Here is a 72,089-nt window from a genome sequence, read left to right on the forward strand (position 1 = left end):
TCTTTCTACTTAATCTGACAAGCTCTTAAGAGTCCTGCAAAGGCCTGGCTCTCTTTCCGTCTCCCATCCTTTTCATTCTTAGGTCTGACTCCTTCTTCATCCATGCAGTTCTCTTGCCTGCTTTTCCTGATATTTTGCTCATTGGGATGCATTGTTTTTGAGCCTGAAGGAAGTGATCCTTATATATAACTCAGCTTTCTTGTACTACCCTTGGACTACCCTTCTCTGTAGGGCTTGTTTCCATGGAGTTCTTCCAAGAAGATACCTGTTACAATCTTAATTTCTGTCCTCCTGCTTTGTCTTCACCTAAAACTGAACTCTACAAAGTCATGGTGGCTACAGCCAAGCTGCTCCCAACCTTCATATCTGCAGCAAGGCCTTCCCTATTGTTCTGTATGAGGCTGAGCAGCAAATCCTTCTTTGTGGGATCCTCTACGACCTGCAGCAGGAAGTTGTGACCCAGGATTTCCAGGAACCCCCTGAAATGCTTGTGCTTCCCTGCATTGCCTCTCCAGAAGTCTGGCTAGTTAAAGTCACCTAAAAGACCTAGTGCCTCTGACTTTGAGACTGCTTCAAGCAGCTTCTAGATGATTTTGTCTACTTCCTCCTCCTGGAGGAAGCATGACAGGAGTCACCCTTAACTAGTTTGCCCTTTTATCCTGCTCCATAAGCTCTTGACTTGCTCATAATCCACTCCACAACAGACCTCGACACTTATCAAGTGTTGCCTGGAACAGAGAACAACTCCACCACTGTGCCCTCCCGATCTGTCCCTCCTAAACAGTGTGCACCCTTTGGGCTTCACTGCAGATCTTCACTGAATAATAACCTCATAACAGTCAGATGAGACTAGGGAGTAATTTAGACAATAGGTACAATATCTCTGGAAGAGAGAAAAGGTGTAAAGAGAAGGTTTCAATTAACTCATGAAGGTTGAGCAACTCTTTTCCATGAAAATATGAACCACCTGCATTGTGTATATATATGTACACTGTGAGAGAAAAACATTGAAAAATCTCAGATGTAGTATTACTTGGTACATATTAATAATTTCATTTTTTTATTCTTTTGAATTCTAACTTGACGACATAATGTTGTATGAATATAAAACCACGTGTATACACATACATATACACACTTCTTTTTTTGGCCATGTAGTTGCGGAAAACGTGCAATGCATGTCTGTTCTTGTAAATATTATATCTAATTGCCATATTTAATTTAAACAGTTTCCTGAGTCCATTCTATTCATGAATGTTACAAATTCAAAGTTTCATACACAGGGAGCCATTGGCCAAACTTATGCATATATATGATTTCCAAAGAATTTGATCTAGTAACAAACGCCTAAAAGTGCACCAAGATAGAACATTGTGTTGGTTTTACCAGAGGAAAAGGCTAAATTTCCTGCTTTTAAAATGGATTCTGATATCACGTATAATAAAGAATGTGAGCATATGTCACAACATGTGGCTATCAAACTGGCATGGCTGCTTAGGGTAAACAGAGTTAGTCTGGGATGGTTCTAGGAGGGGACCACCGGAGTCACACAAAAATTGCTTTGGTCAATATGTGTGTCACAGTGTTTCAGGTGGTCACAATGAACATAGCAGCTTATGATCAAAAATGTTACCTGGCTACAGATTTTCTACCAGAAGCTGCAACCATTTTCTGTTTATATGGAGGCTTTTAAAGAGATGTTTCATTTTCCTTTCCTTCCCCCAGTTTTCTTCTATCCTCTTTAGTTAGAACCTCACACTGTGTCTACAAAAACACCTGTGGAACACACCTAGAGAGATTATTCATGTTAATTTTGCAAGGCCTTCATTTGGCACTTTTCAATCAGGCAAAATATCTATTATTTCAGAAGTCTGAGGGGATGCTACAGAACTGAGGCTCCATTTCAAAGAAATATTACTCATTTTTAATTTTTTCTGTACCTTGAATTTTGTGTGTAAAACTTGCTAAGTGGCAAAGTGGAACAGACTTGCACCAGCACTGAAAGTAATAGTGGAAATGTATTTGGCATAATAGTAAATTCTACCACAGAGGATTAAACTGGTGGGCTTTAGAATAGGGTGCCAATATAGTGTCACTGAATAACCTTAAAAATTAAAGACAGAAATTTCAGATGCCTGGGTCCAGCTACTTGTGTACCTGATATGTGCTACAACGGCATTTGCAAGGAGCTAGAGCCAAAGCTTTTCCTTTGGTTTGAGATGGAAATAACTGAAATTTCCTATTTCCACCCTCCTCCCTACACATATTTGAACTTAAAAATGGAAGCTTGACTATACTTTGAAATTTCATTGCCAAAGCCTAAAATTGTATTGCCATGGCCAGGCTTAAATTTACTTTCTTCTTAACCATTACAAAGACTGCTTCTTACCAAAAATATATTCTGAATCAAGGGAGTTAGTGAGTTTAGTGGAAATCATCCATTAGGTAAAGTATCTTGCTTGCAAAAGTGGCTTTCAGTAACTGCCACTCCTCTTCTTGTATGAATGCTTTATTTATATATTCATTTTACAAAGTATTCTACAACTAAGTTCCATAAAACTTTTGTCAATAGAATGTAATTTTACTCATACAATTCTGACAACAAAAAGGCAAGAGAATATAATCTTTTTGTCCACTGAACTAAACTGCAGAATCTTTTTGCATGTGCTTCTCAAATACAGAATATTTACTAACTGAAAATGTGATATTTTCTCTGAACATATGGTAAGTGAATATCAAGAGTGTTAAATAAAGTTGAATTCTATACAACATCTTTGACTTAGCACTTTTGCCCAAATGGGATCAGTCCTGAGACATCCCTAGCTCTGTTTCTCTGTCCTGGCAGTATTTGGGAGACTTGTTCAAAAAAAGTAAATTTGCTCCTTAATTTTCAGTAGGTAATTGCTACCAGGTTGGTTGTTTTTTCTATATAAATATTTCCTGGGAATAAGAAGCTGTATGGGCTCATAACTGTTTTACCTATACCTTAAGTTTTACTGCTCTGTTAATTCCTTCTTGGATGTGTAAGGGGCAGGTAACTCTTCCTGTTACGTGCAGTGGAGAAAGTAGATGTCATAACAACTATCTTTTTCAGGTATGGTTTTATAGTTTATGACACATTTTGAGTGTCTCTGTGTTGCCAACTTAATTCTTTCATTATGGTTCTCTTGATAGCACTATATTGCTATGAAGAACCTGTACTGGAGTGACTACAATGACAAAATTAATGAAAAATTGCTACTCCCTATCTTGGGTCAGGTTATTCCTGCTGTATGGAACAGATGGACATCTCTGGTTACATGGGAATCTTTTTCATCTCTTACACCCTGACTAAATGATGGGAACAGTTACTTGGGAAGAGGAGGTAAACATATAGACTGACCTTACACTTGGAGTACAGGTGATCCAACTTTTCTTTCTGAATTTTTCACTATGACCTCATGACCTTATGTAATTCTCTTCAGCATGTCTCCAGTTCCTGGTGTTCTGTGAAGCACCTGGAGATTTATGGAGAAATTGTTTTATCACATGTTGTTATCATACTACAGGAAGATAGGATTTTGTCAGCATGGCATATGAATCAACTTTCTAAAATGAGTATTAATCTAGAGAAAGAATGGTTTGGGTTTTTTGCAATACACAGAAGAATGCCCATCAATAGTTCTTGTCCTGGTTTAGGACAAATTAGGGGAAATCTCCAAAAGGGAGCCCCCCAAAACAAAACAAACCTCCAACCACCCCTCCCCCAACACCGGGTTCGGGAAGGAATTTCTCGGAGGAGCAAAGTGGAAAACAAAACCTATTTATTTACAAGTAACAAAAGAACACTCCCCAACACAAGGAAAGAAAAGAAAACCAAAACAGACTGTGTTGAGAGGGCGCCACTCTTCTTTGCAAGCTTCGGGTGTCCTGGAGCTCTCAGGTCAGGTCCGGAGCCGGTCCAGTATCTTCAGGGAAGGGTAAGAAAGAGGGAACAAGAGAAAAGAAAAAAAAACAGCGCAAAAAGCAGAAAGCAAGCAAGCAAAGCGGCTAGCCAAGCCAAGCAGCAAAAGCAAAAAGCCAAAGAGGCCTGGTCAAACCCTCCCTCCTCTCTTCCCCGCCCCGCCGCAGCAAGACGGCCGCGGGGGGGGGGGAAGAGAGAAAAGGCACAGCTGCCAGACACAACACACGATATTGGGATAAAGGCTGTCAACCCACGACAGTTCTGTACTTTTTTCTTTTCAACAAGCAGAAAAAAAAAATTACTGGGAAATGGCATTACACTGAGAAAATGGATGTTTTTTTAGAAAATGAACTACTGAAGTGATAACTAAGTGTTTGGATGCAATGGCTTATCAACCATTGCATTCTTACATCAGTAAGAAAAAAATAGCCTCCTTAAAAATAGAAAAAGGACTTTAAGGATAAAAAAGAATTTATTTTAGATTGTTCTCCTTTTAGAAATTGTCTTCTTAGTTCTCCTCATGGCACTGACTATAATTTTAAATTTATTTTACCATTCTGCATGTAGGTTTGATACATAAAATTTCGTTCCATGTTGCATTCATCAAGGGTTCACATACTACCCAGTTTAGTTTTTTCCTGCAATAAAGGAGTGATCAGAAAAAGTGACATGAAGTTGCTCTATGCTGAACAATGCCTTTGACATTCCCACCAGTCTTGCAAAAAAGCTGCTCACAAATTCTTCATTGGGCAGCTGTGGTTCACATGTTGTTTTCATATGCTATTACTTTTCCCCCAGCATTCAGGCAGTTAAGATAATGATGTTTTCTTATACTACAGAGATGTTGTATTTCCTAGTACAGGTAGCAGCTAGAAGTATTTGCAAACTGCAAAGCAGGTTTTGCCTCCATGAATTCTTGAAATTTACCCTAAGGAAAAAAAAATTACAGAAACCTAAACTACAGAAAATGATTTTATATTTTGTCTAACTTCCTGATTTCTAACTTACATTTATTATATATTTGCATGCCTATTTGTATGTACGCACAGATATGAAGATTCCTACAGACTCATGTGAACATCCTAAGCTGCATAGCTCCCTACATATGGGAAAGAAAACAGTCATATCCCTTTACTCTTCTGCTGTTTTTGTATTACAGAAGCTTGACAACTTCCAAACACAATTTTCTTTCTCTCTTCCTCTCTAATTTTTTTTCTTCACTGTTCTGCCATATTTGAGAAAGAGGTTCTTTGTTTTTTTTGTCACAAGCTTTTCCTTGGGTATCTGCAAAACCAGAGCTTTTATTCCACAGTGTCACAGACATCTTTTGTGAAAAATCCTTTCTTTAGGATTTTTCCCCCTTCTGAGAAGCTGTGGCCTCAGCAACAAAATGTAAACCATGGTTATCTGCTGCTGTGGAATGCAACAGGTGATCTGTGATTGGTCTCCTGTGGATGTTTGGATTTACTGACCACTCACGGCAGAGCTGGCTCTCGCTCTCTGCTGAGACACAGAACTTTGTTATTTCATTCCTTTTCTATTCTTAGCTTAGCTAGCTTCTGAGAACTTTTTCCTCTATTCTTTTAGAATAGTTATAATGTAGTATATATATCATAAAATAATAAATCAAGCCTTCTGAACACGAGGTCAAGATTCTCGCCTCTCTCTTCACCCTGAGGACCCTTGCAAGCTCAGTAACACCACAGCATGACCCTATAGGGCCATAAAATTCCATCAGCATATGTGTGTTTGTGTTTGCACATCTGGGCTGGGGGGTGTGTGGAGGATGCTCTCCACTGAAATGGCATGCAACTCTAAAAACATAAGTATAGATAAAATATTCAGGGCATCTGTCCAAAACAAAATCTGCAGTTTTGTTAAAGCTGTACATGCAGGCAGTATTCTTTGTGACATAACACTTACAAAAACATTATGACAGCATTTAAAATGTTTGGACAAGCAAGAAAGCTATTTGAAATAGAAGAGAAACCCAATTAAAGAAAGTCAAACTAAGATGGCCATCTTGAAAAGCTCTGGGAAGGGCTGTGGTTTTCCTGCACTGCATTCATTTACTGTGAAGTGAGGGAATTGAAGAGATGTTGCGAATAATTTCTGCTAACTAAATACCAGTCCACTAGTGAAAGAACCAGAAATAAAGTTTGAAATTAAAAGTGGTGAAAAGAGAAGGATTTTGTCTTGAGGTGCTGATTGAGAAGAGGATATGAATTGGGATGTCTGGTTCCTGCCAGATTTGCTGTAAGGACACCAGAATCCTATTTAATTGGCTTCTATAAAATTAATATCTCTTTCCTTTTTCAAGTATCTCAAAGAAAGTACTTAGAAATTTTAGGGGTAATCTGAGGACATATTTTGTTTTTTCTCATTTCTCTCTGTAGTCTTGTTTCTGATTGTGTAATTACAAAGGTATTCCTTTGATTTGCTAGAAAGAATATGTACTATTTCTATTTTTGAAGTCTGACAAGTGTGTATTTTTAAAGTATTTTATAAGTGTGAGTCCAGGTTGAAACTAAAATGCTAGAAACATTTTGACTGTATTTGTTGCCTTCAAAGGAAAAAAGCCATGTGTGCAAGCAACCCTTCATGGGAAACACTAGGAGGCCCTGGAATGGAGGAAAATGCAGCAACTTGCTGAAATGTTTTTCAAATGAGTTAGTTTGACAGGGAGTTGTTTGGTGGATGTGTGTGTGGGGGGTTTAGTTTTTGTTCCTTGTTGGTTTGGTTTTTGTTTTGTTTGGTTTTGTTTTGTTTGTGTTTGTTGCGTTGTATAGGATTGTGTTTTTTGAGGCTAAGAATTGTCCCTTGTGCAGGTCCCTGATGTATGTAGCTCCCAAACAGTTTTACAAATCAAAGCAGAGAAAACGGGAAGAATTCCTGGCCCAGCTATTTACTGATGTTGTGATTCGACAGACTGCTCTCTGGAGTTTGCATTATGTTTTAGATGGTATAAAAGATGCAAAATTTGCTCTAGGAGAACCTTATCATGGAGATATTTTTCTGCTTCAGCCAGCCCAAATGTTCATGTTTTCTTTTATGATAAGTACTTCATCTGGTCTGGAATAGATGAGTAAGCAGAGCAAAAGTAACAAATTCTACTTAATGAAGGAAATTGAATACTCCTCCTACAGCTCATTGAGGACATTTTTTTTTCCACCCTGTCTTAGCACTACTGTCAGGTCTTCTCCCCAGCTCTCATGCCCTTCTGCTTACCTTCAGAAGCTTTTACATTCTGCCATAAAAATAATAACCATAACAACACTTTGTGGTTTTTATCTCACAGTTTGCCCAGACTGTTGCTGCTTTGCAGTGTTTCCAATCTTATAACAGTGTGGTAGCCCTGTTCTAACTTCCATTTTTTCAGCTGTAATTTCATTCTCTGATCTTCCTTCCCTCTCCCCCTACTTTAGCTGTAGTTGTATTAATCAATACCATTTTGTGCAATGGAACATGCAAATAAAGATAATTTTGCAGAGATGCCTCAAAAAATTTCATATGAATATGAGTATGAGCTGTAATTTTATATATGTTTGTACGTACACACATATTAAAATAATTTCAGTCTATAATTATTCATTAACCTGGTAAAATGAAAATTCCAGTACAACCTTAAATGAAATGTTACTCTCTTGCCATAAGACTATAATATACATGTATCCACAGAGCTAATGATATAGTTGAAAGTGATGTTAACACTTACTAGTATATAAAATTCTTTTCCTAGTTTTGGAAACTGCTGTATGTATTTGACCCTGTCCTTACTGAATCTGATTAATGTTCCTCCTAAAACTGAAAGCTGCATTTGGCATCATACCAGGTTTTCTCTTTTTCCCTTCCGCTTGCAATTTGGCTTAAATAGTGTCTCATTTCCATTTCTAATTTAATTGTACTTTAGTTCATTGTGATAGTATCTGCACTTGACAGATTTATCACAATATTTGTCCTGTTTCTATCAGGTTTTTCAGGTTCTCCTTCCTTCACTTGTCCCAGACTAGCATCTGCTAGTCACCATATTTATATCAACAGAACATAATGGTTTGAAGTAAGATTTGCCTCACTCATTGGCACTGATCTTAGAATGAATTTATTTTCAAAGCAGTTTCATAGAAGAAGGCATATAATATTTTTCTGAATATCAATCCTTGTACTATTTTTCCTCTTAGTGGGAATGTTGATTTGTTTAGGCTGCCTTTACAATGGATTATGAATAGAGCAAAAATAACAATAAACATAATGTCCCAGTTGTTTCTTACATAATTATCAGCAAAGAGACCAAGAGAGCTATTTAGACATGTGAAGCATCAAACCACCAGAATTAGATTTATTGTTTAGCAGTGGCTTTTTTCTCCTCTCCCGAAACTTGAAATGCTCTGTCAGCTATTTATGATGACTGTCTGGCTTCTATCTTATCTTTTATCTTATTTCCAGGACATATTTTACACCAATATAAATACTTAGCTTTTATTCTCTTTGGTCTTTTTGTCTCCAGTGCCCTACATTGGACCTGTTTCAGGAGCTCCTTGTCTGTCTGCCACATATGCCTCACCAGGGCCAAGGAGAGGGGCAGGATCACTGTCCTTGGACTGCAGGCAATGCTCTTTGGAATTTAGCTCAGGATGCCACGTGCCTTGGTCACCACGAGAGCTTGTTGTCCACCAGGGCCCCCAGCTCCTTCTCCACAGAGCTGCTTCCCAGCAGGTCACCCCCAGGCTGTGCTGGTGCCTGGGGTTGTTCCTCCCCAGCTGCAGGACCCTGCACTTGCCTTGGCTGAATTTCAGACGGTTCCTCTGCGCCCATCTCTCCAGGCTGCTGAGGTCCCTCTGAAGGGCTGCACAGCCCTCTGGGCTATCGGCCACTGCTCCCAGCTCTGTGTTGTCAGTGAAATTGCTGAGGAGGCCTCTGCCCTTCATCCCAGTCATTGATGGGTAAATTAAACAAGACTGGGCCCGCTGTTGGTGGGAGACACCACTAGGGACAGGCCCCCAAATAGAGCCTGTGCCACAGATTGTGAATCTGGGTTCTGTTCATCTTGCTCTGATCTTTTCTCAGTTAAATTATGAACTCTGGAGCATGTGGTCTATTGCTTGTGAAAAGTCAGTGTGGTTCTTTCATTCAGTTTCCCCTCAGTTACAATAGAATGTTATCTAGGTAGGCATATTTGCTTATTTTTTAAAAGGAAGTTTAAAACACACCACCTAAAAGTAATGTTGCAAAAATGAAACACCACCCTTCCACCACCAGTTAAATGATATTTACTTACAGGAGATCTGACAAAATGTGTACCTGAATGTCAAACGTGTACAGATTACTATTGAGAAAAAGGAAATAAAAACCTTCTTTCAGTGTTATGTTGCAAGACATGCACTAGATAAAAGAATAAGAACAAAGAATGCCAATAGGAAACAACTTATTTCTAATTATTTCTGCCATGTGTTATTACTGCGCTGAAACATCTCCAACATGAATAGCATTAATAGATTCTGGTGGTGAAAAACATGAAAAGGACATGGACTATGCATTTTATTAGTGATGTATGTAAGGGCTACTGATCTCTTCAGACTACTTTTTTTTCCCTATGTCCATAGGGAAATTTGCCCAAACAGTCAATAGGAGGCTGTTTTTTGCGACTTCTGAGTTTTAAAATATCTTGCACTCTCAATGAGATGTTAGACAATCCAGTGTTTTGACTACATGTCATTGTTTTCTCATGTTTTCTTAGCATATCTGTGGTTCCCAAATGAATACTATCAGACAAGATACTTGGGGGAAAATTAGAAAAACAATGGATCAGAACTTAAAATGAGGTAATTTAATACTACCAGCATAAGTTAGCAATTAAAGCTAATTACTCTCTGAGATTTGCCTCTGAGTCCTAAATAAGCATAATTCTACTACTATATCAGCGGTAGAGTAAGAAGTCACCGTATATCTGCAAGAGCTTTTTCCTCTCTCAAGAGCCAGGACCACCTTAGCAGGACTAACTTGATCAAGAAAGGAGCCTTGATAAAAAAGCTAATTGTATAAATTTTCCAATTTTTTGAAAATGCACCCATGGATCTACATTTCTGTCAGACTTTGTAGCGCTGAACTTTTGCCTCCTGTTAATTTGTGAGTGTGACTGGCTGCTCCTTCTGCACCCTTCAACACATGAAACTAATATTGTCATCAAATGTAACTCTTTTCTTCCTATAGGTGTGTGCCACTGTACTCCATTCTTAATCCTTGTCTGATTGGTAAAAGGTAATTTTACAACAGAGTTAGCCAAGAAGATATGACAGAAGCCTTAATACTCACTAATAAATGGGAAATGGGAAATAATATTTTCAATCACACTGCCTATGTGTGGTTTAGATTTACAATATAATCAGCTAGTGAAGTTTTAAATGTTAGCCTCTTTAGGATCAGAAGCATCATCTCATAAATTCAGTGTGTTGTGTCTTAGAGGTTAGGAGCCTTTTATAATATATATTTCAAATTTAAACAACCAGAAGATGAATAAAAATGTAACTAGTATTATATTTAGCTTTCATTATTGAGGAATATAAGATTGCACATTAAACAAAGTACATTTGTAATACAAGTACTTCTGCAGTCAGAACTTGAGGAGAATTTTATTGTCCTCAGAATAAAATTGAGAGACCTGACAGTACAGTTAGAGATGTTAAGAGTCACGTATTAGTCTGGTTTCTAAAGGCATTTATTTTCCTAATCAGACCCTAATTTTGTCAGATCCTTAGAGATATACAAGCAGCAAGTTTTTGACCTTGCTCAGAACAATTTGCCAAGCCACAGGGACTTCCCTGACAAAAGGAGTTCATCCTGAAGGTTATTTGTGAGTGGCTTGAATAAACACTTCAATTTTAAATATGTACCTGAAAAAAAACAAGATGTACAAGAAGTATTTCTATCTCTAACCTGTAAAATATATGTGGTTATTTTATATTATTCAATCTCAGAAACCAAATTACCCAGAATATTTTCTGAAAGTGAAAATAAAAGCAGTCTAAATACAGCTAGGTTTTTTTTGCTTTCATTTGGTGAAAAAATTATTTTTAAAAGTTAAATCTTTTGACACATTTCTTATAATTAAAATTAAATTCTTTGAAAAACATATTTAACCATAATATCACACAATTAATCTATTATGCTTCATCTGTTGTATTTGGTTTTGATTTCTCCTATTGCATTTGAAAAAGTAATAAGCAGAGAAATCATGCTTTAATAAATCTATAAACAAATAACAGGTTGTATTTTTAAGCTACCTATTTGTATATATTCAAAAAGCTCTAATAAGGCTGAATTTGAAGACTACTCTAGAGTGGAAAAGACTTTGTATATCATGAATACATAGCAGCACTTACCTAAAGGAAATATTTTTTGGCAGATCAGATGATTTGATTGGTCAGAGTATGATGCCTTTTTTGCAAAGTGTATAGGTGCGGTCATTTTTCTGGTGCCCTGTGAACAGCCATAATTACCCTGTAAATGAGAACAGTTAAAACTGAAAAATGCCTGAAAATATCAGTGCACTCTCTGTTTTTTACCCGTGATTTTTCCTAAGATTTCCTGCTGTCTACTAAAACACATGAGCAGCTGACTTCTGAGCATAATCTGCCACTTGAAGCATTTTGGTCTTTCTGTCAAAAGACCATTACATGGTCAATAAGCAGCCAGCATTTTTATCGAAGCCCAAAGTCCCAACTTGGAATGCCAAGTTTGATGCTCAGTTTCACATTTTGACACCATGCAGACAGTCCAAAATGTGTATATGCATGTATGTAGATGTGTGAAATTCTGTGTAAGGTCATGTTCATTTTCAGAGTTTCAGTTCATCTTCAGTCTCCATAACACTGATATAACATTAACTATCAGTCAATCTTGCTCAGAAATACAGGTTATCATAGTAATAGGTAATATTACTAATTTTTCTTTTATTAATTATTAATTTTTTGTTTTCCCTAAGGCAAATCAATATCAGGAAACAAATAATGGAGGTTTATCTTAGATCTGCTTAGATCTGCTTATTTGTCAGAGCATGACTAGTGTGTACGTCACTGACTTGCATGGAATAAAGTGCACAACCCAGTGGTATTGTGGTTCAGAGAAATTTGTGATACATACTGGTGAGTGAGATAATCTGGAAGAAAAAAAACCATTAAACTGTATTTTCTAGAAGCATACATGTTTTGACCCTTCAAAAAAGAAATCTTGTTCCAAATCTGTTTGCTTTTTAAAATTTTACTGTGGTAGATCTGTCAGCTTTTCAAGAGATTAATAACATAAAGAGGAGTAGTCATTTTATGCTTCTCTTACGACCCTAAAATTAATCCACTTTCAATCCATCAATCAGTGGTCATAATTTTAGGCTGACTGTTCTCATTGTAATGGAAAGAGTCTCATTTAAATTGATTGATAAACTGAGAAGCTTTGATAAAATACAGTCTGCTTTTATTAATCTTTTGACTTAATAACGAGCTATCTGATTTTCTTCTCTCTGCTCACCCACCCTCTCCTTACTTCAGGTCTCCTTGATTTATGCTATGAGCACAGGGTTCTTTCCATTCTGTTGTGATTTTTTTCCTGATATGCCTGATAATTTTTCTGTACTTTTTTTGTGTTTTATGTACTGTCCTTTTATTACCTCTTGGCTTAGACATGAAAAAATCTGCTATAGATGTAAAAATTGCTGTAGTGAATTAGACCATTGATTTACCTGCACTGGTATTATCTCCTTGACAGTGCCAGAAATACCAGACACTCCTTTGAGAAACACTTTTTCCAGCCACATCCTTTGAAACATGGGGATTGTGCTTTCTGCACTTTTAGAGGGTTTTTTTTTCAGTATTTTGTTGTTTTCGTAGTAGGTGCAGATGTATAATTATTTACTTTTAACTCTCCTAAGCCTTTGGTTCAACAGTATTTTGAACAAATGTAAAAACTACTGCATCACTGTGTTCAAAATGTGGACTTTGCTTTTATACTATTTTTTTTAAATTTTTGTTGCTGTTGGCTTGCATTTTTTTAATAGTAGAACACAAGAGGTGGTAAATCCAAACAATATGATTAGTTTCTTTTTTACCAAATGTTTAACTTTATAGGCTTTTGACCTCAGAGAGGCCATAATAAATTCTTGTATTTACAGAGGTTTCCAGTGAAAAGTACAGCAAAATAGGGGAAAATAGGCAATGGAGTGAGAGATAGTGGGAAATGGCAGGTGGTGGTTCTGCCCACAGTACAAACACATTCAAGTGTGCTATGTTGTCCTAAAATTATGTTATGTGTTATGTCAACAGTTACAGAAAATAAAATTTAACGGGAAGAAAGGAAAATCAAGATAATCTTTCAAGAGATGCTTGTTAGAAACTAAGTTCTAATAGCTAAAATAAAAAAAAAAAATGGGCCTTGTACTCAAATAAAGGGACTTTGTGTCCTCCTCTGTTAAAAATTCTTGACTTAAGGAAAGAAGAGTGACTTTAGAGCTGTCTTTGATCTTTGTAACATAATAAAGTATTTGGTTTTGGGCATTACAGTAAAATTTCCAAATTAAAAATTTACCTGTTATGTGAAATCTGCTTCCCTCTGAAGTAACAAATACTGATCAACTTTGAAGAACCGGTTGTGAGGGTAGAAGACTGGCTTTTTTTGTTGCATATGATTATGATTTTTTTTATCACTCTGTTAATTTCAATGTATCTTTCTCCTGGATATTTTTTTCTACTGACCAATTTTTCTGTTCTGAAAAATTGCTCACCCTCAATATTTTTAATTGAAAAATTACAATTTTTCCAAGGGACAGACTTTTCTAAACTGAATTCTCTAAAGTAACTTATTAGCAGAAATTAAATGTTAATGAACTTAAAATGTTACTCCTAAAAGCCTTGCACTGACTGCTGAAACAATATTTTTAAAATATATTTGAATAGATAACCTAAACCTGAAATTTACTTTCGTTTTTGTAGTTTGGATTGTAATTTCATGTAGCTGCCCTCTTAGCCTGCTGCTCTATTCTAGTGAAAGCATGGTGCAATTTCTGAAACTTGTTGTGCCCTCAGAAGCACAAGTGAGAGTAAAATAATCAGATGTGGGGAATGTCAGAAAGTTTGACTTATGGGTAATTCTTATCTGACCTTACTTGAAGAGTAAAAACAATTGGCAAATTATCAGGATATTTGTGTTGGCAAGGGTGAGAAATAAGTGCAACTCAGATAAATGGGTGAAAATCATAAAGAGGCTGAGGAATAAAAATTCAAGTAAGAGGGATCTAATTTTTTTGTTGCCAAATTAAATACTATTATAAGAGGAAAAGATGAAATCTGAAAAAATTATTCAGCAGATGCTTGAGAGATAGTGCAATATGTATTGCCTGGTTACGGAAAAGACTTGTTTATTTTAAATATGTGTTTCACCAAGACTAGAGTAAGACAGAAACGGCAGCCAAACTGTCTTAAATACAGAACGTGGATTTCTAAATCCGTGTTGAACACAAGATGTTATCACGGTGGCAATGAAGTGAAAGGTAGTGAAGTTCTAGCCCTCTCATGGAAGCAGCAGAGTACAGCAGAGAGGGCGGCTGTATTTTAGAAAATTCTCTAAAAGTCTAGCACAAGAAAGAACATAACCTTAATTAACCTTAATTTGTAAATTCTCTTGTCTTTCTGTTTCAACAATTTATTCCTAAAAGGCTAATGTGAAGATAGTTTGAATTCCAGCTGATGTTACAGGGATACCTGGTGAATATGATTTAACAGAGAAATCAGAATTGATGTTCTAATAACACTCTGTGCTGCAAAGTACAAAAAAAGGAATCCTCAGAATTTAACAAGGTGGAATTTCACGGAAGGAAGAAAAACTTTCCTTTCTGCTCTTCTACAAATATGTCAGTTTCCCCAATATTTGCAGTGAAACCCAGTTTAGGCAATGCTATTATGTGTCAAATTACCTCTCTAAGCCAAAGGACCATCTGCCTTATTATTAATTCTCTAACAAAAGCTTTTGTGTTCCTACCCAAGGTTATGCTCTGTATTTATGGAGCATTTTTGTTATTCAGCAGGACTGCCTTCTAATTGGCATATGCTCATTTGCTTGAACATAATCATATAGGCATTAGTTACTTTCCAATGTCTCTGGGTCCTGTCAGAGTAAAGGTTGCTCATCTCCTATAAGAGGTCTTTGGAAGATTCTGCCTTCCACAAAGCTATGTTTGATTTTATTCAAGGGATTATACCTGCAGTAGGGCATTTAAGGTGTCCTATTTGCTGACAGAAATTTTTTGCCCTGAAATTGGTCTAAGAAGAGATATGGAAGGGATCCAAATATTTTTGTATTTTTCCCGTTGTATTTTATCATTTGCTGCATTAGGTCCAATTTCAGGGAGTGGAGCACTGAAAATTGAGAGCAAGAGCATGACAGGCAAAAAGTGGAAGGGGTCACTGTGTAGTCTGGAACAATCCCCTCTCTGTGATGCAGGGATGTTAAAATTGTTAACTTTTATTTCAATATGGAAGCAAAGAAAGGATTTATAGTAATTCTTCCCAGGGGACAAGAGAAAGGAGAAATAAATGCATTTCCTCACACACTTTTCTTCTCCCTCCAGGAAAATCCAAATAGGAGAGAAATGAACACTGCCTTCAACAGCAGCTCAGTTGGTGGGAGTGAAGGATATGTGAAGAAGAATAAGAGATACTGGAGGCTAGAGCTGCAAGACAGGTAAAAGAAGAGGAGGTAGAAAGATGGATGCGTGATGAACATGTTTTAGTGTGAAAAAGCAGGATAAAAGAGAGATTCTAAGAGTCACAATGCAGAATTTGTAAGGGAAAATATAAGGGGAAAATGAACTATATTATTTTTATAAGAAAAAAAATGATATGAAATTGTCTGCTTTTTGCCCTATAATGTAAAAAACATAAATTGTATCCATTCAAGGAAGACAATACACAATTAGCAACCTCTCCTAATTCAAAGCTATGTTTATCTGAAATGTCACATATAACACATTGCCATAATGTCTGCTTCTTAACTGTATCCATAAATGAAAAGTTGCTGACAATATTAATGTTTGCCTACAGGCATTATATATGGGATTCTGTACACCTTCATGTTCTGCCTGATAATTAGTCTTGAAGGCTTTATCTGACAGTTTTAGCTACCTAATGTTTCAGTTCTGACTCCCATTACCTCCTGTAGAAACTTAGGTGAATTTAATTTTCTGACTGATTTTTTCAAGGACTTGCTTCCAGTTTGTCCCATCTAAAGTTCCCAAACACTCATCATTCAGTTTATGAAGCTTGTGGTGGAAACAGTGGGTCCTTTAGTTTTGACCTGACTGTGCTGATTTCCTTATCATTCATGCGGACTAAATCCAAGCAAACATATTTTAGAAATAGACATTAGATTTGTTAGTTTCTAGCCTCTGTAAATACTTGTGCTGATTTTTCTACTAGATAAACACATAGAAAGGTCAGGAATATAAAAATTCATATATTCATCAGTACCAAGAAACTACTGCTATTAAGCCTGGACCCTCCCACAATTCAAAATAAGAGCTTTCCCTGTCAGGCAGGGGTTTCTTAGTTGTTTGAGTTTTTTTGGTTTGGTTGGTTGGTTGGTTTTGGGTTTTTTATTGGGGTTTTTGTGGGATTTTTTTTTATTATTGTTTGTTTGTTTTGTTTTGTTGAGTTGTGGTTGTTGTTACTTTTTGTTTGTTTGTTTGTTTTTTCCTAATTTGTCACTTTAAAGTAACTGTATTATAATGCAAAAATAGAACCATGATGAAGTTCCCAAAACCATGAAGTGTTGCTTTACCCTGCTCCCACATGCCGACTCCAACCAATTTCACTCTGGCAACACTGCGACAGTCTGCATGGTTTATTTGCAGGGGGGAAACTTTCCTTTTTTCATGCACTATATGTGAAAAGAAAACAGATGATAATTTTATCTTTACTGAAACTTCCTGGTCAATAAAACCCATCTCCCAGAAGAGCTGCGGTTGCTCAGATGTCATCATACTGTTTATGATGACAGTTGCCTTTTAAAGAAGCAAGGAATGAAGCATCTGAGGAATGCATGTGTCCTGCCAGGAGCACAGTGGAATAAATGTCTTCCATTTGAGATAATATGTACTGAGAGCTCAGTAGGACCAGCTGAAATTAACTGTGCATTTGGAGATTTCATACTGACCTGTACCACTTGCATGTGTCTTATAATTTGAATAAATCTTGCTTTTTCTGCAGAGCAGTAAAAAGAACTATGTGCATAGCTAATGATTATAATTTTTGCCGCAAAGAGCAATTGCAGTTTTTAAAAAAGAAACAGCCAAAAATTACTTCAAAAGTAATTTGTTGAGCATTTTATTAAAAAAAAGGATGAAGAAAAAGTGATAGAGATGAGAGTGGAAATCAATCAGTGATTCGTAAGCTTTGACTCTGCCTTTGCTGCAACTCAGTCAGGAGATGAACTAAGGAGGTGGCTGTGGAGCTGTGGTGAGCAGCCAAGAGTTCCTGAGTACTGCATCAAAAGAAGGGAAGACTAGTCTCAAAGACTGTCAATATATATTTAAGGACTAAAAGTTTCAGCAGAAAAATTTATGTGGATAAACCACAGGAAGAATATCATGGGTGCATCCCTTTTTCTTGCAAAAAAATGAATTCAAGAAGACAAGCTTCTGGAGAAATATCAGTCCTACATATCAAAAAGCTTCTGCAACCATTTCTGATTCCTACCTGTGTTTCTGACTTATATCAATTTTCTCTACTTCCTTAAATGTATTAGAAGATGCAAAAAGCCCATCAGGACTCTTGGTGCTTCTTTTCTGTTTAGAGCTGACAATTACATTGGTTTGCAAAATATTTGAGAAGTGCTCCAGTCCATGCTCTGCCTCAGTTCTGGCTGAGTTTATGCAAAATTCATTGAAACCATAGACATGTTACAAACACTGCCCTTTCCTTCAAGCTATACAAATTATAGACTGATACACCGTCAAGCTCTTGTAGCAGAAAACAGCATCTCTCAAACTTTTAATGGTAAAACTACAGGGTATGCTGGCCCAGCCTCTAGAATTAAATATTGCCCGTTTATTTATTAAATGGATTAAAGGGATGAGGATTAACGGCATCTGCATTTCAGGGGAAGAAATGTGGAAAAACAGAGATGCACTTGCCAATAGCAGCCTGGTTCATGTTCACAGAGCTGCACTGCTGGCCCTTGGCACTAAGGCTTCTCTGGAGCTGTGCAACATAACTGCAGCTTCTGAGGGTTTCCTTAAACTTTCCTTGTTTAAGGAAAACCATGTGTAAACTAGAGTACAACATTAACCTAGAAAGCTGATACATAAAGAAAAATCAAAGACAGAGGTGAAGACTTGACAGACTAGAAAAAGGTGAGATGACAGAAGAGAAATATTGAAGCAAATCTCCATAGCTGCTGAAGTTCCAGATTCTTGAATGTGACTGCGCTGATTACATTTTTTAAATTTTGTCAGACTAGACTACAGAAAAATGTACCAGATTTGGACCAAAATAACTTCAAAAGTTTTTGGTACTTGTATGGCATACACTAGAACCACAGATCCCCAAATTGTGCTGGGGAACTCCTTGACACTAAAAAGTAGAAAGGATAAAAATTAAAGGCTTGCAAGAAAAAACATAAAATAGGCAAAGGTAAGATTTTATTTCAAATTTGAAATAAATCTGAAATGAAATAAATAAATAAATATAAATACTGAAATCTGAAGGTTCAATTAAGATTAAAAGAAGGATTGTACATTTTGCACTTTAGAATATGCTTTCTAGGCCATATTTCATTTCTGGAGAGTGTATTATACTTCTATATGACTTCAGGATATGGAGCATCTTCAGGGTTTATAGTTTTTTTTTTTTCAAAATACCATATCACATGATGGTATCAAATATTTTCAGAGTATGAAAAGGAAAAAAAGTCACATGCCTTGTCTTCAGTTGTGCTGTCTACCAGGTGGCCAAGAAGGTCAGTGGTATCCTGGCCTCTATCAGAAATGCTGTGGTCAATACTGGTAAGGTTACAGCTCAGTTTCTGTGTTCAGTTCTGCCCCCCTCATTGCAAGGGAATATTGACGTGCTGAAGTGTGTCCAGGAAGGGTAACAGAGCTGGTGAAGGGTCTGGAGCACAAGTGTGTTGAGGACCAGTTAGGGAAATTCGGGTTGTTAAGCCTGCAAAAAAGTCTCAGGGGAGACCTTGTCATTCTCTACACCTGCCTGAAAGGAGACAGAGCAAGGGAAAATGCCGTCAAGTTGCATTGGGAAAGATGTAGATTGGGTATCGGAAATTATTTCTGCATTGAAAGAGTGGTCAGGCATTGCAATAGGTTGCTTGGAGAAGTGGTGAAATCACACCTCCCTGGAAGTGTTCAAAAGGAATGTGGTTGTGACATTTGGGGACATGGTGTTGTGGTAACCATGGACATGCTGGGTTCATGGCTGGACTTGATCTTTTCCAGCCTTAGTGTTTTTATAAGAGTATGATTTTATAAATCTGGAGAATGTAAACCTTGGTGTTGTAAATGAGATATTTAATAAAAACCTAGATGTGACAGATTGAGTTTTATAATTTCTTCCTTCCCTTCCCCAACAGATTCAGTGTTGCTGCCCAGGTGAATCTACACTAAATCTGCTGTTGACATTTTCATATTTGAATCCAGCAACAAGTTGAGGTTGAAGTCAGTGACATTGGAGAAAGCCCAATCTCTCACTGGAACAGGTACTAACAGCCTATAATGACTTTTTATTATTCCTGCATAGAATATCTGCCTACTCCTTAATCTTTTAAATGCATTCCCCTTTGCTGATTTCTTTACCAATGAATGTATATTATCAGAGTTATTGTGTGTTGCTTCTTTGAGTCAGTTCTTAACACAGCTCTTAGATGCTAGTAGCACAAGTTAGGAGATGCCACCAACAAAACAAACCTTAACAGGTTGTTTGTAACATAGAGTGGATGAAAGAGAGATATTTTTAATTGGATTTTGCAATTGTTTCTTCCTTATTCCCAATTAGTCTCAAATCCATTTCTACAGTAGAGATGTAGTAATTTGCTTGGAATCACAAGATTGCAGAAGCCTGGATACAATGTCTTCTGCCTAAATCTCCTTCATTTTTTTAGTGGAATTAGATGCAAGAACTTATATATCTTATTTCAGTCTGCTTCATCTGCATTTTTATTGCTTCTGTAAAGAATTATGTTAGGAAAGGGGCACCAGCCAGAGTCGGTCTGGTACCAAAACTTGTATAGAGAGCTTGTTGAAATCACGTCTTCCCTGCTTCCTTTCCTTATAGCCTCACCAAATCAGGCCTCTTTTTCCACTGTTGTCAGCTGTTATCCATTCCTTTGGACAGCTTTTCTCCCTGGAGTTCCTAGGTTCCTAATAACTTTTTAGTCTTTCCAGAGTCGCCTTCTTTCTTTGCTTTTTATTCTAATTGAGCTGTTCTCTTTCTTTCAATCTGCCTATGTCTAACATGATACACTGAGAGTAAAACTGACAGCTTTCCTTATTCTAAGTCTTTGTCTGAAGCTACCACATGTACCAAAAGGGAAAAGAAAGTTTTGTATCTTTGCATTAACAAATTTTAAAAGAAATTTCCATTTTCCCTTTCTGAAAAAGAAATAATCTTTCAAAGTAGAGCTGTAACTTCTAGTCTCTGCTCAAAATTTAGCTCTCTCACTGAAAAACTCTCAGATTTTTAAATATGAAACGACTTTTTCTCACACAGACTGACTTTGAATAAGACTGAATTGTATTACGTGGGGAGGGAGATTGAATAGTAACAGCACCTTGCACAAACACATGGGTCACAAGACTTTGCCACCACTAGCCTGTGAGTGAAAAAAAATTCTCATGGCTTTAAAAGAAGAAATTCTCACTATAAACAATAACAACTAAAATAACATATCATAAAATCCAAACCAGATTGAATATGTGAACCTTCAAAATCATCAAAAATATAAAACCCAACGAAAACAAGAAGAAAAAGAAAAAGAAATGCAATTGCAAAGTAAAACAAGAAGTCTTTAAACAAAAACAAAATTAGTAAATTAACACTCTAAATTTCACAGAGAGAAATATGTACACACTAGTCACACTAACTTAACATGTATCCAGGTATCATTCTCCAGGTTGTCTAGTAAAAAGCTTCATTTACTTAAATAGATGACATGAGATTTTTCATGTATATCAAAAACAGGATGGTTCACTTACATTGCTAATTGTCTCAGATTTTTATCTGTTTATTAATAACTTTTTAATATATTTTAGTATAGCACAATGTAAAGCTATTTGATAATTGGTATAGACTTGCCTTAAGAGGCATAAACTTTTCATGTACAGTTGGGCTAAATCATAAAAATGATAGGAGACACTATCACTGTAGCTCAGTTTCCTAGAAATGAAGTTGGAAAGACTAAAGAAATCGGCTTATTTTCTTTTATGGTGCATTACAGAACAAGATGCAGAAGCTATCATCAGATGTATATAGCCTTTTTAAAGGGTAAGAAGATCTGCTCCAGTATAATATTTTATGAATCCCAAGTAAGAGCATCTCAGGTGTGCTGTGTCAGATGTGCCTTGGGTTTTTCCTTTGCTTGGACTACTGACAAGACCTGCTATGAGATGTGAGGAAGGCAGAATGGAATCCATTACCTGTGAAAAAGTGGCATGCTTGCAAGGGATACCAAACTGCATATACAAGTCTAAGTGAGAAAATAATCGCTATACACTAAGTGGGTTTTATTCCTTTATATGCTAAATAGACTTTTGACCTTTTCTCTTCACTAAAGTATGGTTGCAATCACTAGTTATAATCATTAAGGACTAGATCCTGCTCCCCTCACCTTTTGTGTTTAAAGTTTCCATGCCTGCACAACTTGAACTCCAGAGAATTAATGTATTTTCTAGCATACATGGATACCTTTATGGTTGCTGGCTGTTGTGCAGTGTGCATCCCCTACAGAATAAATAACTCAAGAATTGTATAACCATTGTCAATTCAGTAGTGTTTCTGGATGAAACTGCAGTGAATGACTAGGGAAGCTAATTCCTCCTATCCTTGAAGCACAGGAAAATAGTAGACACAGGCTACAGAGACAGAATTGCTTGGAACACATATGGCCATCCTTTCATCATAACAGTTATTACTTAGGTGTGAGAATATCCCTGTTATCAGTGCTATTGCCTCAGAAAGAAAATTAGTATAGCATGTATGTATAAATATCCTGTTTATAGAATGTTAAGGATACTTTTATTTTACTTAGAAATAGGGGGGAAGCTTAGGGAAGCCATGTTAGAGAAATCCACAGAACATATGATTTTACTGCTCACTTCATGCATTCCCTGGTTCAGAAGAGTAAGCAAGAAATTTGAAAATAGAAAGCTGTGAAAGAGTCTTAAAAATAGAATTTATAATTATCTTGTTTAACGTCTAGGGAATACATGTAAATGAAACACAATTAGAGTTTGGAGTTTTCTTATTATCTGTTTAAGTAACTTTTGTTGTTCTTGTCTCCATGGTATCTCATTGTATTTGCTTCTATAAGCTAACAATTTATGTCAAAAATACTGAAAAAGACAAAGACTCAGCCAGAGAATCCAAAAAAATGCACACATGAGGCATAAGGAAAGATTAATACACAAAAAAGAGCACAGTACAAAATAAGGAAATGTCAGACTAAAAGGAATACAGAGACCCCATTTACTTGTGGATAGTTAACGAAAAAGCAAAAACTGCTCTTTCATTTAGTTCTATTTGTAGATTTGCTGAAAACAGGTGTTTGATATTGCATTATTCCAAGCATTTTGGTTGACAAAAAATCCAAAACAGGATGAGAACTACCAGAAATCCTTCTGTATAGTGAACATGAACTTACAAGGCAAAATGGAGATTAACTCAAATCAGGTAAGAGTTTTTCAGAAATATTAAAATTAAAACATGAACAAAACAAAGGAAGGGAAAATGTAATATGGGGTTCGTAAAAATCCTGTGGAATTAAATGTTCATTCTGCAGTAACTATGAGCAAATTAAAATATAATGTAAGCGATGAAAATGAAGCCTTATTCAGGTTTCAACTTATTTGCCAATTCATTGCTGCTGTTTATAAAATATTTCTTCAATGTCTTTTCCTTCTCCCCAGAAAACATCCTATTTGACTTGAGTTCTCTGGTAATTTCTAAAGGGAGCAAGACTAGGTTAAGTCAGCTTTGTTTAGCAAAGATAAAAGGGTGAATTCTGTGGGAAGATACTTCTGTTCCTCTACCACATCTTCATGCCTCCTCCCCTATCAAAATACTCCTATCAGTTTGTTCCAGTTATTGAAACAGTAGCTTCATGAGTCATCACTCATCCTTTCTACCTTTCTTTCCCACTGAATTACCAAAGACTGTGGGCATGCACTTGTAATTCAGACCCAAACATTATTTGTATATTATCATGTGAAATTCCACAGTAACACAACACACCTTCCTTGTGTGAATTACAGCACAGTTAATGCTAATATGCCTGTATATGTAAGACCAATAAACAAACCTGTGAAGCTGCCAGGGTTCTCAGAAAGTTCATCTCAAAAATTAAAATTTTAAAATTGACTTCTGTTCCTAGACCTGTGCATATATTTTCTACTTTAGTCCCATGTAAGATGCTCCCTGTGTCAAAGGCTACAAATATAGAATGTTCCAACTCCATCTTTGCTGGAATATCATAAGTGGCACCAAGAATTAAGAAATACTAGCATAAGATTTGCCTTGACCAAAGTAATCCTAAAAAAAGTATTATAAATTATCATTAATTGGAACAAAACTGTCTGGAACTAAAATTGTCACACCTCTGGACTTTGTACAGCTTTTCTGAAATATTCTACTCCGGTTCTCACATTTACAGGGACTTCATGATTCATCTCAAAGCACTGAAATATGATGTTCTTGTTCTGTTAGTTATAAGCAGACATTGCCTTGCTTCCACAGTCTAATTTTTGACAGAGTCTGGAAATAATCTGGAGGGATCAAAAAACCCTGCCTACACTTCTCAGTGAAGAGAAGTGGGGGATGCACTTGGCTATGGAACAATCCCTTGGTTTTGGTTATAGGAATAAATGAAAATCTTTAATGCTTGACATTAAGTTGTAGCTTGACATTGACTCTAGGTTTAAAAGAAAAACATGAGTACAGAATCTGAATGACGTGCTTTGATGCACAAAAATCAGCACTTGCAGACAGTACCATTCCTTATACTAAGGGAATATATGCATTTTTTTGATGTAGAACCTGGTGTTCAGGATCAGCATGTAGAAGTATGAAAACTGTACCCATTTATTTGCTCCAGATTTTTCTGCAAAAAATACTGTATTATTTCCCCAATCATACCTTTCTGACTTCATCAGAAAAAAAAAATCCTAAAAGGCAATTCCTAAGCTTTTGGTGAGTGTATCTCTCTCCTTGTGGAAAATTATGATCTGTCATATACTACCCAATATTGTTAAGGACGTTCAGATAACCACATTGCCTCAAATAGCAGATTTAACTTCTGAACTACCCATTTTAAGCTTTGTGTAATTTTGTGGATATTTAGTTTAGATGGCGTGTTTGTCTCAACCAACTGACCAACCAACCAACCAACCCAAAAAAAACAAATCCACAGTTTCCATGTGGTTCATGAAGATTTTAATTTTAGAATGTAGCATTTAATTTTATGACGTGAAAGATGGATTGTTCAGTAAATATTTAATCTTGGGATTGAAAAGGGTTGAGGAAAACTTTTGCTTTTGGTGTTATGTTTGTTTTACTGCCATAGGAGATAACAGAATCCAGAAAGGCAAATAACTGATGAGTCCTTGGAAAGAGCAAGACCAGGTACTGAAATGAAAAGTTTGGCAGCAAGGAAAGGCTGTATGTACAATGTAGCACTGAGAAAAAGAGAGAAGCAGATGGGGATGGGATGGGATGGGATGCGATGGGATGGGATGGGATGGGATGGGATGGGATGGGATGGGATGGGATGGGATGGGATGGGATGGGATGCGATGGGATGCGATGGGATGGGATGGGATGGGATGGGAAGTAAGGAGGTGAGCTAGAGGTGGTAACTCATGAAGGAGGCTGGAGGTGACAGAGGAGGAAAGGTGTGTAACTCTTATTTTCATCACCAGGGATTGAAGAATGGAATCTGTTATTGAGCACCTTGTCAAGTAGCTTTTATCCCTATTATGCAGATAAGATTTAATGGCTTCCAAATCTGAAAGAAAACAAAAATCCTGGTATTGATAAGGAGAGAAACTGTATGTTCTGTCTCCTACCTTTATGCATTTGCCTATATTTCCAGTATCTGCCCTGCACAGATATTCAAGGTTTCATTTCTAATTTCTAAGGCTAAATGCAAACTGTGGTTAAAGGTCCTGAATTTTATCGGCAAGTTGTGGGAAAAAAAGCAAGGTATTTCAGATATTAGATTTCAATTTTCTGTATCATAAAAAGGGAAGATATATAAATGTGATTTCAACCTAGAAGTATATAAGAAGTAAATGCTATAAAATCGGCATATGACATTCACTGACACTCAGATGAGAGTTTCAGAGCTTAATAAATGTCACTCCAGCTGAACTCAGCAAATTGCTGATTATTTTTCTGTGCACTTTTATAGGAATGTACTGTTTGCTTTGCATGGATTGACAAGAACCATTCAGGTATTGATGAAGAAAGAAATTCAGTTGCAACTGGGTGTGTGAAAAGAGGTATATGAATTGTATAAAAAGATCTCAAAAGGTCCCTTCTAAGTTCAACTTTTGTGTGATTCTGTAGCACCAAAGCTTTCTAAAAAACATCCCCATGTACGTCTAAAAATATGTACATATGCCTTAAAACATGTATATATGCATAGAGCACCTGCCTGCTGCTTAGTCATTTGATTATAATCAGATTCAAAACTAGCACTTTCTAGTTTTTGAATTATTAGCTTGGCTTTTTTAACCTTTATGGGAGAGAAGGTCTAAGCATGGGTTCAGTAGGACAGCTTTCTCATATATATGTGTATCAGTGCTCTGCCATGAATAAAGATGTATATTGCATTTGCTGTTCTCCTGATTTCATTTGTCAGCATTGTTGACTTTTTTGCCTTCCTTATTTCATAGTTTCTTCCTAACAGAATTGTGTCTTGTGGACAGTACCTGCAGCCTCCTGGGTCATTATGGTGAGACATAGGATTTGTGTAATTATTTCATGGTTTATTTTCTCCTTGGTTCTCATTTCTTAATAGAATAGTTTCAGCATTGATTTGTGACAGATTGTGACACCCATTATTAATGATTGCCAGGAGGAATGATCCTCTCTATCTGGCCAAGTTTATCTCTTTTATTTTATTAGTAAACCACTCCACAATTCACACAAGATGTCTATACACAAAAGACTCTGAGAATTCTGTGGGTTTCTTATTACTGAATTACTGTATGTTTCAGGACTTGAAATCTTTGTTCAATTTTTATACTGCAGACTTTCAGAAAGGATTGAGTGTTCATGCTGTGAGGTCAAAGGCCTCAAATGGACTACTTAATTAGGAGATCAATGATTGTAGCATGTTTAACTAAAAAGATTTTTTTATTGTAATGACAAAATGTTGGGAGAGAAGTTGGGCATTTTTAGCTCTCAATATGAACTTTGCAATGTGAGATAACATTGAACCAATTTTTTTATTCTTATTTAATCTGAAATACACCAATCCTTCTGTTGCAGTTCTGCTGTCTATTTTGTCAGTCTAATCTTTCTATTTTTTCTTCTTTAATTAACTGCTGGCATTATCACTAAGAGAAGAACTGAAACCTTGTCTATTTTTCCACCTTTTTTGCTACATGGGACATTATTAATAAGCAAATTTTTGCATATTATTTTCAGTGTATGTAATTTAAAATAAATTATAATTTAAAGTTACATTTTAGCATTTTAACAGTTGCATATTAGCAAATACTAATCAAAGATCAACTCTGTAAAGAAAATTAAAATGAAAATTTTATGCAGCGTGGAATGGGGCGAATGATTACCACAAACTTCTCAGAAAAATCTCTTTCAAATGTCTGTCCACAGATTGAGGATTCACTCTTTCCTGCAATTTACATTCTTAGGCCTATAAATGTTTTATGACCTCCCTCTATGAGCACTTTCAGGCACTCGCAGCCAGAAGGAGGTAATGCAAAATTGATCTGTGTAATAAAACTGCTGAGCCAAGCAGACATCTCAGAATTACAGTGATTGTGCTTTGGTTATTCAGCTGGCCTTCATGGAAATATTATTTGCAAAAAGTTTATCAGTTAAATGTGAATTTCCACTGTGATAACTTTTGTGGTTTTCAGTACCTTGCATGTGAGGTACCAGGTCTGGGATATTATTGAGAACTCTTTTTATAATGTTGTTTTCCAGATTCAAATTAGGCTTAAAACAACACCATCACCAAGCAGTGGGATAGATATAATGTCATGGTGATGTTTTAAATTTTTGTAAACACTTTTACTTCCAGCTACCAGATTAGCATTAATAGATAGAGATAGAGATAGAGATGTATAGTTGCTAAAAACGAATCTAACAAGGTTGAGCCTGATTATGTTGATTTTGAACATTACCTCATTTCTCTAATTAGAAAATGAACTAGATTAGCCCTACAAAATATCTTATTTAAGAATTAAAAAAAAAAAAATCTGGAGTTAGAAATAGTAAACCTGTGTTTGTTCATGCATCTAATTTTCTATCTTCTAAATGTCCAATGCTAAGGAAGTTATACCACAAACTGCACTTGATGGCCTGTATGATTTTTCTAAACCGTTTCCTATTGCTAACACTAAATACAATATTAACACATACAAACCATGTATTTATATGTAGAAAGTTACATATCCATGCCTGGAATGCTATGTATAATATTTTTGTGTAGCTTTTAGAAGTAAGTTTATCCAAAAAAAGTCCCAAAACTGTAATGCAAAATTAAAGCTTATTACAAGCATGGACTTTATTGTTTGAGTGCAATAGTATTTTTTTTCACTGAGAACTTAAAATATTCTATGGTCTACTTTTAAGATTCTAAATTCACATTTTGGGTGATTTTTTGTTTCTGTTTTTTTGTTTGTTTTGCATGTAATCAGCTTCATGCAGATAAAAAAATATTAAAAAAAAAGAAAAAGAAAAAGAGTGGGCTTTGTGCAGCAGCATTTTTGTGTTGTCTTATGAATCTTCTCTCAGTCCCATAGATCTTGATGTGGAAGAAGTAGACTCCTGGGGGAATGCTGACGAAGCCATAGGCTGCAGAAAAATTCTTAGACCTGGAAGGTTTATGGTCTTGTTAACCGTGAAGATTTCACTGCAGTGGTAAATCAGAATTTTATGAAAAGTTTAGCTTCTCTGTGGCTAAAATTCTAATCTTACAATTCCTGAAAGGCAGTAATATGAATTAAATTCTGAACTTCATTTTTGCAACAAGCAGTCCTAAAAATTTACCTTGTTTGTTTATTTTTGAGGAAACAAAAGGAACCTACTTTTGAAAGGTGTGTTGAGGACATTAAGCAAATATGATATTTCGGTATATTATTCAGTTTCCAAGGAAACTTTTACTAAGTAGAGTCTGGATTCAGAGGTCATAGTTCTCAAGTGCTCAAAATTTTCAACCTTGTTTTTGTTATTTTGTTGGTCACCTCTTTGTTGTTTCACCTGGCTGTGTAGAGCACTCATTTGACCAAAATAAAATGCTTTGAACTAAATCAGAGTCAATCAAAAAAGCCAAGTCAGAGGATGAATAAGAAAATTCTTGAGTAGTGGCAAACATATATGAAAGTACATAGGGACAAGATAGGGAGTCACAAGGGACAAAAAGTGGTAATCTCACAGCAGAAGTCAGCAGCAAATGGGTCAGTTTTCATGTTTGCTTTGGTGCTTGTTCATGTTATCTGCTGTAATACTGAATGTTACTAAACAGTAGATCCAAGAGTGTTAGCTTTTTTTTTCCTTATGGTTTATGATATTTGTGTATTTTAAATGGATTGAACAGTATATTTTTGTAGGGCACTGAAAATTAGCTGTGAAGATGAGAAGTATATGTAGACAAAAGTTTAAAAAAAGATCTCCTTGGCAGCCTTGTGTGAAAAAAAAACCCAAATAAATGCATTATGATCACAAATCTTCTACATATATGTGATCTTTAAAAATGCCACTTGAGTCTTACTATATTCCTGAGACAATCATGCATATATATTACATTGTCCAAACGATACCAAATTAGCTGCTATTTCTGTCATTAATCTATTTTCAGGAAGTACCCAGGACTATAATGAGCCCTTGAGAAACTGATCTATCTGCACAGTCTGTTTTTCCCGCTTCTGACTTTTTTTTCACAAATAAATGAAGGTTTTCTTCAGGAGAAAAGCTTACAACAGGAGTGTTATACAAGAATATTTTGTTAATATATGTAATGATGAAGGTTTTTAGTTAGGATAAAATTTTTGAGGAATAAAGTTTCAGAGCTTGATATAAGTACATGCTTTTAAATAGATGTTTTTACATCTTGATACGCATGGTACAGACAAAAACACTTGGAATATTTGTAATCAAGTTTTGCTCTTTATCCATGGAAAGTATAGAAACTTAGACTTCAAGTGAACTCAGATTTGCTGCAGATTCCAAACCTTTACAGACATAAGTGTATATTTAAATTATTGCTCCTGTCTTAAGAGCTGTCTCCTTGAGAAGAAACAATGCACAATGAACTATTTCCTGATCTTTGATTACTATGACCTGAAGAACAGAGTGTATGTGTCTCTGTGTGTGTGTATTTATTTGTTTGTTTGTTTTTCACTTGTACCTGAATCCTTTTCAGTGGCCATTTTAAAGTACAAAAAGAAACTGAGAGGCCATTTCGGGAAGGAACGCACTACTTCGTCATGTTTTAGTTTGAGGAGAACAATTATTTTTGCTACAGGACCAGTTTCTGATTTCAAGGAAGAATGCTGTTGGTATAAGCAGTCAAACGTCAAAGTTGGGGCTCATGAGGGAGGCTTTTTCCTTATACATTTTTTGCATACTGGTGCTTCTGTTTGGACTTCAAGTAGGCAGTCAATAACAGGCATAACTTTTGAAGAGTACCTAGTAGTAGAAAGTACCCATAGATGCTCAAAGAGAATTTGAAGAATGCTGCAGATTTTGTGTCAAGATTCAGTATCAAACTGCAAATTATTAATTCATGAGGTAGTAAATTAAATAGAGTTTTCAATCAAAGCAAGCTCTCTGCATTACTCCTCTGTGACAATAACATAATTTTATTTTTCATCAATGATGCATTTGAGACAAGAAGAAGTATCTCACGTTAATTTACCACTTATTTTCAAGGTCTTTTCTCTCCTGTTAATGCTATTTTTATGAGGTAGGAGTGCCTTTTATTCTGATTGCATTATATAATAAACAAATTTCAGCAGATAGATCATTTTACATGTAAGTATTATTTTGCAGAAAACAAAATGCTGGTACTGTGTTGATTTTTATGTGCTTTGATGGATTTTTAATATAAAAGAACATGCAGGCAAGTTTTATAAATGGAAATTTTTAAAATGTCATCCAAGGAAATCTCAGCCTTGTGAAGAATTATGGATTGAGAACTGGATATACAATAATTTTATGTTATTATTTAAGAAAAATAAAAGACAATTTTCTTGCTTTTTATAAGTGCTGAACTGGGGGAAAAATAAAGAATAGAATAGAATGGATGATTTAAGGTATTTAAGAGAAACAACAGGTCTAGTTTCAGTCTCAAAAACTACAGAGGACAAAAGAACCTGAGGATTTATCATACAGCTACTGGTCACAGAAGGGAGGTAGCAGGATAAAAATATTTATCTCAGAAAATATGCTTACCATGAATGTAGGGAAGAGCGGCACACTTAGCTGTGTTATTTCCAAAGATTTTGGAAAGACAAAAATCAAGCATTATTTAGTATTCAATGCCCCTCATTACTTTTTGTTTCGAGAAGTCTCTATATTTAAAATTAAAGACATTTTTATTTTTAAGTGTCAGATTTTTCTCTCTCTAAGGCCTCCCCCAGTGCCCTGTTTCCAGGCACTGGGGGGAGGCCTTAGAGAGAAAAATTTCCTGAAATTTTTCTCTCTCTTGCTGATAAAATTTCCTGAAACTCAAGTTCTCAAGCTTTATAGCTAGCTTAGCCACACTGGAGTCAAACAAAGTCCATCATATTGGATCTGTAAGTTTCTCCTTCCTTGTTATAACTCTTATAATGCAAAAAAGATAATTTCTATTAGAACTGTAGCTACTGACTTTAAATTTCCTTTGCATCTTTTCACCAAATTCTTAAATGAACTAAATTTTTGTGTTTTTTCTATTGATTTCAGTCTATTTCCCCCTCAGTAATATACTTTATAAAATTATACAATTAAAAAAAATCTACTAAGATTCCTGATTTCCAATCAGTGTATCCTCTATGTGAACATCAATAGTTTTTAACATCAAGCTAAAAGCACGACTAAGGTGTCTCTTACAGAAAGACTTACCAGTAAGATGCAGGGATACAAATCCCTTCACTATGCAGTATGAGTAGTAACCAAACAGAAAGTTAATTCTCCATGATCACTCAAATTTTATCATTTATGCCAAGGATTCAAAATTCTTTAGCATTTTATGGTGCCTGTAGAAAGTCTTTTCTCTTGTAAGTGAAAACATTTGGAACCTGCATGAAGTACTCACTCATTTTGCAGAGTTCTCTGAAGGCAGCTCCTCAGAACATCTTGAGACAGGACACTTACTTTTTTTACTAACTCTTTGAAGTTTTGATCTCTGAATTAAGCACTGATTAGATACATAAAGCTAGACAGAAAAAATTTTTTTGGTCTAAGCTGTTATATTTTTGGTCTAAAACAAATAATTTATTTTATTTCATAAATGTCCAAATGTGGACCCTTTCCAATCCATTAAAAGTGATGTTAGAGAGTCAGTTTGTTTGCCTGTGTGTAGATCAGAAAACCAGCGTCTTTTTAAAATAAAGAAAAAAACCTCATTCTTTAAAGGAAAAAACCCTTATTCTTAAAATAAGCTGTGTAATTTGGTTTAGGAAAAAATTCTTTATTAACAAATACCTCAATATTTTGTTTTCTGAAACCATCAAAAGAATTGAAAGTCCCCCTAGGACTTTCTTTTCTTCCTACAGCTAAAAGTTCTGGTGCAACTTTGTTTAAAATTCTGGGTCCCCATGTCAGCTAACATGATTATAACAGGGTAATCCAATTCAGTTTTCTACACAGATGTTTATAATTAAGTGTTATGAAAAGAGTGTCATAAATTATAAAGGAAATAAAATAGTAAATTATTTTAAGGACTAAATCATAACATAAGAGTCTTTAATAAATATTGTAGGTGAGCTTTACTATGTAGAATGTGTCTGCCAGTTTGTAAAAGTGACATGTGAAGGGCCACTGTGCAATCACTGTGAAGAGGTGCAAGAACTAATTTTAAGCCTATTTAGCATTCTATTAAATAACTTCCTGATTTGGTATTTTGCTCTTGATGTCTCCTTTATGTCAGCCTGTTAATTTTCTTGAGTTCTTTGAACTTTAAAACACACCACTAACAGAGCACAGAGGATTTAGAAATTCTGCAGTGAGTCCTTGGTGGACTGAAACGAGAGCTTCTAATTTTCCCTTATGACTGAAAGAATGCAGATCTTTAATTATGTTTGTGTACTTGCTAATGGTGAAATCGCTGTAGAACAGTTGAAGGATGACCAGCTGCTGGAGTGTGTGTGTTGGCGTGTGCGTGTAATTATTAGTGCTTCTTTATGAAGGAGACAAAGCAGTACCCTCTGTAAATGACTTTTCTTTCCCTGGACATATTTTTTAAATCAGATACTGTGACCAAATTTAGCTGGGAAAATCTATAGCTGTCTGGGACAGGGTGGCTAGCAGCCTGACAGGCAACAAGAGTCAGAAACACTAAAATTTGAGCTGGCCTGCAACACTTAGCAAACAATAGGAAAGAAGTTCCATGGAAGGCCAAAACAATGTTCTCTGGCAGCATAAATCATGGCTTCATAGTGCTCTGAGGAGGTCTCTTGCAGAACCAGGATAAGAATTTGTTCCCCACAGAGGCAGCCACAGCTGTGCTGAAAATAGATTGCCTCTCACTCTTCTGTTTGTGCTGTGTATTTTTTTTAGAGGTGATATGAAGAAATTAATCAGAAATCATTCCCAGTTTTAGAAACCCATGCCCAAACTCTGTCTGTATGTTTGTGTGAAATAACTTCATTGACTGTTAAATGTTAATGATATTTGTTAAAAACATATGTTACCTATGTTGAAAATATGTAAGACCTGTCTGTGCATTTGTTTTTTTGCTGTATTTGGGGGTATGTAAAGTATATATTGCATAAATATATGCTTTTTATATGTGAATTATTTGGCGCCTTTTAAAAGAAATTTATCATGACTATTGCTATTTTAATGAGACACTGAAAGAGTACATATCAGCCATTCTTTATAGAACCATTACTTACTCAGAACTGAGCTATTTGAATTTGAACCAAGAGCAGAAGTCATACCCCTGTGTAATTATGGCTGTTTGATTGATGGTCATGGCATTTTTTTTAAATTTTATATATTGTAGAAGATGGAAAAATACTTTAAAGATTTGCCCTTTACAAAATTAAAGAATTAAAAATTAATCTGACTGAGAATCGCAACTGTAGTGAGGAATTTTGAGTTATCATTTCACCTAGTAAAGGGCAATAGTCCTCCCTGACCTGCTCTGCTCCTGTACTGAGAAACTAGATTCAATATTTTGATAGTGCCTTGAGATGAAAGGCTAAATCTTGCCAGGAATGTCCAAACATAGATATTTGGGTAATGGGCTCAAAACCTGGACAGCCCTTAGAGAAAAAGAATATAATATTTACATGAGTAATAAAAATAGAATTGCCTCTCAGTAAAAAATTCTATACTTTTAAAGAGAGTGTACATGTGAACAGTCAGCTATGTTTTGTAGAGTAGCATTTTTCCAATTTTCTATGATGGTTGTGACACCAAGCATGGCCTTAGCTGAAGGCCCACCATCTCAGGATCAGACTTGGGACTTAGCCCCTATTTCTGAAATTGTTCTTTGCTATGTGTTTTAAATTTCAGGTCCTTTTTCTCCTTTTCAATGATGTCTAAGGCAACGATTTCCTATACAAATTTCCAATTTCTCTGCAGGAGAAAGAGAAAACAGGGTGGTTTCCTCAGATCAATTGCTCATATTCATCCTGACAGACTAGAGAATTTTGGGGTCACTGAGTTCTGTCTGAAAAGGTGAATGCAGAAACATAATTATTCTCTCCTGGTTTCTCTTTGCCTTTCTTATTAATTTTTTGGAGGGAATTCTTACCAATTTGTTTGTGCTTTTATCCAAGCATACTGCTGAGTAATGTGAATGAGACAAAGAAGTCAAAAAAACCCAAAAAACAAAAAAAACCCCCCAACCAAACAAAAGGACCAGTGTCATAAGCACATTCCTACCTGGATATACATAGATCTGTTCTGTACTGGTGCAGATGGTGATGGTAAAGTGTTATGAGTAATAATTCCTAGAAGAAGGTTATTTTCTTTAATATAAGGCAGCATTATTTTCTGAGAACATTCAGGACTTAATTATTCCTTGTGCCATATGTGTATATATTGCAAACTATACGCTATACTTAGAAAATGTCTTCAATTTTCAGATTTGTTTCAGCCAATCTCAGCAGAAGTTTTGATAAAAATTTCAAGAAATGAACAGAAATACTAGGTCCTACATTATAGCCCTTCATAAAACTCATGGTGAGAACTCAGTTGCATTTTAGTTAGTATTTTACAACTATTAAATTTGATTAAGACACCCATTGGTGCTTTTGTTATTAGTATTATAGATGCTAAGTTTCTATAAGTAAAAGTTTTGCTTGATGCTTCTGTAGAGGCAGAGTTACTTTTCATGGATGTAGCAATTACAGTATATTATTAGCAGGAACTTAATACCTAAACAATTCAAATTAATTTTTTAAAATTCTATCTGTTTTGATGTTTTATTTTTGAAGGTAAAATAATTGCAACTAATGTAAGAATATCAGTCTAGTTTCAAGGAATAATAATTACATTTTGAGGTTTCAATTAAAATTTATTAATACATTGTTACTCATATTGATTTCTTTCCCTACTAAATTGCTAAAGGAAAGCTGCTGAATGTCTGAGATTTCTCCTGACAGAGAACTATGGTATGATCTCTTTATGAAGGAAAGCTATCCCATCCAAAACATCTCCTGAATAGAAATGCTGACAGTGGTTTTGGCATTTTTTATTGAGCTGACCTTCTTCATCTGCTGTTGGTCTACTGTGGAAAAAAATATGTTACCACTGACAAAAATAATGCAGTCCACATGTGAGGCAATTTATGATAGGAAAGACATAGAAATTAATGTGAAAAAAACTAATATAGCTGTCTGATTTAGTTTTCTAAATGTTAGTTCTTTATTGTAAAATAAAGACAAACATTCGTTGTCACAGTGTTTGCTGTATTTTGACTATTTTTTATCTTTCAATATGGATGTGACTGCTAAGTGAGACAGTATAATAGCTCACTCAGCTCAGAGTTACATTATTTCATATCCTTATGTTCAGACAGGTAAGATGATCTCAGCTGGAAAAATTAAGTTTTGTTCTGGACTTACTATGTAGAGTCTTTAATTAAGAATTTTAAAAGTCCGGGAGGTAGTGGAAATCCAAGATCACTCCAGATCAAATTTTGTAGGAAATGTAGGAGTCGTTTTCCATCTTGCAGATGACCCATACAGACTTGCACTCACATCTAAATTTATATTCAGAAACAATCTCTCTCCTTCACCTTCACCTTCTGGTTTTGAGTTTGCCCAGATCAGCAAACACCAGCTCCATAATTCAGAGGTTTTAGGATTGCTGGCAGCCTCCATGTATCCTGGCTACAAATCAAAACAAATTTTTTGAAAGAGGAAGAGAGAAATGAAATCTTGCTGATCTTTATATATTTAAGATTTCAGAACCAAGTTGGATTATTTTGCTATCCAGTTTGTGTTTAGGAATACATGTAATGGGTTCCTTGATACATCAAGAACCTCGATTTCCAATTATAAATGCTCTTCTTACTGTTTGATATTCTTAGATATGTCAAAGTACAAGTGTAAGAAATCTTTCAACCGCTCATATCTGTCTTTCAAATTCACTTCTGGATTGAAGATTGAAACAAATGTGCAGGGAAGAGGCATATGAAAATAATCCTTGCTATTATCTCTCCCTCTTTGTCACCCTGTTAGATGTGTTGCAACACTTGCTTAACTAGTTTGATAAAATTTCATTAAAAAAAAAAGGATTTTTAAATATTTTTATTTGCTTCTTTGTTTTCCTTTCATGGTGGTAGTAAATACAGATATTGCTTCTTCATCTGCACTTGTAAACATCCATTTCCACTCATCTGCTGGTACTGGCAAATGTATAACAACGAGACTGAGGAAAAGTGTTTCAGAAAGTGGGCTATTGACTTTGGAAAACATGAAGACCTACTGAGATTTTCTGATGCAGAGCTACTCCTAGATGAAATTAGTGTCAAACCTAAGTAAAGTTTCACAGAAAGAAGCCAGTAATCTTTTTGTGTGGTACTGAGGAAAATAAAACCTCCAAACAAGAAATCTTTTCTTCTTTTTATAGTTTCTTTCTTTCTTTTACATAGAAGTAGAATGCACTTTAGTAAAATACAACATAATTCATTCTACTTTGAAAAGTTTGGTGGTAGGAGTTAAAAACTTAATTCATATGCCAGGTCCCTGTTGTCTAAAAGACTCATACCTGGAGGTACAACCCATTTGGACTCTATTTTCTCCATCCAAGGACATCTATAAAAATCTCTGAAGACACTGAGCAATGCTTCTTTGCAGATTTGTATTCTTTTGTTACTTTGGTTTTGCCATCAGGAAAATAGAAACATTATGAGGTTGAAAGTTTTTGTCAAGTTCAAAAGCTATGCAGGGAAAAATTATTTTAGAAATGACGCTGTTTACCTCAAGATTCCATCCTGCTTTCCATCCTCCGTGTTTGTGCATACCTGTGGGTTTCTATATTCATCGTGCAAACTTGTTAAGCACTAGCAAAAAGAGAACCTATATATGATTACCTGCTCTTGTAGCATAAAACCTTCAACCTCCTTACTTAACAACAACTGAGTGTCTCAATGACGTAAAAATCCCTCTACTTTAGAAATGCCCCTCCACAACCCTTTTGTTCTGATCCTGCCATATCAGAGTCCCCTGAGTGTTGGCTCTGGGTTGACGCAAATGGAGAATAAAGGGCTCATTCTTTTCACAAAATGATATCTTAAAGCTACTAGGCCAACATGTTTTCCTTTCTGAGGCTGAGGAGTGCCAGCAGGGCTCTGCAAGCATCTGTGTGTGTTTGTATCTGTGTGCATATGTGAATTTTACTACGGAACATTCCCTCTCCCTGCAACTCAGGAGACTTTGTTTTCAGATTTGTTTTTTTTCTTGAGGTTTGATGTGCAGGAAGTTTTAGGAGGGGATTGGAATCCCATTTTGGCCTGGGGATTTAAATGTTACCTATACTGGTGTTTCAATCCATTTTTAGAAAAAGATGGCTCTGAGAAAAAACATTTCTAGATACGTGTCCCTGCAGCTAATGCCCCTGCGATGGATGTAAAGCCTTGGTTTGTTGTGGGTTCTCAAGTTCAGAGTGGTAGCAAGAAAGCCACATACAGGAGCATACAGAATTGTACAACTTGGGTAATGTCAGCCTCTCTCTGCTATAAAAAACCCAACCTCTGAACCTATGAGGGTTAACATGGAGCTAGAGTGATATAGACACAGACTTAAATTGATGAGGTGCAGATGTAAATTGATAAAGGGATTTGAGGCACCATAGTATTGAAATGTATCTGAATCCAATATGGTTAAACATTCTTAAAGATCAGATGAATTATACATAAAGTACATGGATTATTTGTCCAAGGCAAACAATGATGACATTTCTATCTGTCACTTAGTATGACAAGGTTGGCATGTTTTATTCAGAAGTTTTAAACAGTGACAAGGTTGGCATGTTTTATTCAGAAGTTTTAAACAGTAACTGATTTGTCTGAATTACTTTTTCATTGGACTGCCAGGTAAAACAGAAACTAACACAGCTATTCTATGATGTGAAGTCAGATTTTGCATTAAATAAATTAGCATGAAAATGTGGTTTTTAACATCTAACATCTTTAAAATTCACCTGACATTGTCTTGTCATTTGGAGACCAAAAAACTAAACATTTAAAAACAGTGATGGAAAAAGAAATAAAGCAGCATTCCACTCCCCCAAAAATATTGTATATGAAGCATCAAGGTAAAAACCAAAATGGCTTGGTAATTGAGACCATGGTTTCATATAACTCAAAAGACCTATCTGCTGGAAGATAAAATTGAAATATACAGAATGAAGAGAATCTGCAGAATTATAAAAAAGTTAAAAATGAGGGGAAAAATCCTCCTCCCTTGATCATTCCTTAGGGCCTAATGAAGTATAATTTAGGGTTCAAATTCAGGAGTCCACTTGATTTTGGAATAGTCTTTGGATGATGTTTGCTTAATATCACCTGTTGAACTGGAAAATAAAACTAACCTTTCATTGAACCAGAGAACAGAAAAACAGGAATAACTTTCTGCATGTGTGGTTGTGAAACTCTGCAAAGGATAGCTAAAACTGGATCCAATACCTACTCTGGGATAGCAGAAGCAGGTAATTCGCATATCCCAGATAAATGCCCAGACTTTTTCACCAGTGTGTGCCATTCTATGCACTGAGGTGAAAAAGTCTGATACGACAACTGTCACCTTTATCTGCTTCCAGGCTTGCTATCAGCATTTCTAACAGGAGTCAAACAGGGCAGGTTGTAGCATGATGGCTACAAGTTGGTTTTGTAATACCAAGCAGGATATTTTATGGCCTCTCCAATGCATCTGAGAGATCTTTATTGTCCTAACACTTTTAACACCATTTCTGGTTTCTATATGTTGTCATTAAGAATCTCTCAAACCTAAGAGTGTTGTGGCATTCCAGATCCTGCTAGCATTTTACAAGGACCGTAAACAGCCCAGCAATAACAGAGATGACAACTTGCTGACAGAGTACTTGTCCCTTTATGGCAGTTCAGAGAATAGTAAGAGATTTAAGTCATGAGCCATATCGTGTAATGCAGGATTTACTTGTGTGATATCATCTCTGACAGTGGTCAGTTCCAGATTTATTAGCAGAGAGACTTTTTCCTTCATTAACTTCCATTCCGGTTACTTATCTTATTGGACATATAAATCCTTATTTGGATTTTTTTTTCACCTCGAAGGCAATCTGTTGCAGAAAAGTTTGAATCAGAGCTGTGTACTGTGGGAAAAAGAGTTGTACTTTGTGCATTTTTTTATTATAATTTCTGAATTTTCTATTCTTCACATGCTTAAAATTTTGAAGTGGATGATCGATTGTATTTATGAACAGGAGTTGCAGCTGCATTTTGTCAAATTTTAAACTAAAAATAATTGTTTACAATATTCCCAAGGGACACCAATTCAAGACTCAAGTAAATCAAACACTGTTCATAGCAGGTGTCTGCTATAGGTCAGTGGCACTGAATCTTTCACCTTTATCATATTTTCTTTCCTGGTGTTCTTCACAGATGGACATGCAAAAAGCAAGTAGATACATATACATGAAAGGTGGACTGAGAAAATGAGGCCAGGAGATTGTGGTGTAGAAAAGAACAAGCAGGTGGATGTGAATGGAAGAGTGAGGCCACAGCAGTAGCCCTCACCTTGGCAATGTCAGAAATCACATCTAGAGTAAACTGCCCTCTGACACGTTTCTCTTTAGACTTGCTGGCCATCACCAAATATTGATCTGCCATTCACAGTAGCTCTTAGTCTCAAAAGCATTGTTTTTTTTTTCTTGAAGGTAGCTGTACTACTCAAATATTAGTTAAAGTTATATTGACAAATTTATGATATTTAATAGAGTAATAAATTTCTACAACTTGGAACACAAAATTGGTGTTAGTGTTCAAAAACACATAATCATGGGGGATCATATGCGGTGCTTTTTATTAAGAGCTCTGGGAATCGGGGTATATTCAACCCAAATCTGACTCCGACCATACATCCGAAATGATCGTGTTTTATACTCTATCATTACATAACTTTCATGTTAATTATTAAACTTATATTGTTCTATTGTATACATAAATTTAGCCCCTGTCTGAATTTCCAACATAGTTGCTCACTATTCTTCTTATGGTTATATAATAATTACATTTAATTACTAAACAATCATCACATCTAACAATTATATAATTTATCATACTGCTTACGCAGGTGCAGTTGATCTGGGAAAGCACAAAGCCTAACATTTTAGATTCTATCTTTAACTTTTTCCAGGGTTCCACTATCATTGGTACTGTATAATTTCACAGTGCTCTGGCCCATCTCGAATCTACTGTACTGTCAGCTGTACTGAAACCTCTTTTTGGTCTGCAAGCTTTCACCATAATTTCTAAACTTTTAAATTACTTTAACTTGAATGTGCACCTTACTAATAAGAGCATTATAAAACTAAATTAAATCCATAAAGTAGGAACCAGTACTCCTTCATCTGTGTTTATCTCCTGAAAAATTACATTCCTTTATATTTATATTTATATTTATATTTATATTTATATTTATATTTATATTTATATTTATATTTATATTTATATTTATATTTATATTTATATTTATATTTATATTTAATTTATATTTATATGTCTCCAATTCTGAAAATGTTGCTGTGCTTGTTGTTCTAGCTTGGGATGTATCTTAGATGAAAAGTGAGTAACATCTCACAGAATCAATTAGGTTGGAAAAGACCTCAAATCCAGATTATGACTGAACACCATCACCTCAATAAATCTGGGGCACTCAGTGCCACATCCAGTACTTCCTTAAACAACTCCAGGGACAGTGATTCCTGCATCTCCTTAGGGAGCACATTCCAATATCTAGCCATCCTTTCTGCGAAGAACTTCTCCCTAAATATGATTAAATAGAACAAATAGAACAAATAAAAAAGTAAAAATGTTTCTATGTGCTTTTGAATTAAGAAACATGCATTTGATTTCAAATATTATTTATTTAAACTGCCTGTGGGTCGAATTCACAGTTCATAAAATCACAATTTAGTGGTTTACCAGCTGGTTAATTTCTATTTATGATTCAACTGTCATAATAATATTTTCACTGTTTAAAACTTAATCTCAGTTTTCCCCTAATGAAGAAAACTCATTTTTCTACATGTAATGCTTCATTGTACTTTAGTTCTCCTTGTTTTCCTCAAAAGCAAGTGACAAAGAACAAATGAAAAAAGTTTTTTATACTTGTGTTGGTAGTCATTTGTAGTTTTCAGCTGGTAATTTTCAGGAATCACAAATTGGAATTAATTGGAAAAGTATTGTCTTGCATAATTTGAGCATAAAATAGTTTTATGCTTCACCCTCCCTAAATTTATTTTTTTATTTTATTTCTGAAGTACGAAAAATTTCAGAAATATCTATTTCTATCTCTTTTTGTGTGTCTCCATTTACCTGATTCTGTGAATTAATTCAAGAAAACCTTGTGTTTCCAGATGGATAGAATACTCAATGAGCACACCTTTCAAAATGTGATAGAGACTCTTTATTGAAATACTGGCAGTTTAATGACCTCTCCACCCAGGAACATTTTGTGTGTCTATATTTTATTGTGTAATTGTTCTTTTCAAACTTCTCATTATCTTATTTTCACTGGAAATGAAGCTCATAAAATGCATCCCTAATTGAAGAAGTGGTAAGAGGAAAAATGTTGTTCATTTTATTGGTGCAAATATGTGACACATTATTTGGATATTTGCCCATGGGATGAAGAATTTGCACTGAATTTCCCTCATGCTTTTTGTAAATCTGCAGCCTAAGCTATAGCCAAATTCCCCATGCCTTAATCTGAGATAGGGTTTTCTGAGGTTCTTTCATGTCACAGGCTAGCACATAATGAAATGATATTTTTTCTAGAACAATAAACTGTTTGCCTCATGTTCTATATTGCTTGTTTACCTATATTTATAATACTTTTAAATAGAAAAGGTATATTGACCTACCTGACTCTTAATTGAATGTGTCAAGTTTCTCATTATATTATGCACTCAGTGTTAAAGGATATTGTTGTTTAAGATATCATCTGGATTCAAAAGATTAAGTAATGCAAATTGTTTTATAGTTTCTTAATAGAGTCTGTTTAATGAGACAGTCAGATTTCAAGGCTTACTCTGTTTGGAGTTAGTTACACAGAAACAGTGGCTATGGATAAGACCTACTGCTACTAATATTAATTATTATGCTCATGGAAAATAGCTACCCTCTGCATTTGTAAATATTACTGTTCTGTTAATTTATTGGTAATAATACTAAAGGAAAAGAAAAAGAGGAAAAAGAAAAAAAAGAAAAAAAATAAATAAAAAGAAAGAAAAATAAAAAGAAAAAGAGAAAAAAGAAAAAGGAGAAAAACAGAAAAGAGAAGTAAAACAGCTTGCTCCCTCTCACCTCCCTGCTCCTCTATCTCGAATTTCCACCTGGACTGTCATTCTCTCTCTGAATTTGTGCACTACTCCTGGAAACCAGAGGGAGTGACACTATGTATGCTATGGGCATTTTCAGCAGGTTGAAGAGTTCAGAGAGAGGACCTGGAAATTTTTCTGAATGCTTGCAGCCTCCTGCAGAGCAGCCAGCTACTGAAATAAATGGAATAACTGGATGTATGGCTTCATGCACACCGGCCAGCGCTGTGCCATCTTCCTGGTGTGCCTCTCCTTGGAATAACATCACACTGCCAGGCTTGGTCTGTGTTGTGCCACGTGTATCAGGGGCTGCTCTTTTGGGAAAGGCAGTCATGCTTGCTAGCTGTCAGAGCAGATTGCCAAACACCGTTTACTTATGAGATTTTTTGTTTTTTTAATTCATGTGCAAATAATTAATTTCAGCTTTTTTTACGCATTACAGACCACGAAAGATTGCTAAATATTTAGGGGACCATTCGCAACTCATTCCATCAGTCAGAAAAAAATAATAAATCCTTGTCCTTTGTCAATACGCGTGCGGATAGAATTTGTCTCTGAGTGAGACCAGGGCTGGCAAGTGCAAGAGCTGAGGGCCCCCTGCACTTGGGGCGGGAGTGCTGCACAGCCGTGTCCCAGGCAGGCAGAGCCCCTCGTGGGGAAGGCTCTGGGAGAAGGTCCTGTGCTCTGCTCGTCACAAAGCTGAGCAGGGACAGAGGGGCTGAAAACAAGAAGATTTTCCCCAGTGATAATGGTGGGTCAGTTGGTCCAATCCCTCCTTGGAGGGCTTTCAGTTCCTGTGGGATAAAACACTCCAGCAACCAGGTCGACAAGCAGAGCGTTGAACTGGAGACCTGCTGTGTTCCCTAATGACCTGAAAGGTCCTGTGGTCTTAAAATTATTTTCAAATTATGGAATTAGTCTCTGGACTATTATTTTATTATGGAGAAAATATTTTCCTCTCTTGGTCAGTCAAAATTTTACTACTTTATGTAGTGAAGAATTGTCGCAGACATTTCTTCACAGAAATCCTTTCTTTCGGATTTTTGTGTCTTCGGGAGGCCAGAGGCCTCCGAAGACAAGGTAAACAATTATTATCAGCTGCTGGGGAATGCAACAGGGGCACCTATTTTGATTGGTGATTGGTTCATGTTTTATGTTTATAATTAAGGGCCAATCAGCAGTGCAAGCCAGGGGACTGAGTCCTTGGCCACAGCTTTGTTGTGAATTCTTTTCTATCTATGTCTAGCTAGCCTAGCTGCTCTGCAAAACCTCTCTCCTTATTCTTTCTAGTATAACTATAATGTATTATATCTTATATTAATAAATTCAGCCTTCTGATTCAAGAAACAAGATTCACCGTCTCTCTCTCACCAGCTGCGCCCACTCAGGCGCGGTAATAAAGAATCTTTTAAAGAAAAGAATTTGTAAATTCTAATATGATTGCAAACTATGATCTCCCTGTTTCCTGCTAAATATAAGCAAAGACACAGAATCATTTAGGTTGGAATAGATCTCCAAGATCATAGAGTCCAAGCCTTGGCAGATCACCACATTAAGTAGACTATAGCACATACCACACACAGTTTTTCCTTGTACACCTCTCTGGAGATGGTGACTCCACCACTTGCAGGGACAGTCAGTTCCAAAATTTGGCAACACATTTTATAGTGAAGGAAGGAAACTTTAAAGATTCTCCAGCATCTAGAATAATTTCATATGGATATTCCATATTCATATAGATATTAATATTTTTTATCTCTCTATGTTATCTTCTTTATAGATATTTGCATTTCTATTTTTTTTTTGTAAACATTAGAGATGAACTTATATACAGGCTATGTAGTATCTGTGATTAATATACAAACCACATAAATAATAATTTTCCATTCTCTGTGCATACACAAAGTTTTTACTGTCATTTGCACATTTTGATATTTATGTTTTTTAATTACAGCAGACAAGTTATTTATCCCTGGTGTAAATTTGCTGAAGAATGCTGATTTCTGGTTCATCTGCAGTATGAGCCTCCTGTTTCTCCTTCTGTCATCAGTGTTCAGCTGGGGGAGATTAGATTTAAAGGGCCCCATTATTCACTGCTTACACAACCTGATCATTGATTAAGTTAGTATGGGCACACAAGGAATGTGGAGCAGATTGAAAATCAGAAGCGAGCTTTGTCCATTGTGACTTTAAAATATGCACAGAGCAAATCCTACTCATGTTTAGTTGTACTGCCTCATAGTAGATTTTTTTTTCAGCCTTTTTAAAATAAGGTGCAATAACATAATTGGTTTTAGCACTGCCTTCTAGTTGAACATTAAATAAAGAATTTATCTGAGAAAATCCTAGTATTTTTCTATAGCAAGCAGGCCTAGTTCATGCCATGATGTTACACAGATTGCAGATCACATCATGATCTAAGACTTAATTTAATCTATGAAGTCATTAAACTTAGACACTGGCATCTAAGAGTAAAAGCCAAATTAGTGCTTCCAAAAAGATCTTCTTACCTAATATATAGGATCAATATATATTAAAAATTAATCTGTTGTGGTTTTTTTAAAAAAATATGTGTATTGACACTCTTTGATAAATAAAAAGCTAAAAAATTAGCAGGTGAGAGAACAAGCAAGATGTCTCTTCTGATCCTTCTTCCTGGATTAGACTTTTTGGTGCAAAGGGAAAAAACCTTCAATATTCTTTCATTAGGCAGTAGTTGATACATGTATTCTATATTGCAGATAACCTGTACTGTGGATTGTTAATATAGAATTTTATGTTCAGAACAGCAGACGTTATCCTCTTCCTCATCTCATTCACTACAGTACCAAGAAGCTTTACATGGTCAGTGATTGGAAAATACAGATTTCCAAGTCTACAGTAGGATCATCAATATGTAAAGTATAAGAACTAGCATGCTCAGGTAATTAGCATTATCCATCCTTCCAAAAGTAAACTTGCATTGAAAACATTACCAACATTGCCAATTATTTTCCTGTCTTTCTCATATTCATCAGAGACAGGACAGTGTGCCATTTTTAGTTTAAATGTCAATTTTATGACTATATCATTTTCACTGTTCATAAAACATATTTTCAGTAATTAAGGATATGAAATAACTATTAATGAGGTTCCTCTTAATTTAACTGAAGGATAAATATTTGTATCCATCCACCTATGATAGTTTTCACTAGTGGACATTAAGTGTCTCTCTATGTTCTCAATTTCTAAAATTTTTCTTTACATATATTTACAGCCATTCTCCAAGAATTAGATTCTTGCCTAGCCAACCATTAATTTTATGACATGCAAAAATTATCTCAAAATGTAATAATGCAATCAGTCTATAATTATGTTTTGACAGTGCTACCTTTATCAATCAGACTCTGTTGAAGCCTATCAGAAATTCTCTCTATTAAAGACAAAACAAAATGCCTTCATGAATTTTCTGAGAAACCTCAACGTAGAAAGTTGTCTCATTTGAAAAAAAGGGCTTGAATCAGACAAGATAAGGGTGTTTTTCAGAAAAATAAAGCTAATATACCTTTAGACAAAGAATAAGCATTGAAAAAATGTGTGCTGTCTTTGTGAGGGATTTTTCCCTGGTTGTACTGTGGTATGGAAGAACCACGAAGGAAAGTGACTCAGCAGCTCTCTTCAGTGTGGGAGGAGCTGAGGACTCAAGAGACTTCTCACAGCCTCCAGTGGTATCTGCCTGAAAATCTCTTAATCCATCAGGCTGTTGATAAAACCATCACCTAAGCTGTGTCTTCAATCTGCCTGAGCTATCATTAGCTGAGATCAGAGGATAAAAGTTTTCCAAGCATGGTTGCACTAGGAGCTCTTGTTCCTTGCAGAAGTCATTTGCAGGTAACTCTACCTAATACATATCATAGCCTCTGAGACTGGGGGGAAATATCATAGTATACAGGATCCTGGGGAATTAATCCATGTTCTAAGAAACTAAAAGTTTAGCATTGATAGTACTAAACTGAAAAATAAGAAAAGAAACCCTGGAATGATCTCTTTTGGTTTGGCTGAACTTAGTGAAAATTAAGTTTTAGTACTCAACTGTGCTCAGACCTTTATGTGTATATCATTCAGAAAGGCTGTAAAATGTTTATATTGAGGCAATTATTTGATTTTTGTACACGCTGGTCATACCGATAGCATTGAAATATCAGTGTCAGAATCAGTGTTGTGTTCTGAACGGTATCAAATTGCAAAACTATCCTCACTTTGCAGCCTTAAAGAATGTGCAAAGAAGTTATCTAGAAAGACAACAGGCTGCAGAAGAAAGTGTCAAAGCTGAAAACATGGATCTAATGAACTTGGTGGATATTTATGCATATATAATGTGCATATGCAGTTTGCACACAGACATATTGATATAAACCCCAACATTGCTGATGCTTCCAAATGCCCTTTGCCTTTCCAGCAGACAATTTAGAGCTACAGGAAATACAAAAGGCAATGGGACAAATAGGCCAAGGAGGAAAAGTAATAAATGCCAATATTTTGCCACAGCATCTCTGTTTTTTCAACTTTGCAAGCATTTTGGATGATGCTGCAATGAGGGTAACAGAGATCAAAAAAGAGAAATAGGAAACACCATGGAAAGAAGGCAGAATAGTCACATGAGAAAGCAGAAATATGCACATGAGAAAGAGCATCATCAGCAGGATGATGCAGTCCATCTGCAAAGATAAATTGCTTGAAAAATCTTTCCTACTAAATGGAAACAAGAAAATGAGGGGACATGAGGTACTGTGATTACTTTTCCTTCCCTTTTTCAACTCCACAAACTTTTTAGACTGAGTGTTCTACTAGTAAGACCTATTCCTCAGAAATGTCTTTTTGCTTAGATGCAAAACCTTCATCTTTACTTTGTGTAAAAAGGACCTATGAAGAAATTTAGGGAAAGTAATGAAATGCCACTGAGAAAATTTTACTATTCAATTTTCATCTCAGCCATGAAAAGGCAAAAAATTTGTAAGACCCTTTAAAAGGTTTAAAAATATTTGACCTTCAGATCATTTGTATTTATCTGAATCTACTTGTGGGTCACCAAACTCAGGTCATTACTCACTTCACCTTCTAGTTATTAAGAGCAAAATTTAGAGGTTCTGATCTAAGGGGAACCAAAGCAATAATATCCTTATTTTACTATGCCTAAACTGTTTATATCTAGTTATGGCATTATAATAGTCCCTGTGAAGTTATTTCAACAAATACATGGACGTATATGGCAGTTTCTTTATTCTGAAGACTTGAGAACTACAGAAAAAAGCAAATGCTTTGCACAGTACTTAGACATTCTCTGGAGGAAAAAATTCATAACCTGCCATTTTAAAAGCCTACATAAATTATGCTCTTCTTCAGCCATATGGGTACTTTAAATGGTTGAAAAAAATAATCCAGGAAATATAACATAAATTTTCTGCACCCATATGGGAAAATGTATTTAAATTGTATGCGGAGTGCACTCTGCTCAGTTCAGAAAGTTAGTTCCAACTCTGATAGTCTCATTTTCTAGCAGCTTGCCTACTTGTAGGTTTTTAAATGACAGGTTTTTGAGCAGAACTGCACAATAAATATTGCAGTCATATTGACAGCTTGGGTAAATCAGTTGGTAGACTATGCAGTGCACATGAGAAAATGGCCCATTTTGCTAATTGTATTCTACACACATGGTTCACTGTCATGGTTTAGGAACGGCATTTCCCACTCAGTGCTCCCACTGAAATACCCCAAACAGTTCACTGGTTGCTCATTCCTCATTTCCTCCCCTCCCTGGTGGTGAGCTGGAGAGGATAATTGGAAAGACAAAACATCTCACAGGCTGCTGTAAGAATAATTTACTGGAAACAGCATAGAGCATCAATATTGAGGGCAAAAGTGTGCAAGAGGTGAGTGAGTCACATGCAAGTGCTCGCCTTTGTACCATGTGGGACGCCCAAGAGCGTCTGACCCTGCCAGGTGACCTGACCTGCAAGGGAATCCCTTTCCCAAAACCCAGAAGTGGCATGAGGTGGTACAAAGCAGACTCTGGGTCCTGGCCATGCCTCTCCTGGCAACTGCCAGAACCAGGACATTCACAAAATATTTGGTATCGCCTATTCCAGTCCTTACTCTTTTCTATACCTTCGGTACACAGCTTCACACAGCAGAGATGAACACTTTTACCTTCAGAGGAAACAGGGACTGATGAGCATCAGTTTATAGCTATTTATGATTTATGATAGAATTTGAGAGGAAATAGGGCAGAAAACTGTAGTTGCACTTTGTGTAAAGCCTGCCTGAGACCCAGAATTGGGACATTCTTCTTGTATGTTAGATGCCTTGCAGCAATGACAACAGCAGAATTTTAAAGGCCATTTCTGAACCAGTGCACATGCTGAATCCTGTTCTACAAGGTGCTCAGTGTCCCCAGCTTTTTTCAACAGGATTTATGGAGAACATGTTTATTCCAGATACTATGAAGAGAAGTGGTGTTTTTTTTAATAGTAACTTATGATTGAGCAATACTTTCATCATCCTTGTTATAAATTTGATGTCTTTGGTAAAATAGGAGAGAATCAATACAAAAGAAAATGTTAATACTCATTGGAGCTGGTATTCCCACGATTATTCATCTATTAAAACAGCTCAAGGCAGTCAAGGAAACTATGCCATACACAAAATAACCAGACCAATACATTTGTTTTTCTGGAAATATTCCATAAGGAAAGTAGACAGATCCTTCATAATTACATTATTGCTTTTACCAAGTATCAAATATTTAAAACCAAAACAAAGGCACAAAAATAAAGAGGATTTGCTCTGAATTTCCTAGCATTTTTGTCCTGCAGTATACCTTTCACCATTTATTTTTCTATAATTTTGCTACTTGAGTTTATTGTGTGCCTACACAAGATGAGCACAGATACTGGAGTAGAAGGATTGCATTAAGTGAAGAGTACACAAGTGTGCAGAGCAGAGAATGTGCTGGATGCAGAATGTGTGCAGAGAATGTAGTGGATGCATTCCTGAACTCTACCTGTCCAAATAGTACTGGCTCTAGAAATTGCATTAATTCTGTTTAAACACTTTATTCAATCATCCATCCCAGCACTATGAGGGCTACTGAGCATGAGAAGTTCTGTCTTGTATCTTTTGATGTTACAGAAATTTATTTCATGCTCACACCATGAATGGGCCTAAAAAACAAACTGGAAGGCAGAGAAGGTTGAGGAAAGCCTTAAGAGAAGCATTTAATTTTTTAATTCATTGCCTGCAACATGTGTAACAAACAGGAGGAAGTGGAAGCCACCGTGCTGCTGAACGGCTGTGACCTGGTTGCCATTAACAAGAATTAGTGGCAAAAATCCCATAACTGGAATGTAGATGTTGACGGCTAAAGGCTGTTCCAAGGGGATGCAAGAGGAAGAAAGGGTGGAGGAGCTACTGTCTACATCAGAATTGGCAGAGCTTGTGAAGAGTTGTCTCTGAAGAGCAGCCCTGAGCAGGTCAAAAGGTTATGGGTAAGAATCAGAGACCAGGGCAACAAAGGGACCTCTGTGGCCCCTGATCAAGGGGAGATTATTGACGAATCTTTCTGGCTCCAGCTACACACCTGCATCTCTTGGAAAAGTAGCACCGCAAGCTGTAGTCAATCCAAGAGACTCCTGGAAGGCATGGAGCTGGCAGCAGTTGAGAAAATGATAGAATATTTTATAGTCAAATCAATGTTTATATAGTTAAGTATTTGAACAAAGGCTTCTAAACTCTTTGTTACTAATACATGGCTTTTCACCTAAATTCCCCTGCCTCCATATGAGTGAAACAATTACTTAAATCCCCTGAAAGTTAATGCATCTATCTGGAGGAGTCAGACTGTCTCCATGAATGGCCCTGTTTGCTACCTCTGTCACTTTTATAGAGCTGTGTCTGCAATTACTCCTACTATTCAGAAAGTAAGAGGTGAAGCAAAGTGCCAATGACTTATGTCAAATTTCAGAACGCTGTTTACTTCCCTTGGATTTCTTTATAATTTTATTTTCAATCTTATAATTTCAGTTGGCAGGTCTGAAGGAATGCTTGCAGCAGTCGCACTGTGGAGGGGATGGCGTTTTTTAACTCTTGCTGAAAAGATGGGAACACAGTCTTTGGCATGCCATTTGTCATGTATGTTTAATGAAATGTGAAGCCCTTCTTGAGAAGCAGGAAAATATTAATTATTTTGCCAAAATGTTACCCAAGGCTTATTTCAATCAGTACTTATTCACAGAAATTTTTATAGGGTATCAAGCTGCAAAAACTTGCATCATAACTCCTTGTTTTTGTATGCAGTCCATGACAACCATCTGCTTAGAATGACATGTTTGGGGTTTTCTTAGTCTCATTCAGTCTAACTGATATTAAAATATTGAGAGCAACAGTTTCTACAGTGCATACAATTTAACAAAAGGGCTGCTGCTATACAGGCTCTTTTTGGAATAAAATTGCAAGTTTATACAGTAACACACACATAATATTTGGAACTAAATATATTTTTATAAAAATAAAGACATAAAAGAAGAACTAAATGAAAATTTTAACTGCTCAAATATTTTAGATTCCTAGAAATAAACCCTATATTTTACTTTAATTATTTATTCAATGTAACATTCAAGTTTTAAGAAAATAAAATATATCTAGCAACTTTTGCTTTCATTCTCACATTAGGCTTTCTTCTTTGCTTGTTTGTTTTCCATTAGGTAACAATTTTTTTCACTGGAAAGATATGGATACTCTGACATATTTCAGTAGAATGACTTTTGGAACTCAGGGGATTGAGTTCCTTCTGCTCCAGCTTGGAGAATTGCTGAGGGCATTTAATTCTTTTAATCTCTAAACTGTTGGTTTAACTCAACAGTGAGAAAAAGATCACCAAAAGTCATTATAGATGATTTTTGTTCCACACAGAAAGGTATGCTTTCAGTTCAGTTCCTAACAGTCAGATGTCTCAGCCATAAAACATCATCCCAACTGACTATAATTGTTTGGGTTTGGGGTGTTGCTGTCCTTTTTGTAATTTTTTTATGTGGTTTGGGTATTTGGTGGGATGCTGAAGTTGTATCAATTCATACATACCATCTGAGAAACTGATAAATCCCTCTCATTACTTTCATCATAACAGCACCAACTCATGGGTGCTGTCTCTCAGTGAAATCTGAGCTGGGTTGTAAGCTGTTCTGGGGACACCCAAGTAGGACAAATACTTCAGTCAGCCTGGAGCGTGGCCTTCTCTAAGGGTTTTTGTTTGTTAATTTGAGATTTTTTGGCTAATGCGCTAATTAATGTGGTGAGTTCAGTGTTGGTTAAATGCCAGTGCACTCACTAGAATATACTAACTCATTTCTTGTTGTGAGGAAGGATGAGGAGGAAGGCAAAGAATACAGAACAAAGAATGCAGACATAAGAATAACTTCATGCCAATAAGCAGTTAGGGAAAAAAAAGGGAAATAATATGTGAAGAACGTATCTATTTATGGCATTTAAATTTGAACTTATCCTACATGTTTATATGGATTCCAACATTCAGACCTTGGAGAAAATATCCCTGTAGGTCAGACAGATGAATATCTTGTCTTTTTACTACTAATATTAGACAAATTATTGAGAACATTTTCTTTGAATAAAATTAGTGGTAGCAAGTGCAAACAGTCCTGACTCATCCCTTCTCATAAACAAAACCTATTTTTCTCACTATATCAATTACAATCAAGTCACATACCCAAAATCTCCAAAATGCTGTGGTTGGCTATGGATGAGCCCCATTGTCTGCACAGCAGGTAGTGGAACCTTGGTAATCCTTTGCAGAACTTTAGATGACATACTCTTGCTGAAAAGCAGTAATATTGGTCATTCCTCCACAGGTGTGCAGAACAGAGACTTAGATAAATTATTCCAGGAGGATTATTTCTCCCTCATTAAGTGAAGTCTCAGCTGGTGCAAACATAGTCTACCACAAAGTATTACTTTCTTTTATTCTGGTTTATTATTGCTTGATTGAATCCCAGAGGAGTGTAATGGAGTCAAAATTTTGCAAAATTATGTGAATCTTGACAGAAATCTCAGCTAAGACAAAAACAAAATGAAAAATCAGCTTAGCCTTTTCATACGAATGTGGTCTCTTTGTAAATATTTATTAGAAAAAGAGCCCATAAAACTCTCAGATGATGTGCCTGAATGTAATTTTCCTTTGGATCTACTTTTAATTCTGCAGACAGAGTGTTATCAATGAAACAGAAAATGTCACAAAATGCCAAGGCTAAAAGATGTCACTTAAGGAAGAAAAAGAAATAGAAGAAGAAGGTAAAAGAAAAAAAGAAAAAGAAAAAGAAAAAGAAGAAAAACCTAAAAAGAAGAAGAGAAAAGAAAAAGAGAAAAAGAAAAAAAAAAGAGATAAAAAGAAAAAGATAATAAGAAAAAAAGGAAAAATATTGAACCCACACTAAGGGCAAATGAAATAAATATGCTTCACTGGTAGTGAACAGCAGTTTGGCAGGGAATAATATTTTGTACATTTTGTATCCTATTCATTTTCATGACACTGATGAATAAATATTAAAACTGTGTGAGTGCTGAGGACAAATTAACTTATGAATTACATGTATGGGGCAATGGAGACTGAGTTTATTTCACCATTTCCAATTTCAATAAAACTGTAATTATTAACTTGTGGGATCTTCATTGAAATCTGCATTTATTACCACTTAATTTGAAGTCAGTGACTGGTGTATACTTAACTTTTCTGCCATCAAATGCAGAGTATTAGGAGGCAGCTCAGAATCAAGCAGTCTTTCTTTTGAATGCTCATAATGGTTTTTTCTCTGCACTTATCTGAGCTGAATTTTGCCTGTGACAGTAAAGAAATTGGTTTAGTTCAAAACAGTACAGAGAAATTTAAATTTGCACATGGACTTATGTGTCTCTGCTTTCTTGTCTTGTCCTTGTATGTGTATATCTCCTTTCTTTGAACACATATGAGGTTGCATTACCTCAGGAATAGATTCTGCCACTGTTACATTGAATAATACTTTATTTTGAGTGCAGTCTCACAGACACTGATAGATGATACTTCATGTGAATCAGTCTAGAATGTTATAGGGAAGTGCTGGCAGCAACCCATTTCTTTCATCCCTGTTTAAAGTAAAAGAAGCACAAAATCCATTATTACTTTGTTTCTTAAAATAGAAGATAAAGGAATGAGGACATATATTGGAAAAAAGCTTTCTGGATTCCCTTGTTTCAGGGGAAAGAAGCTTGCACTTGCCAATTCTTTGTTCTTTCATTAGTTTTAGTTTGTTTGACGGCATGAGGGGTTATGTCAATCTGCTGCTTCCTCCTTATGCCCTGAGATCTCCACCGTGTATGGACCACCCACAGGTGACCTAACAGATTAGATCATGAGTGGCAGAAAAACCAGTTCAATCAGTATCTTGCATTTGGAATCCATGTCGATTCATGTGTGATCATGCACTAGAAATAGAGTAAATCATAGGCCAAAATTTGTCTTTCACATCGGTCATTCTAAAATAAATAAAATATGAAGTTAAAAAAAAAAAGAAACTGTTGTGTACAACCCACACAGAGTGGGAATTGGTAGTCTAACAAATAGAAGAATGTGATCATCTGCAGAGATCCTTCTTGAGTTTTAAATGCTTGGATGAGGGAATGAAAAGTTTATGTAATAAAAATGCTGCAAAAAACAAAGCTGGATTAAGAATTGCATTGGAGAAAGGGTTTGAAATTCAAAATCACCCTGAAAAATTAGAGATAGTATATGGAAAATAGGATACAATATAATAAGATAAATAAGAAGAACTTTATTTCTGCAGTAAAAATAGACAACAGTCTGCACACTGGAGGGAAGGGATACTATCCAGAGGGACCTTGACAGGCTTGAGAGGTAAGCCAGCGGAAACTAAAAAAAAAGTTAAGCAAGCAAGGTCCTGCCTCTGGATCTGGGCAATCCCAGATATATTTACAGGTTGGGTGGAGAAGTGATTGAGAGCTGTCCTTCAAAGAAACACTTGAAGGTGGTGGTTGATGAAAGCCTCAACATGAGCTGGTAGTGTGTGCTCAGAGTCCAGAAAATGGAATTCTGGGCTGCATCCAAGGCAGCGTGCCCAGCAGGCTGAGGGAGGGGATTCTGCCTCTACTTTACTCTGGTGAGATCCCACCTGGAACGCTGCATCCAGCTCTGGTGTCCCCAGCACAAGAAGGACATGGAACTGTTGGAGCAAGTCCAGAGGAGAGCCAATAAATTAGTTAGAGGACTGGAGCGCTTCCTTTACAAAGATAGGTTGGGAAGGATGGGGCTATTCAGCCTGGAGAAGAGAAGGTTGTGGGGAGATCTCACAGCAACCTTCCAACATCTAAAGGGACCTGCAAGAAAGCTGGAGAGGGACTTTTCATTGGGAATTGTAGTGGTAGGATGGGGAGGAATGGGTACAAACTGAAAAAAGGGGAAAGAAGGTCAGATGTTATGAAGGAATTTTTTACTGTGAGGGTGGTTAAACACAGATTGTCCAGCAAGGCTGAGGATGCCCCAATTCTCACTGTGTTCAAGGCCAGATTGGGTTGGGGTCTGAGAAACACAACCTGGTTGGGTTGGAGTGTTCCCATAAGGGCAGATGGACTGGCAGTAAATGCTTTTTAAGGTTCATTCCAATCCCTTAATATTTTATTATTGTAAGAAATTCAGGATAATATTAGATGTTTAGAAAAAACTTGAAAAAAAGATTTTTTCAGATGACGGTGACAAAGAATTTAGTAATGATCAAGGCTGTAAAAGAGACTAGGTTGCCTACTAGGTTGAAATGTGAACAGAGGTTTTAGAAATGTTTAAGAATTGTTTGCTTTAAGAAAATATGTACCACTAGTAATGGATTGTGTTGGTAGGGTTTTTTTCTTGTTTTGTGCAGCTTGAGAATAATGTACTACATTTTGAAGAACATATGGATCATTAAAAGGGATCTGAAAGAGCTGGATGAGACAGATTAGGGGTATAAAATAAATCACTTCAGCAAGCAAGTAAAAGAGCTTGGGACATTTAATTCTAAAGATAATAAAAGAACACAGAGGAAAAAAACAGAAATCAGGTGTACCAAGGCTTTCGCAAAGATCAGAAAGAATACATTGGCTTAAAATGCAGCACAAAAAAATCACATAGGAATTTTCTCTTTATTTTTATTTCGCTTCATAAAGGTAACAAAACAATACAAATAATTGCTTAAAAGGCTGGGGAATCTGAGTAATGAACAAATTATACAATATATCATATGTTTTAAACAGTGACAATAATATGCTTTTCCTTGGGTCTTTTCCAGTCCTATTTTTCTATAACTTTAATTCCAAGAATGAGAACAGGGAGATTTTCTCAATTCACTGTTATCTAGTAGTATGACTTTTAACCTCATGTTTTGCAGACATGTGCTGTAAAACCTTAGGAGATATGAGTTGTGAAGGCATCCGTGCTAAGAGCAGTATTTTCCCTTGAAAGTAGCTTGGTTCCAGCTGATTTAATGTATTGTTCCCTTATTGCTACTACTTGTTCTAGTAGGTCACACTGTGTTAATTTATACTTACACTTAGAGTTTAAACATCAAATGAAAATTTTTATAAATAAGTATACTGTGAATGTTGGATGGGTAATGAAAAAGCAGTGAGTTGTGGACCACACATTTCGAAACATTTTAAATATTTAACTCAAAGCCCATAGCCCTAGAACTTTAGGGGACTAGCTTTGATATAGTCACTGTTAAAAAAATATCTCAATAATAATGGGCTTTTTAGAGCTAAGGAGCAAGACGCTTAAGTGAAGAGGGAAGAAATGGAAATACTGATGAAATTTTATGATTTTATTTCAAAACTTAGTATTAAAATAATATTGCTCTCATGTCACTTTGTGTGAGTAATTTTCAAGCTGGAGTCAGTTTCTGTTGAAGTTCCTGGAAATATTCACACTGGATTTTTTTTTTTTTTGTCAGAGTGAATAGAGAAAATGCAATCACAGATGTTAGAGGACTTTACCTTTGGATATAAGGACACAATAGGCATAACTGAAGCACATTGTAACTCCCTACATTTACATTTGCCCAGAAGCAGATGCAGAATAAAGAAAGCAGGGCTTGAAATCATAAGCCCTGCTAGCTCACATTAGGTTTGTTTTGCATATGAAGTAGATAACTGAAAAAAATCTGTCTTAAAAACCCACTATTGAGATATTTCTGATTTTTGAAAGAACAGACACTATCCACAAAGAGATTTCCTGCATAGGAGACAAAGCCTTCCTTTCCTGACATCCCTCTGGAAAGCACTGAGTCTCTGCATGCTGTCAATAGTACTTCTGAGCCTGTACATCCCTCATGTGTGGGATGATTTTGACTGGTTGTGATGTCAAATGCTGCGATGTTATAAGAGATACGTACTCTCTACAAGAAATTGGATTAGTTTAAAATCAATCACGGATACCATCCAGAAACTTCATTAAAGTTTAGAGCTTCTTCTTTTGGCAGAACCATTTGTTCCTGTCTAGAGGATAAACAATGAATATACAACACAGTGAAGATAAACAAAAACAAAAGAACAATTAGGTACAAAAGGTTACATCTCCACTTAAGCTCAAGAACTGAGAAAGCACAGGATGTGAAATAAGTTTGATATTATAATAAATGTTGGATTATCATAAGGAGAAATATGATACACAAAAGTAATAAAACCAGAATTATTAAGTCAGATGTTCTATTTGCATATTAATTTAATCATGCCAAAGCATTTCTTGCATGTAAAAATCTGATTAGAAATAACTGTCAGTGTTTTGCTCATTTGCTCAGTGTTTTGCTGATTTTGTGCAGGGCAACACCACTTTTTTCTGTAGCCAAAGCAAGGGAAGAGGGACAAAAATGTTTAGCCTAATGCCTATATTTTAGACAGTAAGATTCCAAAGTGGTATGTCAGTGACAACTGGTTAAAGTGATTTGCCATGAAGTTCAATTTTCATGTTTTGTACAATTTGTATAACATTCCTCTTACAGCTCAGGCTCAAGTAATTCTTTTGTAGAATGTTTGCCTGAAACTCATGTAGTCAGTCAGTCTCTTTGCCCTTTCTGGAAAAAAAAATGTGGGGAGTAATAGTGAGCAGAAATTAAGCAGACATGCAATCTTTTTCCTTATCATTACAGGTGGATCATGCAGGCTTCCTAATGACTTCCTTCATCTACAGGGTTTATGAAATTAACACCCACCTTTTTGTCCCCTTTCTCACTGCATTCCTTTACCTTAGTATACTTCAGCTCTTACCCATTTTTCCCTATCTTTCTCTGCCTTATCTTGCTTTAGTTCTGCAATCCACCCACAGTGACACAGAAATCCTGTATGTATTGCACTATTGTGAAGGGAGTACATGTCATTTTGCATCACAGAAGACTTTTGTCAGGACCTTTTTCATTTTGCTTTTATATATATACAAAAAATGAGTCAGTATATGATAAAAAGAAGATAGAGGGAAGGCTGTGGGGTAAGTGACGGATAAGGAGGAGTACAAGCAGCTGATAACCCATTTTTCTTTCTTAAAATCAGATCTCTGTATCCGTGATGTAAAGGCATGAAAAATCTGAACAGAAAATCTCAAAAAACAGACTGGGGATTTAGAAAATGACCTGTGTAGGAATGAAGCAAGACTGATGTGGTGAGAATAAGCACAGGCTGCACAGTCTCAGCAATGATAGACTCAGAAGACATAAATGTTATCTGCTGCACAGAAAGACTATACTTGAGATGCACATGTGTACTACTGTCACCAAATGTTTTTAGTACAAACCACTTTGCTAAAATAGAGAGCAAGTAAGGGATTGAGACAATCATTTCTCATGTTTTCTAGACCTCTCACTTTTTATTATAACTTGTACTTGAAGTAAGGGCTTTCCCTAAGTAAATTGTACCTCTACCTAAAGGACTAAATAATTCTTTGCAATTATGGTTACTTGGAAGGGTGTGTGTTCCTGATTTGTTTGATCTAGCTGTGCAGAATTAATGAAAAGCAATCATTGATTTATCAGATTCAAAGAATACTTTCAGGAACAATGTGTTGAAATCACACAGAAAATTAATTTTTTTAAACTTTTATGTAGTTTTTTAAAAATTTACATCTGCAAGTAAATGTTTTTCCTTTCCTTCAGTACTTGTCTGAAGTAACAATAAAATATAACCACATGTTTTTTCAATCAACAATAATGATTTTTGAAAAATCTTAGTGCTTCTTTTCAATTAATGTTCCTAAATTATTTCTTTGTCTTTCACTTAGGTCATAAACTCCTGAAGATCCTTTAGTGTGGTCTTTCTACACTACCTTGTAACTTTCAATGGAAAAAGATTATTCTGATTTAGAATAATTCTTTGTATATAAACTAAGGTTAAAAATGAATAATCCTGGCAAAAGTTGAGATGAGAAATTCATGTGCTAGTGAGAGCGTTTCATAATTTTTGGTCCATTGCTTGGCACCAGTGCCATCAGTGCTGTTCTTACATCAGGAAACTCACTATTTGTCTCCTAGGATTTTGTTTTGCCTTTTTATGTCATATTTTTAAAGCTTTTACAAAATTGTGCCTTTTGGTATCATTTGTCATTGACAGGATCTTTTAGATGTATGGTAGGAGTGTCATTTTTGAGAGCCTTACTCAAAAACCTCACTTTTTTCTATGAAATGCCCATGGGCAATGGGCTGAGTCAGTGTGCAACATTCATGAGATTGCTGATTACTACACACCTAAAAATATTTAGCAGCTAACTGGAATGTTGTAGGCATTTTGCTGCCACATGAATACGTTTACGTTGAAATCTAGGGATAGAAAGCAGTATAACCATGATAAACAGAGTAAATGCAGAGGAAGTTTATGCTTCAGTTTACGCAGTAAAAGCATCATATTTCCTATGTGGAATAGGAGTGTGCACCACTCATTCCATCCTATGTGGAATAGGAGTGTGCACCACTCAGTTTAAGCTTTGTATCAGTGTCAGCCACAGCCCACGGCGGGCCGGCTTTAAGTGCTGCAGATCAGGCAGGGTGCAAACAATCTGCAAAGCTTATGCCAGCAGAGGAGCAGGCTGACAACTGGAGCAGTGCCTGGTTTCCTAGCCACCAATTCCTTCTGCATACAATGTTCTCTATTTTACCTCCAGCAAGAAAGCCCTGAGTACCAGTCTCTGCTTCATTTCCATTCTTCTTCCTCAACCTCTTCCTCCTCCTGCTGGACTCCCTTCTGCTCCTTCCTCTCCCTCTCACTCTTTCAGCACACCAAGGGAAAAGAAATGAATGCTAATGTATGAAGGGACTGAAAACAAGAGGAGGAGACAGGGAGATCCCCGTGTCTCTGCTGCTGAGACTCCAAATGAGCCCATCCACCCCTTTCAACTCTCAGCCAGTAGCAGGCCAAACCTTCCTCCTTTCTGTATTCTGTATGAAAATCCACCAATAGCCAAGAAAGAATTTGTGATCGCTTCTCAGATGTGATAGCACCAAGCAAAACAGAAAGTTGTGGACCATGAAGCCAAGAGGACCTTTTTTCAAGCATTTTATCCTCCATTAGATCATGTAAAATTATGGAATAGATTCCTGGATCTGTAAATTAGTTGGGATGTACTTTTTAATTTGCACATTTACTGACTTTTTTGATTACACTTAAATTCTAGACTACTATCTTCCTCTTCCTTACAATGATTTCTCAAGCTCTCTGAAGTACCACTACATTTTGCAACTCATAAAGCATTGTTTAGCCTTTCCAAAGTGTAATACCTGTTGAACCCAATGATGCTCAGAGAAACACAGTAATAATGATCAAAGACATTACATACTTTCCAAAAGAGGGACTAGTGGGTAAGGTAGGGCTCTGATCTGGAGAAGAAACAGTTGAAGGGAATAACACAGAAGTCTAAGAGACTTTGAAGAACTTGAGTGGTCATCTCACTTCTGGTATGGGAACAGAGGGAAACTAATGAATCCAGGTTCAGGAAACAGGAAAACAGTGATATCTTGTGCATTGAGTTAGCAATCTGCAGAAGTTTTTGCTTAGATGTGGTGGATTTTAGGTGTCTGAGTTTTATTTAGCTTGACATGACCTAAGGAGATCCATTTATGGCTGCCAAATACAGGGAACATACCATAGCACCTTATCCTATATATGGTGTAGGTGGGAAGCCATAACTTCAGCTATGAGGACAACTTATTAACAGTTGATCCAGTCATGACAACTTCGTTTTTGTGGCAAGTAACAATATTAAGTAAATGACAGAGTTTTCAGTTCTTTTTACTCCCTAATTATTGCAAAACTTACACATTTTACTGAAAAAAACACTTCAAAATACATTTAATTCAATTGTGGAAAACAACTACATTCTTCAGCCAACACCTGCCAACAGATATTAAAAAATACTATGATAGAAAATTCTGTAAAATTAATAATCTTGCCTAGTAATTCAGCTGCTTGAAATTGTCTGAAGTACAGAGAAAGTTGTAGCTTGTGTTTAAAGTACAGATCTTTAAATACAGTCAAACAGTATTACTTGTTGGCATGTGGGAATAAGCGGGGTATATGATGCACTTCTGGTTCATAAAGTTCCAAAAAGTTTGAAGTTTTCCAGATTCATGGTGCAAACACTCAGCCTGAAAACAAGACAAGGACTTCCCAACTGGAGCCCAGGCCAACTGAAAGAATGCAGATCTTCCCTTTGATATTGAGGGAGATCATTGGCTCAAAGCCAGGAACACTTAACTGCAGCGTGATCTGCTCTTCATCAAGGAATTAGCAACAATTTAAAAAAAAAAAATAATTGTTGGTGTGTTAATATTTGAGATGTTGTCCAAAGATTGTGCTAAATCAGGCATGATGCAACTGCTAGTCCTAAATCACAGTACCTCTGCAAGGCATTTAGGATCTTTTTCTTTTCTGTCTTTGTTTCTGTGAATAAGATGAGCAGTTGGACTTGCATAAACGCAAGACTGGAAATACACCTTCAGAGCCTAGCTTTTTCCAAATTCAAAATGCCTGTTTTGTACAATTTGCAGAAGTCCCATCTGACAGGAACTGAAGGCCCATGTGAGGAGTGCTCTGTGCTTGTTCATAAGCTCTTTCACCAAATCATTTAAGTAGATAAGGCTGCTGATTGCTGTTGTCTAACATCCAAGGTGATTATGAACATGTGACATTTCAACACTTCCTGTATTGATGCAAATAAACATGACAAGTAGAATGGAAACACTGAGACCATTGTAAACAAAAAACCAAAAAACCCCACCAAACAAAAAAAAAAAAAAAGCACAACAAAAGGTACTGAATACTAAGTGTTAGGTTCCTGAGTCACCCTTAGTATCTTTAGAATTTTAAATAACTTTATGTATCCTGCCTTAATTGACCATAGTGACAGTGCAAAAATGTGAACTGAAGTGCAAATCTTCTGCTTTGAAACAATTCATTCCTTAAACTGAAACTCAGCAAACTTGAGGACTGCTGCCTGGACAAATGTCAAAGTCATGCTGCAAATTGAAGTAATTCTGCAGCATATTTCTAAGAGGTCATAAAAATGCTTGTAAAGGAAAATATTTCCTTTGAAAAGGAAGATATGGCCAAAGATACTGCCTACAGATATTGCTCTATCTGTACTTTATTAATGGAGTATCTTAAATTAGAATACAAACTAATTGCTATCTCAGTTTTTGCACAGTGGTAAGTTTGTGGCAAATGTTCCATTTTGACCAATATTTCAGTTTACTTACTTCTGTTTTGTATTGCTTATTCCTTTCAGGTCATGCCCTTCCCCTGCTTTGAGATAGAAGTCCTGCAAATAAATAAAGAGAAGATTCGTTCACCACTCATTCACAGAGTAGAAGGGCATAATACATTGTTTAAAAAGCACCAAGACAGAAAAAAGGGAAAAATATGTTTTCTCGGAAAAAACCCAACCAGTTTTATAAACAGGGAAAAGAACAGGATAAATTGATTGGAAAATAAGCTTTGTAAGGGACTTCTAAAAAGAATTTCAGAAAAAAATATTACTTTCCCTTTTTTTTTTTTTTTGTATTTTTATGATCTTGAAGAGAGTTTTATGTATGTTTTCTGGGGAGAAAATTAGGTATCTTTATAAGGAATTAGTCTCATGATTCTAATAATTGAATCACAAAAAGAAAAGTAAATATTCTTTTGGTGGCACTGTTTGATCTCCTCTGAAGCATGTTTTTACACCAGCTGGAGGTAGTATAGATATTCTCTTTGAATCTACTTTCTTTCCCAGAGGTACGGGAGAAAAATCTATTAGATGGGTGCAATTCAGCAACAGTGGTGTAATTTCAATTTATATATCTGAAAAAAAAAAATTGCTTTTGCAATTGTAACTGTAACTATCTTCAGGTTTTTGGTTTTGTTTTTTTTTATTTTTTCTGAGATAACACACATGTCTAGAGTGAAAGTAAATGAGGAAAACATTTCAAAGCAAGGTCTGTCTATGTTTCACATTACTGATCTAATTTAGCTCTGGTCAGCTTGGGAAAATCACAGCTTGTTATGTTGGTATGAATATTTTTACACAGCAACACTGCACAGAAGACCTTGTTCCCTAGAAGAGAACTCAGGCCGATAAAAGTGACATTTTTCTGAGATGAGCCCCGCAGTACCTAAACCAGCTGCATCTTCTGCCTCTCAGCCCCTCTCAGCCCCCAGCTCTCAGACTGGACACTCAGTGAAAAATTATTTCAAACAATCATTATCGAAAACCATCCCAAAGTAGGGTGAAACAGGAATGTGGTGTGGCTGAGGGCCCATGGCTGCCCCGCAATGGGCAGAGTGCTGGGGTGCCAAGGGAGGGAGCAGAGCAGCCCCCCAGCCCCGGCTGCCCCAGTGCTGCCCCGCGAGCTCCAGCAGGGAAAAGCTTTCCGTGTGTAATGAGAACCTTTCTCAAGATAGTGTACAACCTCTCCTTCTGTCGAGAGCAAACGTGGGGAGTCAGACAGCACTGAGTTAATTACAGAAGAGCTTCAGCTCTCATTTTAGCGAGATAAAGCTCTGTCACGGCTTCGATGCACTTCTTCCCTTGCACTTCAGCACAGCAAGTTCACATCCCAGCTGGGGACTTTGTCTCTTGGTGTGACTGTTTGTTGGAACATAATGTTCTTGGTGCTAAAAGCAATTATTACAAAGGGGGAAATTCAATCAGGAAGGCAAAAACACTGTGTAGTGCCTGTTCACTGATTCATAACTAAGGATAGTAATTAAATAGTAGGCTGGTTTGGACTCTGCCTTTCACAGCAGCTTGCCACTAAGGCAGCTGCTGTGGTGTTTTGTGGGTTGAATTATAGAGAGGGAAAAAAGTGACAACAAAAATAATAATAAAAGTGTCACAGCTGGTTTGCCTTTTAAGAAAATGCAATTTCTTTCTCTTGCATCGCATATATTTTTATACTGTTTTTAATGTTAGGATCATCCAAGTTCTAAACTTCTGAGTAGCCGCACATTCTAAATTTAGTACTTTAAAGGTGCATTTAACAAAAATGTGTAATGCAAAACTATGAGTCATATGTGTGAATCTGATAAATTTCATTTTTTCTACTGCTGACTGTTCAGAGGTTGTTTTCACAGAGTGCCTTCCAGAAATGGGGCAAATACATCGCAGCTCAGGGAGGGAGAAGTCCATGTAGTTCCAAGCTCAGTGTGTTATGTGCATGAGTCCCTTTTGACATTTATGGTTAATAATTAACAATTAAGATCTATGTGGCCATGCATTTAGAATGTTTCTTGTTTGACAATTCAAATGTAGAGCGTGGAAGGTCTCTCTAACCTGGACAACTCCAACAGCTCACCAGATCATGCAGACAAGAAAGCATGATGTTTCCCAAAAGAATGTACAACATTTTTCTGCTTAGAAAACTAGAGAGAACTGCCAGAGAGATATCTATCAGGCCATTTTGGGTCTGCAAAAACATTCTGTCCTTGCTTTCAGTGGTCAGCTGCGACCAGGAAAATAAAACAACATTTTAAGAAAGAAGATAATTTGCACCAATTAGCAACTGCCTAGCTAGAATCCTATTATCTGTTCAACACCCATTTCTGCAGGATCTTCCTGCCATTGACACATTCTCACAGAGCACCTGTGGTGCCCATGGCAGTGCAGCATCCTGAGCCCCAAAGCTCTGATGGCAGACCAGACCCCAGACTCCAAACTGTTGTCCTTCACCATGAGAGAGTCAAGGCATCTCCACTGAATGCAAAAATAAATCAGCTAAAAACCTGTTGGAAAGACATATGTTTTTAGTATCTCCAAGGATAATGTTGATCAGAAAATGCAGGTACGAGAAAGAAAATCCGCAAATGTAAAATCAAGCAGTTTTGAAGGTTTCCAAAGGTAACCAAATGTTTGTGCTCTGTCTCTGATTACTGTTTGTATTCATTCATATTCTTAATTTAAGAGCTCTTGCTGTTTTGACTTAAAAATTTAGTGGCAAACATCATCACTGAAATTTGTTTAGGTATTTTGATCTCATTTCAAAGCAATTTCTTGCTGGAATGTGAGAGCTCTAAAGTTGATAAATCTATGGAAGAGGATTCTGTGCAAAATCAGATTTATTCATATACACCAAGTGACCTATTTAGCATCAACCACTGAGTAAAAGGGAGGTGGTGGGACAGAAACAGAAGTGTGAAATTCAAACCTACTCTGTAAGTGCAACCCTTCTTATTTTCTTTTTCTTTTTCTTTTTCTTTTTCTTTTTCTTTTTCTTTTTCTTTTTCTTTTTCTTTTTCTTTTTCTTTTTCTTTTTTCCTTTTCTTCTTCTTCCTTCTTTTTTTCAATTTTCCTTTTTCTTTTGAGATTTTATTCGTCATTTGTTTTATTTCCAATAACATTAAAAAAGTTGGATGCAGACAAGATAGCAATTACATTTTACTTTTTTATGTCTGGTGATTAGCTGATGAATAACGAATATACCAAGCTATTGCTTTATTTCCTTTTTCTTTCTCTCCATTTTATACTTTGCCTGCAGAAGTCAAATTCCATTAGTGACAAGTGTACTTCTTGCACATTCCAGTGATTATATTTTGATACATGAGAATGTACCTATATATTAGAGACCCTAATAGAACTTTCAGCAAAAAGAAATGCAAACTTACTTGCCTATATTTCTGTTTAAGCTGGACAGGAAGAAAAAATGAGTATCTATGTCACAATCAAGTCTCAAGGGCTAATTAGGAACAGATAAAAGGAGGAGAGGAATAGGAAAGACTTTGGAGTAGCAAGTCCAGCCTCAAACTGGTGTTGCATAATCATTTCTTGTATGCTATTACATTTCCAACTGCCTATTGTTCCTTCTCCTGTCCAGCTTCACACCCTCTCCTCAAAAGAAGTCCCTTGGTGAAAGAGATTTTGCGGACCCTAATACCTGAAAATGAGATGTTTTTAATTCTGATTTACCTTAACTGTTAAACTTGCAAGTAAACCAGCACTGTAGCTCTCAGGTCCAGGCATTGTTTGATAGTGATCTAGTTTGGTATTTATGAATTAAATGAATGAAACTATTCAATGGCCTTTTTCTAGAGATGTGTCTCTTGGTTTTCTGTACAGCCCATGCTCTACCCTGCATTCCTCTCTTTTTTTGGAAATGGATATCCAAAAAAGTAGTTTTACTTTTGCTTTGTAGAGTGGCACTTAATCTCTTTTAAACCCTCCTGAAGAAATTAATTTGCTTACTCATGGCTGTTCTTCTCCTCATTCAGCCTGTATCTGATGAAAACAATTCTTTCATTTTTGGAGTTACTTTCAAGTCATGACCACTCATGTTGCTACTTATTCCTATCTCTAGACAGAAGAAAGAAAAAAAAGAAAGAAAAGAAAAAGAAAAAGAAAAAGAAAAAGAAAAAGAAAAAGAAAAAGAAAAAGAAAAAGAAAAAGAAAAAGAAAAAGAAAAAGAAAGAAAGAAAGAAAGAAAGAAAGAAAGAAAGAAAGAAAGAAAGAAAGAAAGAAAGAAAGAAAGAAAGAAAGAAAGAAAGAAAGAAAGAAAGAAAGAAAGAAAGAAAGAAAATACATTTTTACATCCATCCCAAGCCTTCATCCCACCCCATCTCTCTGCATTTCCGTTTTTTCTTTATCTTTTTTTTTCCTTTACTGTGTCCTGATCCTTCCCTACATTTACAGCGCCTCCCAGATTTGCAAGTCATCTTTGTGCAGACATGGATTTGTGCAAAAATAAAGAATGAAATTATTGTTAACAAAAATGACTGCCATGGCAATACACTAAAGAACTTTCATCTTGACATGGCTCAAGTCCCACTGATCAATTTACAGTACAAGCCACTGCCATGTTTCATTTTATCATTTTCTACTGCCGCTATATGTTCTTCTACCAACAGAAGCTAATGCTTTTATGGGATATTGGATCAAAATGTCCAGTCAGAAAGAAGCAACATTATTTTCATTTCTAAGGCTATTAAAAAACATACTAACTCATTTTTTCTGCTTAACACATTGAAGAATTTCTCCCAGCTTCAAATAAATAATCTTTTATTCTTTTATTATTTAGTCCCTTTAAAAAAATAACATCACATTAGAGAATTGGACCTTGTTATTTTTTTCTTCTGTTTTCTTACATACAGACACTATGGGTGCAAAGTTTTAAACATAGCATGCTTAGCTTGAGTATTTATTCAGGAATCCTGATAATCCAGCCAAAAGCTTGAATGCAGAAAAGTCAATGATGAAAGTTATCCAAGAGATTAGGCAAATAAAAGCAGCAGTATCATAAATTTGTCTCTTTGGAGACATGGAAAGGAAGAGCATTGTGATAAAATCAGCTAGTTGAAGATGTCTCTGCTCACTGCAAGGGAGTTTGACTACAGGAGCCTTTGCCATCACTTCTAACCCAAACCATTCCACAATCCTATCAGTATTAGTATATACCAAGAATTACTAGATAATGAAGTTAAGGAAAAGGAGTGAAGTGGAATAAACACTGCAGGTTTTACAAGAAACTAAGGGCTATATTACTGGCTTGAGTTTCAGGAGGGTACCGAAAGGAGTTCTGTTCCTGGTGTGCTTGGCTCCTCTTCTGTTTGATTTTGAACTTATTACTGTGTCTGTTTTCCTATATTGAAATTGAGGATAGCATTTCCTAAATTTATAAACTAACTTCAGAAATATCTCTTTTATAATATAGTTATTTGTGTTTTAATTGATATAACTTGTAGATAACTTTTGTTATATTTATATAATTTATATAAATTTGTATAAATTTAAATAATTTGTGTAAAGCATTTTTAAAAAGATTTGACTTATTTTGATCAACTAGATGTGAAAATATAGATTAAAATCTTCTTAAAAATTAAATATATAGAAGACCTTTTTTTTCCTCTCTAAAGGATTGAAATCTGTCCTCACTATTAATCCTGCTGGCTTTTGTGGAATAAGTACACTTGGTATTAGTACTGGTCAAGACAGGGTCTTTCAGTCAGCAGCTGGTACAGCCACATGAGAATGTCTTTCATGAATAAATTATTACTGTAAGTCATTTAGCAACGCAAGTTTTTAAATCTTGTTTTGAACAATAATATTTTATCTTAATTTATTAGCACAGCCAGGAGTCTAAGTGGAAATTCTATTAGAGAAGCTGAAAAGTGTTTCCATGGCCTCAAGATGCTGTTACAGCTAGCTGTGGCTGCACAATGTCCATGAAATTTTCAACACTATGAATTTTTTTTCTTTTTTAAGGGGCATGGGGCATACATAGAAGTAGGTACTCTGATGTCTTTCCTTTACTCATGTTAAAGACCAATGTGTAACCTCATTTAATTGATCATGAAAACTTTTAAGCTTCATTGCTTGAGTGAAAATGCGGGAGCTCAAGAGTTCCAGTGAAGAAGGGGAGGCAAACAGTATTAGGTTTGTAAAGCCCTGCTAATTCTAGCACTTTGAATATCACTGGATGAATCAAGTTGCCATGTCGGTTCTGTATTTTAGAGCATATAACACATTCTTTGACAAACCATTGCACATCTACAGAAATGCTGTATTTTCACCCACTGTAGCTCAACTTATATTCAGGTTTGTGGTATACAGTTTTCAGAATTGCCACTATTTGCTTGTCTTTTGAAATATGAAGAATGTGTAAAGAATTATTGGAAGTCAGTGTCTTGCTAGCTGAGTTCCTGCCTGGAGTTGGCTTCAACCCTTTTTGTTGGTTCTGCATTTCTGCTATGCATTTCAAGAATTAGATCATCAAAGTGAAATATAATTTCTCTCAGTACAAGCAGTCTAATATTTCTACACTTGGGAATTTTAACTGCTTTCAATCAAATTTTCTTAACTGCTGCCAGCAGATCTTTTACCCTGAAGATATAATTGGGTTCCCTTTAATGCTTACTTTGCCCTCTTATGGGGAAATTATCTCTTTTCTATTAGCATTTCACTGATTCTTCCTTATCATATATCTTAGTAGAAAAGCATGCAAATTTTTTAGGGTATGTTCCAGGGCACTGTGTGATTTGTTCACATTACCTTTTCTTTGGCATTGGAGCAATCTGCAGGATGCAAAACAAATGTTTCAGAGTCTTGCATTTTTCATACACACATGCAAGAGAATGAGAAACCTATTTCATTACTTAATCTGAATTTCTCTCTAAGATTTATTCAATGAACTTTTCTCAAGATCTTCAGTGAATCAGTATTTTGTGCCTAAGAGGAAAAAAAGTGGGATACGTGTAGATCCATTTTCAGGTAGTTGTATAGGATTTTGACAGCAGTCATAATAATCCAACAGTTAGTTCACTTGAATACAATTTTTCCTTTATTAGTCTCTGCTGATTACCAGTTAGAGGAAAGTCTGTAATATTTCATTTTACTCTCTTAGTGCTTCAGATGAACTTTTACATTTTTTTTTTATCTTTTAAACTAAGATTTTTACTGCAGCAGTAGCAACCGATGTATAGATCCACTATGTGAAACACAAAATTAATGAGCATCTGTCCCCCAAAATTGAATTAAAGTGCAGCTCGTATACATATAGATCTTTAAACAAATCTGAATGTATTGTCATGAAAACATTTAACTTGGTAGTGAACTTTTTTATTTTCATCATTCTTAGAGCATATCCCTATGCCAGCCTTTCACTACTGAAATCAGAAGTACAACCCCATTTTTACCAAATAGGAGACTTTATATCTTCTATTAATAAAACAATTCAGCTTTGGGATTCTCAAGAGTTCTCATATCCTCTGCTTTCTTTGCAAGCAATTTTTTTTTCTTTTTTTCCTCTTTTGCCTCCAGAGAAATAGATTTTAAAGCATTTCACTAGGCTGCAGCGCTTCACTTCCGCCGCGGCACGGTGCTGCGCCAGGCTGTAAACGCACGGCAGACCTTTGCACGCCCTGTGGGAAGTGTCGCAGTACATGAGGGCTGCTCTGCCCAGCTCCCAGCCCAGGCAGAAGGACACGGAGCCGCTTCCCGAGACATCAGAAGGAGTTCCATTCAGCTCCGCTTCCAGAGACACAAAAGGAGCTTCCTTCAGCGCCGCTTCCCTGCGGCAGGGGCGGAATGGGCGCAGGGAGCTCCTGGGGCCTGCTCCTCCTCGGCCCTGCTTCTCCACACGCAGGCTGACTTTGTGGGAAAATTAGTGCTCGACCTCCTCCGGAACACTGTAAGGGCACCTCGGTGGGGTTTAGCAGCCACACTGTGAAAAAGATGAAAGCGATAAGACACGGTAGCAGCTAAACCACCCCCGGGTTTCCAGCTGCATAGGGGGCCAGGGGGAAGTCGAAGTACCAATCTCTTTAGGTAAATTTCACTTTTTTCCTTTCCTTCAGCTGATTATCCTGCAGAAGGAGGAGTAATTCAGCACCACCAGCCAAAATATCAAAGCCAAACTCCATGTGAAGGACGGCAGAGGGTTTTCGTTTTTACCGCTGAGAGCAGGTTTCAGGCAGCGGATGCTGGACAGTAGTAAAGCTGGTTATTTCTTTTGTGGAAATAATAACATTTAAAAAATATTTCTCCATATATAAAACGAGCCCTGCAAGCTTGTAGAGTTGCTGCAAATGCAAAGTGCTCTGCAAGGGGAAATTCACATAATAATAATAATAATAATAATAATAATAAATAGTGGAAAGAAAGAGGAGTGCTAAGAAAGGTATGAAAAATTATACTTCCCAAATAAACCGCTTTTTTTAAAAATAGGAAGCATATGGTGTTAAGATAAAAAAATTGAAAAAATGCTGATTAAAAAAATTATATATCAACAATCACCAATTCCTTAAACAGTTACTCAAGTTGTTTTGCTTTCATTGAGGCATTATTACTTAGCAAATTAAACATGGCATATGTAGCTAAGCTAATTTGATAGTTATTTACTTTTATAGGAGTTATAGGTGTGAGTGGGATGGGTTGCATTATTGTCCTTGATGCACAGATTTTTCATCTTTCTTCCTCATTTGATTTGCATCTTGGTTATTTTTGCAGAAAAGTCATATTCTGACAAAATTATGCTTGTATTAAAATAGAAGAAAGGTGAATTTCTTTAGTTTTGTGTGATCAAAATTGTATATTTAGAATATATATTAACCTGGGAGGCCCAGTGGCAACAAATAATGTTTTCTTATATTTAAGGATATGTGACTTGATGTGTTTTCAATGCGCTTGAAAATATTTTGATATTAGTAGTGTGAGCTAAGCAGGTGGGTAGGGTGCTTAATAATTTCCAGTGTGTATTTAAAAATAAAAGTATGACCTCCAATTTGAATGCCTACAGTGTAAAGATGGATTGAAGAAAATGTGGGATCAAAGATTTCTGGGTATTTCTAGGTGTGGAAGATATGAGAATGATAAAAATTTTTTATTAAAGTTCTCTATCCACGTTTGGAATACAATTGGTTAAGAACAACATTCGTCTTTGAGGAACGATCTCTCTCTAAACTAGAAGTACTTTTAAATATGGGGAAAGTTCCAAATAAAGATTAATGAAAACATAATCTAATATCATACTGTTAAATTGTGGTAGCTCCTTTTAATATTTAAAATGTAAAAAATAGTTAGATTTCTAAGCAATGATTTAATTGTAGGTTTCCTTATTATTTTTACTATTTAATCTTTAAAAGTTAGTTCTTCCTTTTTTTATGTTTCCCTGATTTATTAACTTTATCTCTTAAAAGGTTTAAATTTGTAGATGTAAAATTAAAAAAAAAAAATTGCAAAGGTTGTTTCCTTTTTATTGCCTGTGCAATATGTTTTTGCTTCTTCCTATCAGAACCGTCATATTGCAGTGGAGATGCTGTGTCTTTTCATTTTAATGACAGTGAAAATGAACAGATTATAAAACAGAGAAAGATTTTCTTATGTGTTCAATAAAATATTCTCATTTATTAATCATTCAGGAAAAGATTTTGAGTCATATTGCAGGAACATATAA

The sequence above is a fragment of the Ammospiza nelsoni genome, chromosome Z (assembly GCF_027579445.1).
Source record: "Ammospiza nelsoni isolate bAmmNel1 chromosome Z, bAmmNel1.pri, whole genome shotgun sequence".
NCBI lineage: Eukaryota > Metazoa > Chordata > Aves > Passeriformes > Passerellidae > Ammospiza > Ammospiza nelsoni.